This window comes from Natrix helvetica (genome assembly GCF_964273705.1).
Source record: "Natrix helvetica genome assembly, chromosome: 5".
NCBI lineage: Eukaryota > Metazoa > Chordata > Lepidosauria > Squamata > Natricidae > Natrix > Natrix helvetica.
The window spans coordinates 124,086,804-124,158,746 of record NC_138551.1 but is presented as its reverse complement, the minus strand read 5'-3'; the positions used below and the strand labels follow the sequence as shown (position 1 = coordinate 124,158,746).

General features: G+C 47.8%; 1 protein-coding gene across 1 annotated transcript; it reads left to right on the top strand.

Moving 5' to 3' along the window:
* Positions 1-24,438: 24,438 nt before the first annotated feature.
* On the top strand, positions 24,439-56,790 carry LOC309393749 (vomeronasal type-2 receptor 26-like; the record flags this gene model as incomplete). The annotated part of the gene is made up of 5 exons (XM_081956244.1): positions 24,439-24,568; positions 25,731-25,866; positions 26,138-26,201; positions 54,783-54,909; positions 55,880-56,790. 5 exons carry the CDS (start codon positions 24,439-24,441, stop codon positions 56,788-56,790), a joined length of 1,368 nt encoding a protein of 455 aa, XP_081812370.1.
* Between the last annotated feature and the right edge of the window lie 15,153 nt (positions 56,791-71,943).

Below are 71,943 nucleotides of genomic sequence, written 5' to 3'. Positions count from 1 at the left end.
CGGGGGAGGCTCTTTTCGCCCTCCCCAGGCTCCTATAAAGCCTCTGGAGCCTGGGGAAGGCGAAAAAATCATGCAAAGCCCCCTTCGCTTTCCCCGCCCCCCCCCTTTCGCCTTAATCCTTGCGATGGCGCGGCTAGAGGAGGAGGAGGAGGCGAGGGCGGCGCGGCCGAAGCCTGATGGACTTCACTTCGGCCGAGCCCGTCCTAGTGGCAGCGGCGGCGGCAGCGATGTGAAGGCCAGGTGCAAGGACGCCGAGCCTGAGGCGCCGCGCGGCGGAGGCTATCCGGGCCCGGGCGATGGAGACGCACGTCTCGTGCCTGTTCAGGGAACGTCCGGAGGCTTCACTGAAGCCTTCAGAGCGCTTAAAACGACCATCCGAGCAACCCGGAAGTCACTTCCGGGTTGCTCGGAGGGTGGTTTTAAGTGTTCCGAAGGCTTCAGTGAAGCCTCCGGACGTTCCCTGAAGCCTCCGGGGGGGGGCGGGGGAGGCTCTTTTCGCCCTCCCCAGGCTCCTATAAAGCCTCTGGAGCCTGGGGAAGGCGAAAAATAGCTTTTAAAAAGGTGAACTCAGTTGGCCAGCGCGCGCATGCGCGCGCTGGCCAGCTGACAGGGCAGCGCCTCGCGTGCCCTGACAAATGGCTCCACGTGCCACTTGTGGCACGCGTGCCTTAGGTTCGCCATCACGGCTCTAGCCCCACCTAGTGGCCGGGGACAGGTAAGCCTCACTATAAGGTCTGAAGCCAGACTCCATTTTCTGTCAGCCTTTGGAGAAGACGGAAGCAGACGTTGTGACCGAGACCCCTGGTCATCCAGAGACGGCCTCCGTCCCTCACACGGAGCATCGCTGGAGAGGTTCCAGCTGCTTCTTTCCTGGCTGTTAGTTAATGCTGCCTATCTCGTCTTTCTATTTGATTTCCACTCTTTGCCTCTCCTCAGTTTCACCTGTCCTCTTTTCCCAATAAAGCATCCAGATCCACGCCAGGCTCCCTTTCATTGGAGGAGAATAGGGGGGCTTAGCTGCCTGTCCAGCTGCACACAGACCCACCTGCAATGGGGACGGAAGGAAGGTGGAATTCCACCAGGCTTATCACAAACCCACAAATACAGGAATTTATTTTAAAAAGAATACAGCATTTTCCAATTATCAGTGTTTAATATAAAAATGCCATGGTATCTACTCTTTGGAACCATTAATTTCCTGAAAAATTAAATTGGCCAGATCTGTTGAGATGCTTCCCCTCCTTCTCCTCTGGATTCCTCCTCCAAAGGATCTAAGATTAATGGATCCATATCGGGACCCCCATACCTGCCATGGCTGTAGCCTTGGAGACCCCAAGATCTTTTCTCCCTCCTTCCTTCCCCTCCTCGATCTGGAGGAATAGGCAGCATTCATGGCCTGGGCCAGAGTCTTTATGAGACTGTAATATTGATAGTCACTTTGGGTGCTTTTTCTGTCCCTTTTCTCCTGGGTCTCCAGTGGGGCTTTCTGGGTGCATCTTCTGCGGCCTTTGACAGAAAAGACATTCTTTGAAAGAGAACAATGAAAATAAAGATCTTGAAACTTTTCTTCCACAAATAAAAAGGGTTTAAAGGCAGAATCCATTGGCCTTTCTTTTCCCAGATAACTAAAGTTCCAAATACTATGGATGTATTTGAGAAGTCTGCGCTTGTTTATTTCATACATGGAGAAATTTGTGAGGATCCAGACTTTCCCCTCAATGGGTCCTGGGAGACGCATAAGTGTTAAATGGAAAGGAAGAATTTTGTCCCAAATGGAATCAAATTCCATGAAGTGAACAAAGACGTTGACTTGTCTCCACTTAGAGAGGGAATCCCTGAGGTATGCAGTATATCCAGTTGGTGAGAACAGTTGTGATATAACCACACAAATTCCATTCCTGACAAGCACAGGAGTAAAAGTCCTCATGAAATTCCCTCCACTCTCTGTGTCTGAAGCAAAGAGGCCAATCAGGGTCCATCTGAAGTGGAGGAGCAGCGGGACAATTGCTGGGTACTGGATCCCTTCTTTGGGGAGCATCTGGTGGAAAAAGGGGATTCGACTTTTATCACTCAGAGCCTCTGAAGCTGTTCCATAATTGATCTGGAAAAGGAATTGAAAGGATTAGAGCCGTGATGGGGAACCTGTGGCATGCAGAGCATCCTCTCCCGGCACGCCAGCCAGCCCAGCCCAGCTCCACTAACATCCACATGCAGGCGCCCCTCCTGCCGACTAGCTGGTTTTCGGGCCTTTGTGGAGGAGGAGGTATGTGTTAGATATTAACATATATCGGGATAAGTCTTCCCTCAGGTCCGCTCCTACAGCGGGAAACAGGTATTCCTCTGATTGGTCAATGGGCGTGCCCCATCCCTATAAAAGGGGAACCCTCCGACCACAGAGCAAGCTGGATCACTACTACTACTAATAAAATGAGCTGTTGAGTTACTTCGTGTCCGCAGTCTGTCTCTCGTTGCCCAGATCTAACATTGGCGACGAAGGTGGGATTGAGAGACAGATAGGACGAAGAACGCTACTTCAAGAATCTCCGGATTTGATCCAGCCCAGGAATTCGGCAGAAATTCCGGCAGCCATCTCAGATCACCGCAGCGCGGCAAATTCAAACTGAGAAGATGGCGATGCATGCTCCCCCCGCTCCTTTCGACCCAGCAACCGACGAATGGGAAGCCTTCATGATCCGCTTCGAGTGTTTCCTCGAAGCAAATGAGTACACGGGGATCACCGATGCAAGAAAGAAAAATATCTTCCTCGGCTACTGCGGAAAGGAAGTCTTCAATACGGCCAGAGACCTCACCGCGCCTACTCCAATACAAGCAGTACCATGGGCGACGCTGAAACAAGCCTTGGAAACACATTACGCGCCAAAACCGTCCCGCCATGTCAGCCGCAAAGAATTCAACATGAGGACTCAAAAGGCGGGAGAATCCATTAACCAATTTGTTGCAGCTCTACGAAGAATAGCAGCCCACTGTGAATACAGGGATTTGGAAGAGCATATCTTAGAGCAATTCATCTGTGGGGTAAGAGACATTTCGTTGCAAAAGAAACTGTTAGCCAACCCGAATCTAACCCTACAGTCAGCATTGAACAAAGCAAGAGCGTCGGAATCAGCGGAGAAATCAGCGGTGACCATACAACGAAGGGTCAGCGAAACCCAGCCAGCACCGAGACAAACCAGAGTCCACTACGAAGACGCAAGCCCCGACTACGTGGATCCCGAGTTCGAGGACAGTCACCTGATGCAGAGCAGTCACTGGAGGCCTGGGGGAAAACCCGGATCCCGTTTGCCGCCCTGCGCAAGCTGCGGAGGGAATCACCCCAGGTCTACTTGCAGGTTCAGGAACGTTGTTTGTTCACAATGCAACAAACTTGGGCACATCGCACGAGTGTGCCGGAGCGGAGTCCCTGCCTCACGGCAGCCACCCATGTACCGCCAACAGAAGCCCAACCCAGGGGCTTGGCGAAATCAAAAAGGGCGCCCAGAGAGAAATCCACAAGTGTTTACCCAGAGAGAAACTTCCCAAAGAGCTGAACGAGCGTATTCCCAGAGAGATTACTCACAAGAAAGTGAGCGAGCGTATCCCCAGAGAGAATTCACACAGAGAGCTGAAAGAGCGTTCTACCAAGACGCTCAACGAGAGTATTCTCAGGATGTAGACGATGAGATAGAGTTGACCCAGAGAGAGGAGTTGCGAACGTATCTCACCACGATACATCAGGTCCGCCCTAAGCGGCCCAAAAGGCTGAAAGTCACAGTCCTCTTGGAGGGCTCACCCTGCGAGCTGGAAGTTGACACAGGATCAACCCTGACGATCATTTCATGGGCATCCATGAAACAGGCCATTCCCAGCCTCAGAAAGAGCCAACTGCGCGCTCCAGACGTCCTGCTACGAGACTACCAGGGGAACCAAGTCCCCATCGTGGGCCAAGGCACATTCCACATCCAGTTCAAGGACATCGAAGCCCAGCTGCCCGTGACCATCGCCAGCGCGCCATTGCAGAACCTCCTGGGGCTTGATTGGTTTGAAGCCCTGGGATTAGAAGTCACCGGAATCAACGCCGTGAGAAACAGCAGCGCTGAAAAGATCTTTAAGGAGTTCGAGGATGTGTTCAGCTCCGGTCTTGGTAAGTATGTGGGCAAACCAATATCGTTCAATTTAGACCCAAATGTGGCGCCAATCCGACTTAAACCGAGACGAGTGCCTTTTGCACTCCGCCCAAAAATAGATAAAGAGATAGATAAGTTAGTGGAACAAGGAATCCTTGAGCCGGTAGATCACGCGCGTTGGGAGACACCTATAGTGACCCCAGTTAAGCCAGACGGATCAGTCCGCATCTGCGCAGACTATAAATGCACAATTAATGTCGCGCTACAACAGAGCGCATATCCGGTGCCCGTAGTACAGCACCTATTGCACTCATTGGGGCCAGGAAAGGTTTTCGCTAAGTTAGATATGGCACAAGCTTACCAGCAACTGCCAGTAGATAGCGCCACAGCGGAGGCCCAGACTATAGTGACGCACAGAGGAGCGTTTAAATGCAACCGGCTACAATTCGGCGTAAGTATTGCTCCAGGATTGTTCCAGAGCGTCATGGAACGACTGTTGCAAGGGATACCGGGAGTCGTCCCATATTTTGACGATATCTTGGTGTCCGCTGCAAACGAGGAGCAACTAAACAAAAGAGTCAGATCTGTTTTGGCCAGAATCAGAGAGAAGGGCCTCCGCCTTAAAAAAGAAAAATGCCAAATTAACGTGCCTAGCGTAGAATTCCTGGGTTATAGAATTGATGGTCAGGGAATTCACCCCACTGAAAAGAAAATTAAGGCGATCCAGGACGCCCCCACACCACGAAATCAAACCGAGTTGCAAGCCTTCCTCGGACTACTTAATTTCTACAGCGTTTTTCTGAGACAGAAGGCGACCGTTGCTGAGCCACTACACCGTCTACTCCAGAGAAACGCACCATGGAGATGGGGACGAGCCGAAGCTGCAGCATTCGCCGGGGTAAAGCGCCTGCTCACCACTGACTCACTACTTGTGCAATACAGTCAGACCCTCCCGCTGGTATTGACCTGCGACGCATCGCCTTTCGGGGTTGGAGCAGTCCTCAGCCACAGGATGCCCGACGGAAAAGAAGCACCCATTGCTTTCTACTCCAGGACTCTTTCATCGGCCGAAAGGAACTACAGCCAAATGGACAGAGAAGCGTTGGCTGCCGTTGCAGGTGTGAAACGTTTCCATGAATACCTCTACGGCCGCGATTTTGAACTCATTACTGATCACAAACCGCTGTTAGGACTTTTGGCGGGAAATCGCCCCACTCCGGTCTCCCTGTCTCCACGCATGACCAGGTGGACTGTTTTCCTGGCTGCGTACTCTTACAAGTTAATTCATCGACCGGGCTCCACTCTAGGACACGCAGACGCGCTCAGCCGTTGCCCATTACCAGACATTTTGCCAGACCCCACTCCAGAAGTACCGGTATTGCTCATTGACTGTTTGGATTCGGGACCGGTTTCTTCCTACGATGTTGCAAGGTTCTCCTCGAAGGACAATTTAATAAAGCAAGTGCAAACTTGGGTATGGAGGGGGTGGCCAAAGGGAAATGTGGGCCCGGAATTCAAAATGTTTTGGTCTAAACGGGACGAACTCTCCGTGTTACAGGGATGTTTGTTGTGGGGGGATCGAGTTGTTATTCCTTTTGCTCTACGAAAAAATGTATTGAATGCTTTACATATGGGTCATCCGGGGATCGTGAGAATGAAAGCGTTAGCGAGAAGTTATGTGTGGTGGCCCAATATGGACAAAGAAATAGAGGAGTGGGTGGCCACTTGCGACCCATGCCAGGAGTCGAGACCAGCACCCCCGGAAGCGCCCGCCACAGAATGGGAGAAACCCAAGGCACCCTGGTCACGCATTCATATTGATTTTGCAGGGCCATTCCAGGGTCAAACCTTCCTCATAGTTGTAGATGCTTATTCTAAATGGTTAGATGTAGTCCTAATGACATCAACCACGGCAGAGGCAGTTATAAAGGTTCTTCGGCGGCTCTTCGCCACCCATGGTCTACCAGATCTGTTAGTATCGGACAACGGGCCCCAATTCACGGCCATGCAGTTTGAAACATTTTTAGCAGGGTTGGGAATCAGACACGCCCTCATCGCGCCATTCCATCCAGCGTCCAATGGTCAGGCAGAAAGAATGGTGCGGTTCGCGAAAGAGGCCCTCGCCAGGATGGGCCCGGGGGATTGGCAAACACGCATTGACCATTACCTCCTCATTCAACACATTACCCCGAGCGCAACGACGGGTAGGAGCCCCGCTGAACTACTAATGGATCGCCGCCTACGGTCTCACCTGGACAGGCTCCACCCGAATTACTCTACCTCGGCTCCCCCAGACTCTACAAGTAAGGTCAGGTCTTTTAAAGAAGGAGACACTGTTTATGCTCAAAATTACACAGGGGGGACATTGTGGATACCGGCAAGGGTCATTGGCATCATGGGCCCTCGATCGTATTTGTTAGAGCTAGAAGATGGGCGGAATTGGAGAAGGCACATCGATCAGCTTCGAGGTCGCCTAGCACACTCCAACTTAAGGGATGAGGGCGAAAGTTTCCTGTCCACAGAAAGACAACCGCAGGGAAACTTCATCCCAGGAAACGACGACACCGGCGAGCTAAGCGGGGGACAGGACATCACGCACGCAGCTGAGCAACCCCCCGTCGTCACAGCCGCTGAGCAAACCCCCGTCATCGCAGCCGAACAAGATACCAGGGAAAAGAGCATCGAAAACGCGAGACCTTCAGAAACAGAAAAAGCACCCGATCCTGCAACTACTTCAAACCAACAGGAAACCAGTCCTGCAAGCACTTCAACACAACCTGAACTCCGACGTTCCTCCCGAGCAAGACAAACACCCACCTACCTAAAGGACTATGTCACCTACCGCAACGTCCCATCTAGGAGGGGAGGGGTGTTAGATATTAACATATATCGGGATAAGTCTTCCCTCAGGTCCGCTCCTACAGCGGGAAACAGGTATTCCTCTGATTGGTCAATGGGCGTGCCCCATCCCTATAAAAGGGGAACCCTCCGACCACAGAGCAAGCTGGATCACTACTACTACTAATAAAATGAGCTGTTGAGTTACTTCGTGTCCGCAGTCTGTCTCTCGTTGCCCAGATCTAACAGTATGAGTATGCAGTGGGGGGGGGGGTGCTCACATTGCGCAGGAAACTCCGGTGGGCTGGAAGTGAGTGGTTCCTGGCTCAGTTGGAGGCTTCCTTCAGCCTTCAAACAGTTGCAGGGCTTGTTTGGGATTTTTTGCTTCCAGGTTGGTGCAGGAGGCTTTCCAGGGCCAAAATGGAAAAAAAAAAACCTGTGCTTTCTGCACCCCATTTTGGCCCTGGAAAGCCCGCGTGAGTATGTACTGGGGGGGGGTCGCTCACATTGCACAGGAAACTCCAGTGGGGTGGAAGTGAGTGTGAATGGCCTCCCCCCCCCCCCCCAGTGCTTCCTGGCTCAGTTGGAGGCTTCCTTCAGCCTTCAAACAGTTGCAGGGTTTGGGTTTTTTTTTTTTTGCTTCCAGGTTGGTGCAGGAGGCGTTCCAGGGCCAAAATGGGGCATGGAAAGCGCAGGGTTTTTCCCCCCCGTTATTCCCGAATTGTGAGCTCTTAGGAAAGTATCCCCTCCTTGTGGGTTGCCAAGGGCCAGGGCGAGGGATGCATGAGTATGCAGTGTGTGTGTGTGTGTGTGTGTGTGTGTGTGTGTGCTCACATTGTGCAGGAAACTCCGCTGGGCTGGAAGTGAATGGTCTGGGCCTCCAGTGCTTTCTCGCTCAGTTGGAGGCTTCCTTCAGCCTTCAAACAGTTGCAGGGGTTTTATTTTTTATTTTTTGCTTCCAGGTTGGTGCAGGAGGCTTTCCAGGGCCAAAATGGGGTGCAGAAAGCACAGGTGTTTTTTCCCCCCATGTTGGCCCTGGAAAGCCTCCTGCACCAACCTGGAAGCAAAAAACCCCAAACAAGCCCTGCAAATTTGTGAAGGCTGAAGGAAGCCTCCAACTGGCCCAGGAAGCACTGGAGAGCCAGGCCATTCACACTCAATTCCAGCCCACCAGAGTTTTCTGCCCCAGGGCAGAAATGAAAACCTTTCCTGTGGAGCCCACTGCCACTTGGGCGGAGGAGGATGACGACACGAAGAAGAAGAGAAGGAGGAGAATGGCGAGGCTTTGCAGGAGCTGGCAGGGAGCAGGTCAGGTGGGGCTGGCTGGCTGGCTGGGGAGGGGGCAATCATGGTGCTTAGGTGGCAGCAGCCTGCATGCCCCAACTGTGCTGGGGAGGAAATAAGAGGCGCTGCTTGAATGAGGATGAAAGTACACACACACACCCTGCCTCCCTGCTCAGGTGTCGGCCACCCCAGTTTGGGTGCCCTGGCTGAAGCACACTCTCTCTCTCTCTCTCTCTCTCTCTCTCTCTCTCTCTCTCTCTCTCTCTCTCTCTCTCTCTCTCTCTCTCTCTCTCTCTCTCTCTCTCTCTCTCACACACACACACACACACACACACACACACACACACACACTTAGATTACTCTCTTACCCTCCCTGTCTCTGTCTGGCCCCATTTGCATGCTCAGCTGTCGCCCACACCATTGGCAGCAGTTTGGGTGCCTTGGCTGAAGTATGCTTTCTCTGCCAAACACACTTTGATTGCCTGTCTCTGTCTGGCCCCATTTGCTGCTCCTTGAGACAAAGAAGCCTCATTAAGTAGCTAAGTGGAAAGTAGTTGGGGGGAGGGGAGGAGCAGGAGACCTGCAGGTAACCACTTTCCCCACCCACCCCCGAGAATGAAAGTTTCTGGATCCCTGACTCTGCAAAAGAAGATGGGTGCCTGAATCTGCACAATATTATAGCACCCAGGAGCCTCCATTCTCGGCACAAAAAGCATTTCCCAGCCAACTCTCCTCTCCCTTCTTCAAAGGCAAAGAAGCCGAGAAGCAAGAGAGGAGACAGAGGTTTGGAAAGTAAGCGAGTCCTTGTTGCAGGAAGAGAGGGAGAAGCAGGAGGTATCTTAGTGGGTTGGGGAGGCCTTGAGGGTCTCTTGTATCACTAGGACCCCCATGGCCTTCCCCACCCTGAGATACAGTACAATAGCAGAGTTGGAAGGAACCTTGGAAGTCTTCTACTCCAACCCCCTGCCCAGGCAGAAAACCCTATACCGTTTCAGACAAATGGCTATCCAACATCTTCTTAAAGACTTACAGTGTTGGGGCATTCACAACTTCTGGAGGCAAGCTGTTCCACTGATTAATTGTTCTAACTGTCAGGAAGTTTCTCCTCAGTTCTAAGTTGCTTCTCTCCTTGATTAGTTTCCACCTATTGCTTCTTGTTCTACCCTCAGGTGCCTTGGAGAATAGTTTGACTCCCTCTTCTTTGTGGCAACCCCTGAGATATTGGAACACTGCTATCATGTCTCCCCTAGTCCTTCTTTCTATTAAATTAGACATAACCCGTTCCTGCAACCGTTCTTCCTATGTTTTAGTCTCCAGTCCCCTAATCATCTTTGTTGCTCTTCTCTGCACTCTTTCTTCTCTTTCTAGAGTCTCCACATCTTTTCTACATCGTGGCTACCAAAACTGAATGCAGTATTCCAAGTGTGGCCTTACCAAGGCATTATAAAGTCTTGGTTCTATCCCTCTGTTGATGCAGCCTAGAACTGTGTTGGCTTTTTTGGCAGCTGCTGCACACTGCTGGCTCATATTTAAATGGTTGTCCACTAGGACTCCAAGATCCCTTTCACAGTTACTACTGTTGAGCAAGGTACCACCTATACTGTACCTGTGCATTTCATTTTTGTTGCCTAAATGTAGAACCTTACTCTTTTCACCATTGAATTTCATTTTATTAGTGCCCAATGTTCAAGTTTGTCAAGATCCTTCTGTGTCTTTATCTCCTGGAGTGTTGGCTATTCCTGCCAGCTTGGTGTCATCTGCAAATTTGATGAGTTCTCCATTTATTCTCTCATCCAAATCATTGATGAAGATGTTGAAGAGTTCTGGGCCCAAAACAGAGCCTTGAGGTACTCCACTGCATACCTCCCTCCATGTACATGCAGTTCCATTGAGGACTACACGTTGAGTACGGTTGGTCAGCCAGTTACGAATCCATCTGGTGGTGGTCATGGGCACATTGGTATCATTGAATTCTGAGCTCTCCTTGATCCTCTCCTTGTGGGTTGCAAACAGCTGTCTCCAGTGGGGAAAAAGGACAAAGCAATTGGGGAAATAGTTTCCTTTGCTATATTTCCAGTCTGAATTAGACCATGGCAGGGGCCCTACAGAAGAGATCTTTCAAGGATCATTATGTATTCATAGAAAAGCAACTAACTTTGCTCTGCTCTTAAATGCTAAAGCTGTTGTACATAAAAAACAGAGGAGCTCTGATCAACTACCAGAGCCATCATTTTGACAGTTTTGCTGTCCTGTAGTCTGTGCCCATGAAATGCAAGCATGGAATAAACTGAGCCTGGTTTGTTCTCAGTCTTTTCAGTGGCCACAAAGTACTAGCAAAAGTGGCATTTGATCACAAGGCAAGGAATGTTTCCCCTTTTGCATTGGAGCATCCAAGAAGGGACAGGAAAGACAAAGAAAAAGACAGAAATAGGAGAAGAGAGCAAGGAAGCAAAAAGAGGGGAAGAGGGGAAGAAAGAATGAAGAGGGAAGGAAAAAGAAGGGAAGGAAGGAGATTATAATGAGAGAGGGTGAGGATGTGAGGTAAATCCTGCCTTAGCGCTTGTTTACCAACAGCCCTGTTGCCTTTTACCATCTCCTTGTCCTCTCCTCCTGACCTCTCCTGGTGATCTCCCATCCTATCATTGAGGATGCTTTGGTTACAAAGCTAGGTCTCATAAGGAGAGGGAGTGGGCCTCCCTCTGACCCACATACTTTGACCTCCTGCACATACCATGGGCAACCAAGGAGAGTGAGCACAGCAGCAGTGGGAGCTGGCCGTGCCCACCATGGCCTCCGAAGTCAACCACAATGGGGCCCTCATTGAAATTGAGTTTGACACCCCTGGACTAACAGATGACCTGAGTGCTGCATGTGTTGCTCTCAAACTTACAACGTATGAGTCAAGGTTAGAAAAATTATCAGCTTGCATTCAACAGCAAAAGTCACATTAATCAAAAGCATGCCAAAGGCAACTGTTTACCCTTCAATAAAAAGGTGTTTGTACCATTGAAAGCGCTGTTATTGTAGGGTTTTTTTCAGAGAAAAGACGTTAATCATGTCAAATTATATCAAATTATGTTTCTATAGCAATGATGTTCTGTGCAAGCTATAAGATGTTTGGAAAAGTTTTTGGCACATGCCTGTTTTTCTCTCTCAGCCTGCTCTGTTAAGGTGGGAGACAAAAAGGTCATCCAGTCTTTTGCTTTCTGCAGAAATAAAAGCTGATAATCTATAGCTTCGTCTTCAGAGTTTCATTGGACTTATCAGATTCTGAGCTGCATTCAAAAACCTTCCACAATGAAGAATGCTGTGTTATATTTGGGGTCAAATTAAGTTCAAAATATTATATTTTAATAAATCCAATCTTCTTTTCATGAAGGCATTAGAATAATTTGTTAATTAGACATTGTTTAAAATATTAAAGACAGAATATTAGCAAGATTGTATTTTAAAAGTGGAAAATAATAAATAAATTAAAAATATATAAACAATGTAAGTCATGTTACGGTATCTCACCCCTACAATTTATTTCAATTAGATTAACATGTGCAAATGCCAACTGAAGTATTCTATTCCAATAAAGGGCCTACTATAATTTTTGAGGATTGCTGCATATTTTAATGCTTCTAAGGCCCAGATTCTTTATGGAGGAATCTTTTTAGCTTCTCCAGTTGTACAAGAAACAGGGAGACCTCAGTTCCTCATACAATTTGTCTGTAGTAGAATCCAAGATTGGTCTTTAATTGAAGTTTTGTCTGTTCTAACAGCCACAATTTTCAGAGTCTGTTAGTTTCCATAGATTAAATTTTATGCCAATACCCATATTTTCTGATTTTAGACAAAGTAGAAATTGTGTAAATTCCCAAATCAGCTCTGAGGGGCAGCAGCTGGAGTCCTTTTGTCCACCCCAAGATCCTCCTCGGAGGCTGTGATTGGGTTGGTTTTGCTGGTGGTTTCTCCTTGAAGCCCCAAACATCAGATTGATGTAAGAACATGGGGGAAACCTTGGCCTCAGATACTTCAATAATTGGGGCTGAGGAAGCTGGAGAGCTTTGTGGTTTTCATTTAAGCACCACTTTCACTCATGTCTTTGATCTAACTGAGTTCCTTTGATGATGAGGGAGCCAAGATTCAGTCTCAGAGAAAACAGCCCCAGGGAAGGAAAGGTCTTACTTGCTCTAGTCTATTGGCTGACCATCTATGGCTAGGATGTCATTTCCCAAAGACCATAACTTTTGAACTTGATTTACCGGTATTAATTATCAGATAATTATTATCAGAAAAAACCCAAGTCTTCCTCACAGAGTATATAATCCAATGTGTAAGTATAATAATATCACAGTGTAAATCAGCATGTTCCAATAGGTATTTAGCATACTAAACATATGTACCCATAACAGAACTTATAACAAAATAAAAGGGTTGGAAAGGATCTTTGAGGTCTTCTAGTCCAACCCCCTGCTCAAGAAGGAGACCCTATACCAGGGGTCCTCAAACTACGTCCCACGGGCCAGATACAGGCCACTGAAGCCATTAATCCAGCCCACGTGGGACCATGAGGCTGCCCCGCCCAAATCACCCCGCCCACTTGCCAGTCCCCACCCACCGGCTGAGTGCAGGCCTTACCTTCTCAAGCCCCATGGACTGAAGCTGCAAAGTAAGACCAAAGCTTTTGGCCGGCAGAGTGCTTCTGGGGGCTGGGGAGGCCAAAAATGGGATGCACGGAGACCCCAGGGGGGGAAATGGCGCCCTCTGCCTCAGCTTCTTAGCTTGGGCTAAGTGGAACGCAAAGCCATGTTGACTGGCACGCGTGGCCTTGCCCGTTGGTCTTCCGGGTTTCTTGTATGCATGTGAGCACGACGATCAGCTGGACTTTACATGCGCGGCAGTGCCAGGAACTGGAAGAGGAGCTGCCTGGTGCACATGTATGGACCAACATGCACACTGTACAACTCCTCTTCCAGATTGTATCCCTGACAAGAGCACTTGGTGCCAAAAGGGTTCGCCATCAATGCCCTGTTCCAAGGGTGATTTTACAAAGGAATTATAAAGCGGTACCAATACTTCTCGTGATTTGGATTCTCTCCTTCTGTTGATGCAGCCTAGGATTGCAGTGGCTTTTTTGGCTGCTGCCACACATTGTTGGCTCACATTTGAGAGATTGTCTACTAAGATTCCAAGATCCCTCTCACAGTTCCTGCTATTGAACCAGGTTTCACCTAATCTGTACCTGTACATTTGGTTTTTCTAGCCTCAGTGTAAGACTCAGGGGTTGCCACAAAGAAGAGGGAGTCAAACTATTTTCCAAGGCACCTGAGAGTAGAACAAGAAGCAATGGGTGGAAACTAATCAAGGAAAGAAGCAACTTAGAACTGAGGAGAAACTTCCTGATAGTTAGAACAATTGATCAGTGGAACAGCTTGCCTCCAGAAGTTGTGGAAATCTTTAAGAAGATGTTGGATAGCCATTTGTCTGAAACGGTATAGGGTTTCCTGCCTACGCAGGGGGTTGGACTAGAAGACCTCCAAGGTGCCTTCCAACTCTGCTATTGTATTACTTTACTTTTCACTATATTGAATTTCCTTTTGTTAGATAGGCCCAGGGTTCAAGTCCATCTAGAATCATCTGGATCTTGAGCCTATCTTCTGGGCTATTGGCTATTCCGGTCAGTTTAGTGTCATCTGTAAATTTGATGAGTTCCCCATCTATCCCTCATCCAAACCATTGATGAAGATGTTGAAGAGGACTGGGCCTAAAATGGAACCTTGGGGTCTCCCACTGCTTGTTTCCCTCATGTAGATGTAGTTCCACTGAGGACCACAGGCTGAGTCCATCTGGGGGTGATGCTGTCTATCCCATATATTTTTAGCTTACCAAGAAGTAGATGGTGGTTTACTTTGTCAAAGCCTTTCTAAAATCCAAGTACTGGAAACTATGTGCACTGCATTTCACTGGTCCACTAATTTAGTAATTTTTGGCAAATAAAGAAATAACATTTATTTATGATGTGTTTTTGGATCCTTCATTAGTTGAAGTAAATTGTCAATATGAAGAGAGAATAACAAGGGTTCAAATATGCATCCTTCCCTTCCTCCTTTGTAAGTATCAATCCTTCTTCTCATTGCTCCATTGAGCCCCAACCTCCCTCTCAAACAAGGACCTGGAGAAATAGCCTGGATCAGGGCCAACAGGCTGAGCTCCATTTTGAGAACAATCAATTTCCTATATAATATTTCTCTGTTAATTATGACAAATGCACTAACATCTAGAAAGCCAGCAAAACCGTGTTTACTTCGCTGATATAGATTAGATATTTCAAGACAAATTTGTTAGCAATATTAGATTATTGACATGCAATATTTCTTATAAAATCTATATAGCTATTCACTACCTAAAACCTTCTGTTTCTTCTGCAAGGAATGCATTTTTCTCAAGTTTAACTAAGAGGATCCAGGCATACATTTCAGCCACAAGATCTGCTAGTCTATTTGGCCTATAATTACTAGAGTCCTTTTTATTCCACTTTTAGGATAGATAAAGGCTACTATTGTCAACTTCAATCCGACTGGATATTATTTATATGTGGAAATGAAGATGCCAGTAGAGGCCCCAACAACCAGGTATATTTTGTGATCAGTAAAATAGTTGGTAGAATGTCTTCTCCAGGGAATGTATTGCTAGCATTTCAGGTCTTTTATGATTAATCTCAACATTTATTATTATTTATTATTTATTACTTGAACTTATTAGTCGCCCCCTCTGCCCACAGGGACTCGGGGCGACGTACAAAAGTATTATATAGCGTACAGAGGAGGTAAGAATAAATAAATAAGTTACAATACCTAAAAAAGTTAAAACCCCAGTGAAATTAACCCTTAAAAACTAAAATTACCAATTGAAAATGCCCTGGGCTGGAGAGGTTGTAGTATTATGCCAGGTCAGCTAGTCGAAACAGGTAGGTTTTCAGCTTCATACGGAAGGAGCGAAGGTCGGTTGTTGTCCTGATGTCTGGGGGGAGGTCATTCCAAAGGGTGGGGCCCACTACAGAGAAGGCCCTACTCCTGGGCGTCGCCCTCTGGCACTCTCTGGAGGACGGCACCCGGAGTAGTCCCTCTCTGTGTGAGCGGACGGGTCGCAGGGATGTATGGGGCAGGACGCGATCCCGCAGGTAACTAGGCCCTGTGCCATGGAGCACTTTGAAGGTGGTAACCAGCACCTTGAAGCGCACCCGGTAGGCCACAGGAAGCCAGTGCAGCTCGCGCAGGATGGGTGTTATATGGGAGAACCTCGATCTCCCCATAATTACCCGCGCGGCTGCATTCTGGACCAACTGCAGTCTCCGGGTGCACCTCAAGGGGAGCCCCATGTAGAGAGCGTTACAGTAGTCCAGGCGAGAGGTCACCAGTGCGTGAGTGACTGTGCGCAAGGCCTCCCGGTCCAAAAGGGGCCGCAATTGGCGCACCAGGCGAACCTGGTGGAACGCCCCCCTCGCCACGGCTGCCATGTGATCTTCCATAGACAACCGGGCATCAAGGAGGACGCCCAAATTGCGCGCCCCTTCCACCGGGGCTAATTGATCGTCCCCGATGGCCAGCGATGGCATATGCTGGTTGAACCGGGAAGCCGGAAGCCACAGCCACTCTGTCTTGGAGGGGTTAAGCCTGAGCCTGTTGTCATCCATCCAGACCCGTACGGCTTCCAGACACCGGGACATCACTTCAACAGCCTCGTTGGCGTGGTTTGGGGTGGAAATGTACAGCTGAGTGTCATCAGCGTACAGATGGTATCCCACCCCAAAACCACGGATGATCTCGCCCAGCGGCTTCATATATATGTTGAACAGGAGAGGCGAGAGGATCGACCCCTGTGGGACCCCACAGATAAGGGGCCTCGCGGTCGACCTCTCCTCTCCTGCCAACACACATTGCGTCCGGCCAGAGAGGTAGGAGCGGAACCATCGTAATACGGTGCCCCCGACCCCCAACCCCTCCAGACGGCGCAATAGGATACCATGGTCGATGGTATTGAAGGCCGCCGAGAGGTCTAATAGGACAAGGATGGAGGAACAACCCCCATCCTTTGCTCTCCAGAGATCATCCACCAACGCGACCAAGGCTGTCTCCGTGCTGTGACCGGGTCGGAAGCCGGACTGGCGCGGGTCTAGATAATCAGCTTCCTCCAGGTGGCGCGGAAACTGCTGAGCCACCACACTCTCAACAACCTTCGCTAAGAAAGGAAGGTTGGAGACAGGACGGTAATTTGCTAGCTCCGTTGGGTCCAGCGAAGGCTTCTTGAGCAGGGGCCTCACCACCGCCTCTTTCAAGGCGGTTGGTAAAAGGCCCTCACCCAGCGAAGCGTTCACCAGCCCCAGTAGCCAGCCTCGTGAGCCCTCCCAGGAGGCCAGTACCAACCAGGAGGGACACGGGTCCAATAAACATGTGGTGGCTCGCAGTCGCCTGCGCAACCTGTCCAAATCTTCGGTGACAACAGGGTCAAACTCCTCCCAGCATGGTCTCTCAAGACTAGCCTCAGACGTCCCCACTGGAGCACTGAGGTGGGTCCATCCCCTTCGGATCCGATCGATTTTATCCTGCAGGAACTCTCCAAATTCCTCTGCCCGGCCCAGCAATGGGGGGTCCCGCTGCCCCTGTGACAAAAGGGAGCGGGTCACCCGAAACAGGGCGGCAGGGCGGTTCTCTGCGGACGCTATAAGGGTGGCACAATACTGACATTTGGCCACTCTTATTGCCACAAGGTAAGTCCTTACATAGGCTCTTACCTGTGCTCGGTCGGATTCGGAGCGGGAGGACCTCCACTTGCTCTCTAGGCGTCTCCTAAGGCGTTTCATCGCCCTTAGCTCCCCGTTAAACCAGGGGGCCCGGGTCGATCGTGGCCGTCGGAGAGGCCGCAAAGGCGCCACCCGGTCCAAGGCACCGGCGGCCGCATTATTCCACGTGGCTACCAGGTCCTCTGCCCGGGGGCGGGACAGGTCTGCAGGAGGTGGCCCAAGCTCCACCTGGAACCTATCTGGTTCCATCAGACGCCTGGGGCGGAACCATCTGGGATAGTCTGGTTCCGCCTCCCCGCGGTGGGGAGCAGCGCCAGGGAAGTCCAGCTGGAGAAGTGAGTGATCTGACCATGACAGGGGCGTGATGACTAAATTCCCTCTTCCCAGATCACTCGTCCACTGGTCGGAGACAAACACAAGATCCAGTATGTGGCCTCCCTCGTGCGTGGGGTCCTGAACTACTTGAGTCAGATCCATGGCTGTCATGGAAGCCATGAATTCCAGGGCTGCCCCGGATGCCTGTCCCGTCGATGGCAGGTTGAAATCCCCCATCACTAATAGATTGGGGGTTTCAACCGCCATCTCCGCGATCCGCTCGAGGAGCCCGGGCAGGGCCGTTGATGTATGGCGGGGAGCCAGGTATACTATCAACAGGCCCAGCTGACTCCCTGGGCCCCATTTCACGCCCAGAGACTCACAACCAGATATCTGCGACACAGTGAATTCTCTCGGTGCCAAATCTTCCCGGATGATTATCGCTACCCCACCACCCCTACCTTGGGCCCGTGGCTGGTGGAATACACGGTAACCTGGAGGGCACATTTCCCTGAGGGGCAACCCCCCCTCCGGGCCCAGACAGGTTTCCGTTATTCCTGCGAGGTCCGGCTCCCCCTCTGTGATCAAGTCACTGATGAGGAGGGCCTTATTAATCACGGACCTCGCATTACATAACATCAGCCTAAGGCCCAGGCTCTGCCGATCCTGTCCAACTAGACTGCGGGGGTTGGTACAAGCGACCGGGCGTATCCAGCGGCCCCGGTCTCCCAACCGACTGTATGTTCTTCTAGTGTCCTCGCGCCCGCCCCTCCCTACGACCGTCGCAATTGGAATTCCCCTTGTAGGAATGGTGTTTCCTCCCACCCCCACCACTCCGCTCCCCTCCGTCCTGATCCCACCTGTTGACCTGGCTATGTCCATACCCCAAGGCCAAGTAACCCTCCCCCCCTCCCTGGAACCCCTTAAAACCTTTAAAAAACATTTTACTAAAAAACCCCTAATCCCCCGCTTCCTCCACCTCTCTGGGTTAATAAACCCCTCATCGAGGTGGGCCCTCATCAGGGCAAGGGGGCATGCCTGCGAGAGGGGGGACCCTCGCAGTCGAAGAATGTCAGACCTTGAATAGATAAAAATGTTAATCAATCCATGACTATGAACGTAATGGGGTAAAATATTGTCATTTTTGCTAATATGGAGAAAAGCAGCTCTTGAATTCCATGGAAAAGACATGATTGCATCTATTGCTCACCCACCACCACCCACCCCTCACTTTACCAGATGGAGAAAAACACACACAAACCTGTGGGACTTTGTAGGTGCCTCCTAATGTTGATATCTGGATGGAGATCTCCCTGATAGCTCCATCAAAAAGAGCCAGAAGGTTCTCCTTCCTCCCACAGCCGTAGTTGGGGACATTGGCTTCTCCAGTGGAGAGAATGTCCAGCAAGGCATCAGAAGTGCGTAAAGTGCTCAAATAGTTGTCATGGAGGTTGTAGCCCAGTGTGAGATTGTGCAGGAGCTGGGAATTCTTGTTAGCCATTTGAATGGCGAAAATAAATACTAAGGCATCTAGAAAACCATAATCATCCCTATTGTAAAAAAAAATATGTTATTATAATGGACAGCAACAAATACTTTTTAATATATATATATAAGCCTCCAAAAGCCTACTGATCCTTAAGCCAACGTTGATCCAAAAGCAATGATCATTTATACAAATATGGGAACTGGCTGAGGTATGGCAACTACAACTGATTCCATCCGTACTTTAAATAAAATTCATTATTCAAGTGATAAATTAAGGATTGAACTGAGAGAGGAAAATAATCTGCAGCACTTTCAGCTTTTTTTTCCAGGCCTATTTTTCGATTTGAGTTTCTTTCACAAAATCAGACAAAAGAGAGAAGCCATGGAAATCAAAATCATTCAGGAAATTAGACATAATCTCCAATATAGGAATAAATGAAAAATAAAAACAGAAAAGAAGGAGAGTGTTAGAATGGAGGGAGTGCAACTCTCTCACCCTGAATGACTTACGGATCACGAAAAACAAACTGAAGAGAAGGAGCCACGTTGAAAAGCAAGTTTGTATGCAGTGTTTCCTCTCCAGTGCTGACTAGACCGATGAGATGGTCTCCTGGGCTGTAAAAGCTCTGTGGTCGTTTTCCATCCTGGTGCTCCAAACTCTGCGGGCATTTCATTCTCAGCTTCCCAGAGACTGGATGGGACACCAGCAGCATCAGAAGCAGAAGCAGGAGGTCCATCATTCATGGGGTGAATCAATGAATCCCTTTTCTGTTTCTAAAGAAGAATTAGAAGAATTCAAAGGACTCTTACAAGATGGAATATGATCCAGTGTCTTTCCTGATTGAAACACAGAGAAACACTCAGCTTCATCTGGAAAGGACAGAGACAGACATTCAAGAGCACAGACCCTGCCTGCCCCAAAACTCCATATTTCTCTGCCCAAAGTCTCCCCTGGAGGATTCGGCCAAAGAGCAGAGCTGAAACTTTTATCATAATTCTCCCTCTCAGGAGGGATCCCTGGACAATTCAAAAAGTTCTTGGACTCAAAAATTGTTGGGAAATTCTGTAGAGGGAAATGAAAGGGAAATAATCCCCATGTGATTCATAATAACAGGGGCAGATATCGAATTAAAGCCATCATCTAGAATTGAGAGTTTTGGGGTCTCCATGCTTGAAACTGAGCCCAGAGGGAATATACAGCACCTGTGGCTGAAGAAACAAATAAATCTAAGATTTGTTGGCATAGTGATAAAAGACAAAACTCCAGGGACCAGTTAATGGCAGAGCATATCACAGAACTGAAATAGTTGGCAGCTGAGTTGGAACCAAAATGTACTTTATTTTGAAAGCTAATGCTCAAGGGCACCACACAAAAGGGCTGATGCTACAGTATGGCCTGTCTCCAAGAACAAAATCAACTTTATTGAAAAACTAGTTACCAGAATTTTGCAGTTAAAAAAAATGAGAGGGAGGGGGGCGGGGAGAGAGAGAGGTTAGAAAAAACGAAATCAGGGCTGCCTCTAACACCATGGAATGAACACAGGAAGGAAGGAAGGAGAGGAGGAGACTGGGGGGGGGGGGGAGAAAAGTTTAAAGAAATGAGTAAAAAGATGTCAAAATCAAGGCATGAAGTAAGCATGCCTTAGGAGATAAATTCCCCTTTTCTGATGTTATGATATTACTTTTTATAGTTTCAACTTGGGTTGTTGAGAAGAGTTGGTTCCTACTGTGCTAATAATTGTTTTAAAATTAATAAATGAAAGTCAACAGTTAGGGTGTTTGGAAAATAACATCAAAGCCATAGAAGGCTATTTGATGGTGAGTCAATAGAGTGAATCAACATCTTTCCTTATTTAGGGTACTTTTCTCCAGAACTGAAAGTTCACTCACTCTTGTTCAATGAAGCGGCTTTAGAGCAGGGGACTCAGTGAATTTGCTGCTTAAATTTTAAAAACCATCCAGCTTCCTTAGCCCAATATATTAAAGTCTGTATTTCCAAGCCCCTATATCAAACTATAGTTAAAATAGTTCATGCTTAGTACAATTCCAGTCCCAGAATCTGAAGAGTATCTTAGAGATGGATAAAAGAACTTTAGCTTCTGCCCTCAGAACTAATTTAGGAAGTTGTTCATTTTTCTCTCTCACTAAAATTAGGGAATATTATTATTGATCTAAAATGAAATTAGTGGAAAATGAGAGAACCCCAAAATCTGGTCTGTCAGAAGCAACAAAATTTCAATTACAGCCCACTTTCCTTGAACATCTGACAAATCCTATTAGGAGCTGTGGTTTCCCTGTCTCTTGTGTCCTTGGAGAACAAGTTCAAGAGAAGGCTGCACAAAGAATCTGGGATATCTGAGCAGAGAAAGATACACCCAACCTCAGTAAGGTTGGCACATTGAAGTGGATGAGCTGCTACAAACAGACCTCCCAAATTTCCAAGTATTGAGACACAGAAATGCCTTAATATTGCAGGGTCGTATTTATTTGAGCAACATTTGAAAAGCTAGTCATAATGGTTAATTAAAGAAATATAATCAACTGCTTATAATGAAAAGGATTTTATTTGTGGAGCCCCAGTTAAGAAGATGTCATGCATCTTAATACATCTGTTAATGGAATGTCTACTATCTAAGAAAGAGAAAGATCTTGGACTGCATTGTTAGACAAATGACCCATTGTTTAAATCAAAACAATTGATTTCCTTGGTGGTCAAAATTCCAAAATTACATAAAATGCAGCCCCTTATTGGAGCAAAACTCTTCCATTGAGAACTGGATATGTGGATATGACTGTGGCAAATTTTAAGGGTAATGCATAAATATGTTTTCCAGTGTTTATTCATATTCTTTCTAACTTATTTTTTTATTACTTTCCATTTTTATATATGAACTTATTATGCTCCGTGTTCTACATTATTCATCTTGACATGGCTTAATGGCTAATTGACAATAAATTCTTCTAATAGGTTCCTGAGAACCAGGTTGGATTTATTAAAATCTAACGTTTTGGATTTGATCTAACCCCCAATATAACACGGCATTCTTCATTGCTTTTTTAGATCAGTGATAGAATTGGTTCAGAGACCCTGAGAGATAAAAATCAGTTCCCCTTTTTCCACCAGATCTCCCCCAAAGTAGGATTCCAGTACCCAGCCATTGTCCAGCTGCTCCTCCATTTAGATGGACCCTGATTGGCCTCTTTGCTTCAGACACCGAGAAGGGAGAGAATTTCATGAGGACTTTAATTCCAATGCTTGTCAGGAGTGGAATTTGTGTTGTTGTATCACAACGATTCCCCACAGATGGAAATACAGTTCCCCTCTCTAAGTGGAGACAAGTCAATGTCTTTGTTCACTCCCTGGAATATGTTCCTCTTTCAAACAGAGTTCTTCCTTTCCATTCAGCACTTGCACACTTGCCAGGACCCACTGAAGGGAAAGTTTGGATCTTGTCAATCTTGGGTGAAGCGACAATGAGAAGGCACAGGCTTTTCAAATATGTCCACAGTATTTGGAACTTTGCTTTTCAGGAAAAAAGTCCTAAGGATGATCCCTTTGAACACAGTTTCTTTGCGGGACCTCAATATCAAGATGAGTATTTTCACTGTTCTGTTTGAAAGTCCTTCTTCTCAGTCAAAGACAGGGGAAGATGCCCCCAGAAAGCCCCACTGGAGACCCAGTGGAAATGGAACAGGATCCAGGTCCTAAATAACCCCAATGTGTACAGTATCACCAAGACTCTGGCCCAGGCCTTGAATGCTGCCTATTCCTCCATTCTGAGGAGGAGAAACAAAGGGGTTGAAGAGAGTTTGGGGCCTCCAAGGATGCAGCCATGGCAGGTAAGGGGTCCCGACAAGGATCTATCAGATTTCCTTACTTTTTAGGAAGCATCCAAAGCAGTGACGTGCTGTGAGGTTTATGGCTGGTGAGGCACTGATGTCATCACAATCAGATTTACAAACATTAAAATCCTACAAATTATCTTATCCAATATTTGATTGGCAGCACTTAAAGGGTTATGTTTAAGGTCTCATATCAGCATTCTTTACACATATTGTAGCACACAAAAAAGCACATTTGCCATCAGAGCAAATGTTGGGGAGGGGGACAAGGAGGAAAAGGGTCCACTCCTTCTCCCTCAGACCCCCAGGAAGGAAAGAAGGGAAGGAATGGGGAGGGAAAGGAAAGGAAATGGGAAAGAAGAAAAAGGAAGGGAAAGGAAAAAAGAAAGAAAAGGAAATAGAAAAGAAGGAAAGGAGAAAGGAAAGGAAATGGCAAAGAAGAAAGGAAAGGATGAAGGGAGGGAAAGGGAAGGGAAGGGAAAAGAAAAAAGGGAAAGGAAATAAGGAAAGGGAAGGAAAAGAAAAAGGAGAAAGGAAAGGAAAAGAGAAAGGAAAGGAGAAAGGAAAAGAAAAGGGAAAGAAAAAGAGAAAGGAAAGGAAATAGAAAAGAAGGAAAGGAAAAAGGGAAGGAAATGGCAAAGAAGAAAGGAAAGGATGAAAAAAGGAGGGGAAGGGAAGGGAAGGGAAAAGAAAAAAGAAGGGAAAGGAAATAAGGAAAGGAAAGGAAAAGAAAGGAAAGGAGAAAGGAAAAGAGAAAGGAAAAGAGAAAGGAAAAGAGAAAGGAAAAGAGAAAGGAAAGGAAGATAGAAGGACAGAAAGGGAAAGGAAAGAGTGGAATGGATTGGTACTGCTCAAAAATCAAGTCTCAAGATCCCATCGACCACTTTGGCTCAGGCAGTCCAATTCCACGCTGCTTCCCTCTCTCCACAAAGCGAAGGGAGAAGTCAAAGCAATGCCTGAGAAACGCCGGATGTGCGGAGAAATGCAGGCTACAATCAGTGAATCGCATTTTCCCAGGAACCAATGAAGCCCCAGAGGACCAATGGGAATTCTCCCTTCTGCAGCGTCATCAGTCTCCGGGCAGTCTTCCTTGACGTCAGGAGAAAGTTGGAGGCGGAAGAATTGTGTGTCTCTCCAACTTCAGGATTTTTTAGGCTTCTAACCCTCGCTTAACTCTGCTCGAGCGATCATAAAACGCCTTAGAAGTCAGACTAGACTAGATGAGGTACACAGTTGTTCTGCCTCATAGTAGAGGGTGCTTTTTTAGAGGCTTTTTTAAACAGTTAGGCAGTCATTCACGGTGAGGCAGCAACTAGCTCAGCCTGACCTCAACTCTCGCCTTTTTCCTTTTACATTTTTTTTTCCTTTTCATGATGGCAGTGGTGAGGCTGTGCCTCCCCTGCCTCCCCTGATTGCATGTCACTGGATCTGGGATCTTTTAGGGGGGAAACAGGAGAATTTTAAAAAAAGTAGAACAATGCGGCTGCAGAAGCATTCAGGCACAGCTGAAGCCCCTGAAAATCTACTGATTTCTCATATACCCCAATAAATGGCTGAAGCTTTCTTTCCTGTAAGGAGAAACTGCTGGTTGTTATAGCAGAAAGAGAAAAACTGAATTTTATATATATACACACAGACACACAAAACACACCAAGTTATGTTTAATATTTTTTTAATTTACAAAACAATGTCATGTTTCAAGTGAAAAAAAGTAAGGAGGCCAATTTCTCTCTGTTCTTTATAATTTACAGGAAGACCATGAAAATTTCAAGGCTGTTGTCAGAAAAAGAAGAGCTCCAGTTGAAGAACAAGGAGCTTTCGGTGAAAAGTATCCAACAAATTTCAGAAAAGAAGGAGCTTTCCAAAGATTTTGAAGAGAAACTGAGCAGTGAGCAATGTTTAGCTAGCAGCCCTGACTTTTCTTCCAGAATTTTATCTTAAATACTCCTTAGCTCTCTCTCTCTCTCTCCCCTGTTACCCATAGTTCTAGGTTGAATTACATTGCCTGGAATAAGGTTGGGAAAAATAAGACCTGACTCTTTTCAACTTGTTCAAAACACAGGAAATTATACATAGACATACAACCATTCACCAAGGCTGCATTACTATTACTATGAGTTTTCTCATCGTTCCTATCACCCATCTCCTCCCACTTACGACTGCAGGACTGTAGCTTTGTGGCTTACATCCTTACGATTTATATTGATATTGATTGTTTCCTGATTGCTTATTTGTATCCTATGACTATCATTAAGTGTTGTAGCTTATGATTCTTGACGAATGTATCTTGTCTTTTTATGTACATTGAGAGCACATGCACCAGAGACAAATTCCTTGTGTGTCTAATCACACTTGGCCAATAAAGAATTCAATTCTATTCTATTGAATTGTAAGCCAATAAACAAAATACCAGGTATTTTAATTAGTTTTAATTTTAAACAAGTCTGATGACTCAAGTAACAAACCCAAGGAAGCTAATTTTACTCTGGTTTAGATCTTTTACAGAAGAAATATTTCAGGTAAGACCAGCTCAGAAAAGAGAATCGAGATCTGAGTTGCAGGGTTCAAAAACAAACTGGGGAGAAGGCGGAAGTCCTCAGAGAAAACAACCAACACAGAATCAATAGTTTGGGGAAAGAACTCAATGACGTAAACAAGGAAAGCCATCATCTCCACTGCAGAGTTCGGGAACAAGCTGGGGAGGACCAGGAGATCCTCAGGGAGAACCGAGCATTGAGGGAACAACGGGACAGGTCAGAAATACCGTCTTTCCCTGAAAATAAGCCCTAGCCTGAGTTTTTTTGGGTGGGACAGTATAAGTGAAGGGGTGGGCATGGCCAGCACAGGAGGCAGCTTTTCCCTTCCCCGGTCACCTCATGGAGGCTCCGCCCCTTAATTATGGCTCGCGGATAAGCTGAGCGAGTGAGGGCCAGGCAACTCGGCCCAGATCTCTGGAGCCCTTTCCCAGCTGCCAGTCTGCCAGGGCTCCCTTCACCAACCATTAAAACCAGAGAATTGACTCTTCTTCCTCCATCCCTTCTCTCTTTCAGAAATGGACCCAAATGAGCTGTTGCAGCCATCCAGGGAAAGACCCCAGACCATCTTTGGAGACCCTTGGAAAGTCACATTGTTCATAGTTGGGGTCTATTTATTCGTTGGCCTCTGCATTTTTTACCACCAATGCAAGTAAGTTGCTCCTGTTAAAGGAAGTATCATCACCACAACCTGGGGAGTCCTGGGGCACTGAAAGCCCCCCCCCCCCAATGTTGGTGGAACTAATAGGAGAAAGGATAGAATCCCTCATGGCTGGAAGGGATCTTGAAGGTCTTCTAGTCCAACCCCCAATTTTTTCTTGAAAATCTGGAGCTGACATTAAGAATTATCTTCATTATCATTGTTAAGAAAACAATGTACTAGGCAGTTATATTTGATTCTTTTCTTCTTCTTCAATCCCCAGAAAAAAGTGTATGCAAGTGTCGCCAGAACAACGAAATGAAGATGTGGAGGCCGCCATAATCACGGTAGAACCATACATACCGGAACCCATCTACCCCAACATCCCCATCATTGATGAGCGAAGGATGTCAGACGTTCTGCCTTGCACGACAATGTGATGGTTGGTAAGTGACCTAATGTGGTTGTCAGGTTTTCTTTATTTTTCTATTTTAAAGGTATTCTGTTGTTATTATTATTGTTGTTATTGTTATTTAATATCTTAATACCTTTTGTTGTTTTGCATTTCTTGCTTTTGTGGTTTTGTGTGGAGGTGGTTGGACTATGGCAGTGCTTCTCAATTATTTTCTGTCATGCCCCCCCTAGGAAGAAGAAAACATTTCGCGCCCCCCCGCCCCCCCGCGCGACTGTAAATAGTATAATTTGTCTATAAAATTGTTATAAGTAGACCTCTGCATAACATAGCACACCGGTCTTTCCTTGTCTCCCACCGTAGTCACATGCTTTCTTTCCTCTTTCCCTCTTTCTTGTCTATCCTTCCTTCCACCCTCCCTTCCTCCTTCCCTTCCTTCCTGCCTCCCTTCCAGTTCCCTCCTTCCTCTTTCCCCCTGCCTGCCTGCCTTCTTTCCCTCCTGCTTATCTATGCTTCCTTCCTTCCTTGCACCTCCCTCCCTTCTGCCTGCCTGCCTTCTTTCCTCTTTCCCTATCCTCCTATCCTTCCTTTCTCCCTCCCTCCTTCCAGTTCCATTCTTCCCTCCTTCCTTCTGCCTCCTTCCTGCCTGCTTGCCTTCTTTCCTCTTTCCCTCTTACTTGTCTATCCTTCCTTCCACCCTCCCTTCCTCCTTCCCTTCCTTCCTGCCTCCCTTCCAGTTCCCTCCTTCCTCTTTCCCCCTGCCTGCCTGCCTTCTTTCCTCTTTTCCTATCCTCCTATCCTTCCTTTCTCCCTCCCTCCTTCCCTGCCTCCCTTCCAGTTCCATTCTTCCCTCCTTCCTTCTGCCTCCTTCCTGCCTGCTTGCCTTCTTTCCTCTTTCCCTCTTGCTTGTCTATCCTTACTCCCTCCTCCCCTTCTTCCCTCCCTCCCTGCCAGCAGCTCCTCCAGCATCCCATTTCTGCATCATTCTACAATTTATTGCAATCAGACCCACCTATGCAGATGTCAAATCAATGTTTGGTTCCAATAAATGTTTAATTCTGAATGCACAGAAAATGCTTTAACCCAAGTATCCCAGTAGGCTATTTGTCTAATGTGCAGTCCAAGACTCTGATCTCTCTCTTTCTTATGCACTTGACATTCAATATTCCAGATTGTTGGTGAAGCAATCTTTTTTTTTTAATTTATTTATTTCTGTCTCACCTAGTTACATGAGAGATAAGGAGACCACAGCTCCTAATAGAATTTGTCAGCTGCATAATCCTAGAGAGCTTTATTTGAAATTCTGCATCTTCTAACACAGAGAACTCGGAGACTCTATCAGGTTCATCCAGAACTTCATGGGGGAGGAAACGGCTGCTCTGGCGTGCATCCCTGCGACTTGGCTGGGACCGGAGGGGGCGATTCTGCTCACAGAGATGCTTTCTGGGTTTGGCACCAGCTGAGACTCCAGGGGAGGGGAGAGGAGAGGAGACAACTGGCATGTACTTATGATGGTTGCAGGTTGGGAGGCATGCAGGGCCCTTGTCCCACAGATAGCCGGAGGAGAGAGGCTGTTTCTTCAGTTGGGCACCAGGAGGGGTCAGTGGGGGCTGCTGTTCTTGCACCAGACTCCCTGCCTGACCTCCGGGGCTCTGGGGCTGGGCAGGCGGTGGAGTCCCCTGGGCTTATGGTGCTGGGGGGCTCCAGACAGCCATCCCTAGGTGTGAGCTCAGGAGTTTATGGCCCCAAAGCAGCCCTGGGCCCAAATCATCCAGGACCAACTCCTAGCAATGGTAAAAGGAGTCTTTAACTTGCAACCATTTTTCTATTGACCACTGGAAGTTATAATGGGACTGAAAAAAGTGATTTATGACTATTTTTTTCCTCTTATGATTGCGGCATCCCCATGGTCACATGATCCAAAGTCAGATGCTTAGCAACTGGCATGTACCTACGTATGATGGTTGCAGAGTCCCTGGGTCATGTGATCACCATTTCTGACCTTCTGACAAGCGAAGTCAGTGGGGAAGGAAGATGCCTCTGAATGACTTTCAACATTTATTGAGCTGAAAGGGAAGGGAGTTACAAGAATTACACTCATTCAACCATTTCCCATTTCCAAACATGTTGATATGATTTTCTTTGACTCCTGAGCCGTCCTCAGCCACCGCATGCCCAACGGAACCGAGGCTCCCGTAGCCTTTTACTCTAGGACCTTGTCCGTTGCAGAGCGGAAGTACAGCCAGCTGGACCGTGAGGCTTTTGGCTGCAGTGGCCGGAGTAAAGAGGTTCCATGAGTACCTATTCGGCTGTAATTTCAAACTAATTACGGACCATAAACCGCTGCTGGGCTTGCTGGCTGGGGACCGACCTACTCCTGTGTCATTATCACTGCGGATGACCAGATGGACCATTTTCTTAGCCGCCTACTCCTACCACCTCGTCCACCAACCAGGTGCCACTTTGGGGCACGCCGACGCCTTGAACCGCTGCCCGCTACCAGAACTTCTTGCTGACTCTACCCCCGAGATGCCAGTTCTGCTCATTGACTGCTTAGAGACTGGTCCTGTCTCATCTAGTGACTTTGCCGGCCACTCTGCAAAAGACTCCACCATCAAACAAATTTTGAACTGGATGTGGAAGGAGTGGCCCAAGGGGCCTGTTGGGTCTGAATTCAAAATGTACCATTGTAAGTGTGACAAACTGTCTGTTGTTAATGGCTGTTTGCTGTGGGGGGACCAGGTCCTTGTTCCACCCAAACTGCTCATTGCAGTATTAGAGGCTTTAGATGTAGGGCATCCTGGAATTGTCAGGATGAAGTCTTTGGCCAGGAGTTACGTTTGGTGGCCTAACATGGACAGGGAGATTGAAGAATGGGTGGCTACCTGCACACCGTGCCAGGAGTTCAGACCAGCTCCCCCAGAGGCGCCCGCTAAGGAGTGTGAGCGACCTCAAGCACCATGGTCTAGGGTGCACATTGATTTTGCTGGCCCAGTTCATGGCCAGACATTCCTTATAGTTGTGGACGCCTACTCAAAATGGCTAGAGGTAGTCCTGATGACCTCCACTACGGCAGAAGCGGTCATCAAGGTACTACAGAGACTTTTCTCCACACACGGCCTGCCCGACATCTTGGTCTCTGAACAGGGGCCCCAATTCACGGCCATGCAATTCAAGACCTTCTTAGCAGCACAGGGAATCAGACATGCCCTGGTCGCGCCATTCCATCTGGCCTCCAATGGTCAGGCGGAGAGAATGGTGAGATTTGCAAAAGAGGCCCTCTCTAGGATGGGCCCAGGAGATTGTCAAACACGGGTTGATCACTATTTGCTAATTCAGCACATCACACCCAGTGCCACTACAGGGAGAAGCCCCTCCCAGCTTCTCATGGATTGCTGGCTAAGGTCCCACTTAGACCACCTACACCCAAACTATTCTGCAAATCATCCCCTGACTCCACAAGCAAAATTTGGAACTTTAGCGTAGGGGATTCAGTTTACGCCCACAACTACGCCGGGGGAACTCTGTGGATTCCTGCCACAGTGATAGACATCACCGGGCCTCGCTCTTATCTTGTAGAACTCGAGGATAGTCGGAATTGGAGAAGGCACGTTGCCCAACTCCGTGACCGCCTCTCCAACTCCACTTTTAGCTCCTGCACAAGTTAGCCAAAGCCCTACCCAAAAGGAGCAAGAACTCACTCCATCCAGAGGTAGCTCAAGCCCGAGGGTACCGAGGAACTTATCTGGTTGTTTGCAGGCCTGCAGCGAGCTCCGAGCGAACCGGCTCTAGAAGCTCCAGACATAGCCTGTGAAAGGTTCCAGGAGCTTCCACCAAGCGGAGTTGTGGAGCAAACAGGTCTGTCTGACCTGTCCGAAGAACACCCTCCGACTGAACTGCACAGGTCAGGCAGAGCTACCAAAATGCCCGCCTAGCTGCGTGACTGCGTAACCATCGGATTACACCATCTAAGAGGGGAGGGGTGTTAGATACTAGCATCAGCTATCATGGTTTCCACCAACGTCCTCTGTTCCGGCGGGAAAAGAGGTTTAATCTCATTGGTCGAAGGGTATGATAGCTCCCTATAAAAGGGCTGCTGTCAGACTCAACCTTCGCTGGATTGTATATAGTTGCTACTGAGTTAATAAAGAGCTGTTGTTACCACTATCCTGTGTGTGCCTTTCCATTACCCGATCTAACATGAACCCTCCGTGCATCCCGTATTTGCCCTCCTCAGCCCCCAGAAGCAGGCCAAAACCAGGCATGTTTTTTGGTGAAAACAGGACACACGGAGGGTTCAGGAGGCCAAAGACAGGCCTCTTTTGCCTGCACAGTGCTTCTGGAGGCCGGGGAGGGCAAAAATGGGACGAGTGGAGCCAAAACCTTTTCCCCCCTTGTTTTCCTCCTCTAAATCTAGGTGTGTCTTATAGTCTGAAATATACGGTACACACTTTCAGCCATTGTCAGTAAGAATAATTGCTCAATTTTTTCATACGGTGTCTGGTTCATTGATAGCTGCCGAATATTAAATTCCTCTGCATGATTTTCAACGAGTTCTTCTCTTTAGCTAAATTTATTGTGATGAATAGGAAGACACAAGAATTTCAATCATTCAAACATTTTCCATTTAGAGACAGACATATATTATTGTCTTTGATTCTTGCATACTAAGTGGAAATAATTTAGGTATTCTTTCAAATAAAAGGACATTTTACCATTCTTATAATATCATGGTATTATATCTCATGTTTTTACATTTGTTCTGGCTGTGAGATGCTCCTTTGTGTTCAGGTCTGGCCTCAGAAGGATAATGTAGCACTTGGAGATGAAGATGCAGACCAGCAGACCAGCACTGGAGGCCAGGATGGAGAAGACCTGAACAGCCACCATGTATCAGTAAGGCATTTGATAAGGTAGACCATAACCTACTACTAGATAAAGTAGAAGAATGTGGGTTGAACAGCATCACCACCAGATGGATTCGTAACTGCTGACCAACCGCACTCAACGTGTAGTCCTCAATGGAACTGCATCTACATGGAGGGAAGTATGCAGTGGAGTACCCCAAGGCTCTGTTTTGGGCCCAGTACTCTTCAACACCTTATCAATGATTTAGATGAGGGAATAAATGGGGAACTCATCAAATTTGCAAATGACACCAAGCTGGCAGGAACAGCCAACACTCCAGAAGATAGGCTAAAGATACAGAAGGATCTTGACAAACTTGAACATTGGGCACTATCTAACAAAATGAAATTCAATGGTGAAAAGAGTAAGGTTCTACATTTAGGCAACAAAAACGAAATGCACAGGTACAGTATAGGTGGTACCTTGCTCAACAGTAGTAATTGTGAAAGGGATCTTGGAGTCCTAGTGGACAACCATTTAAATATGAGCCAGCAGTGTGCAGCAGCTGCCAAAAAGGCCAACACAGTCTAGGCTGCATCAACAGAGGGATAGAATCAAGATCACGTGAAGTGTTAATACCACTTTATAATGCCTTCGTAAGGCCACACTTGGAATACTGCATTCAGTTTTGGTCACCATGATGTAGAAAAGATGTAGAGACTCTAGAAAGAGTGCAGAGAAAAGCAACAAAGATGATTAGGGGACTGGAGACTAAAACATATGAAGAACGGTTGCAGGAACTGGGTATGTCTAGTTTAATAGAAAGAAGGACTAGGGGAGACATGATAGCAGTGTTCCAATATCTCAGGGGTTGCCACAAAGAAGAGGGAGTCAAACTATTTTCCAAGGCACCTGAGGGTAGAACAAGAAGCAATGGGTGGAAACTAATCAAGGAGAGAAGCAACTTAGAACTGAGGAGAAATTTCCTGACAGTTAGAACAATTAATCAGTGTAAGAGCTTGCCTCCAGAAGTTGTGAATGCCCCAACACTGGAAGTCTTTAAGAAGATGTTGGATAGCCATTTGTCTGAAACGGTATAGGGTTTCCTGCCCAGGCAGGGGGTTGCACTAGAAGACCTCCAAGGTCCCTTCCAACTCTGCTATTGTATTATTGTATTGCCCTTTGGTGCTCAGGTAGGTGGGCACAAAAGTCACCCAGACACTGCAGAAGACCAGCATGCTGAAGGTGATCAGCTTGGCTTTGTTGAAAGCCCCAGGCAGATTCCTGGCCAGGAAAGCCACTGTGAAGCAGATGGTAGCCAGGAAGCCCATGTAGCTGAAGGTGAGGTAGAACATGATAACAGTTTTTGGACCTTTGCTTTTCTGTCAAAAGAAAGGCCAAAAGATTCTACCTTTGAACCCCATTTCTTTGTGGAAGATCCATTTCAAGATCATTATTTTCATTGTTCTCTTTCAAAGAATGTCTTTTCTGTCAAAGGCCGCAGAAGATGCACCTAGAAAGCCCCACTGGAGACCCAGGAGAAAAGGAACTGTGTCCAATTCAGAAATCACTCCCATTTGTACAGCTTTATTCAGACTCTGGCCCAGGCCATGAACGCTGCCTATTCCTCCAGATCGAGGAGGAGGGGAAGGAAGGAGGGCGAAAAGATCTTGGGTGCTCCAAGGCTGCAGCTGTGGCAGGTATGGGGCTCCTGATATTGTGGAATATGAAGTATTGCTTCTAAAATTAAGTTTCATTGTAGCTTCTGCATAATAAATAGAGAAAATAAGGAACTGGAAAGTTTTTGAAAAGCTCGTGAAAACAGTTCTTGTTCTTACAGTGAACAAAGTGATTCAGAAAAGTTTAGAAAGAAAAGGGGGCGGTGCTTTCTGAGCAATAGCTTAACTGGCACATTTCAAAATATAACCGATTTATGCAAAAGAGCAACGGAAAGTTGGTGATACATAACCACATCAGGCCATGGAGTTATAAGGAATCACAAATATGAGTGTGAAAAATGTAATGTAGTTGTGGATGACCCTTTGCATGAGTTGTATTGGGAAAAATAAATGAAATAATAATAATAATAATAATAATAATAATAATAATAATAATAATAATAATAATAATAATAATAATAATAATAATAATAATAATATGCCAAATCCGGCGAAACAACTGGCCGCTGTGATACAATTCTGTTGATGCAATAATAATAATAATAATAATAATAATAATAATAATAATAATAATAATAATCCCTGTCTTCAAAACTGACAAAAATTCAGCAAAATTTGTCAATCATATATTGAAAAACTACATTTGTGTTGATGAAATATCATTGACCAGATTTCTCTAGGAAAGAGAATATTTTAGAACAGACTACAAATAAATTGAACAAAGAAACAAACAAAGAGATTATTTGTAAACTCCTTGGGAAAAACAGGGGGATTACCAGAAAACGTGGATTTGTCAAGAAGAAAGTTGCCAGGCTAATCTTCTCCCAGGTACACCAGGTAGGAAATACAACCACATGAGGTGACCCGACTTTATTGGAAGGCCACATCAAGACAATCTCGCAAGTCTGAAAGTTTAAATCTCCCACCAACCCTTTTTCAAGCCTGGAGAATTACACAAGATGTAAAAAAACTTTTACGACAGAGAATGAGGTGGCTGGACGGAGTCTCCAAAGCAATAACTCAAGTCAGCAAACATATCAAACACACCCTCCTCTTCTTATTTTTCACACAACAACATTGTGAGGAGGGTTGTGGCTGAGACACTGTGACTAGTCGAAAGTCACCCAGCTGGCTTTCACGGCTAAGGCAGGACTTGAACTCAGGATCTCCAACTTTCTAGCCTGGTGAAGATGTTGGTATTATATTATATTTGCACATGTCATTACACTTCCTTAATAGATTGTGGAAATGCTGGTGATGTAAAGATTTCAGCTACTTGCTGATAACTAATTAATTGAGATAATTAATTTCAATGTCCCTCATAAAACTGGGAATTTATGAATAACAATTAGTCCTTGATCATCTATTTTTCTATATTGTCATTAATGCAGGCGGGTAGTTGATAAAATATGATTTTCTGATGCAACATTTATATCAACTTTTAAATATATTTTGATGTCATATCAAAAATATGTAAATTTTAGCAATTAGGACTTAACAAATTATGCTATTTTGTATAAGAACATTTTTATTAATATTTCATTTGCACATTTTCTTAAATCATTTCTTTATTTATAACTTAGACCCAGGCATAAAATTCAAAAAAACCATCTTGATGGTTCACCAAAATTGTCTGAAAACCCCCCAAAAGGAATTTAAGAGAGAGAGAAGTGAAAAGATCTTCACTTAGAAGTAAAATGTGATGCAAGAGAAAAGGGATGATGGATACCAAACTGGATAGGAACATTTGGTGAAATGATCTCAACATAGTCATTGAGTGGAAGCCACAGCAGAGCAAATATTCTTGTCTGGGGAAACCCCAACTTAAGGTCCCCTTGTAGGCACCACTCTTGGGGAAGACGTGGCAGAATATCTGGCTCAGGAAGGGCAAGGAAGGGGAAAGGAAGCTGCTGCCATCTTGGCTGCCAAAGGGCCCTATTGAAATAAGGCAGCTGAAAATCAGAGGGAGCCTGGGACCATCCTTCCATGCATTCATAGAGTCAGAGGGCTGGAAGGGATCTTGGTCTTCTAGGCCAACCCCTTACTCAATACCATCCCACTCAAATGGTTACGCAGCCTATTTTTGAAAGCTGCCAGTGATGGAAAATCCACAAGCCCAAGAGGCAAACTGTTCCACCCATTAAATAGTTCTCACTGTCAGGAGATTTCTCCTTCCTTCTCGGTTGGATCTCTCTTTAACAGGCTCCACACCCATTGCTTCTTGCCCTGCCCTCAGGGGCCTTATAGAATAAATGAAACCCCTCTTCTTTAGGGCAGCCTCTCAGGTACATCTGTTATGTCCCTCCTAATCCTTCTCTTCATTTAACTAGATATTCTAGGACAGTGGTCGGCAAGACACGGCTCGCGAGCCACACGCGGCTCTTTACACATTTTAATGCGGCTCTTCTGTGTGCCGGGCGCCCGCTCCCTTCCCTCCTCTCGGGCACTTCAAAACAAGCGCCCCTTTCCCTTTTTTCTTTTCGACCCACAATGATTAGGGAGGATCCTGAAGTCGGGCGGGGACGAGAAGTGAGGAGGCAGAAAAAGAAACGGAGGCTAAGGAGCTTCCTCCCCACCCCCTCCCAGCAAAAATCTAACCGGGGAGCCGGGTGGGCAGTAGCAAATTAGCCGATCACGCCGCGTGATCGGTTAATTTGCTACTGCCCACACGGCGTGATCGGCTAATTTTCTACTGCCCGCCCGGCTCCCCGGTTAGATTTTTGCTGGGAGGGGCCGGGGAGGAAGCTCCTTGGCCTCTGTCTCTTTTTCTCCCTCCTCGCTTCTTGGGGCTCCACCAATGGGGGAGCAAGGCCCGCCCAGCACCAGGCTTTGGGCTAACACAGAGGTCTGCAAAGTTGGCTGTTTTAAGACTGGTGGACTTCAATTCTCAGAATTCTGGGAGTTGAAGTCCACAAGTCTTCAAGCTGTCAGGTTTGAACACCCCTGGGGGTTTTTTTCCTAAAGGGTTAGGGATGCAAGGATCTTGTAACTTGACAGCTTTAAGACTTGCGTGCTTCAAATGCCAGAGTTTATTGAAACTAAAAACAGTGTACCATCCTATGTATTTTCGGTTTTAAAAATGTGGCTCTCAAAATAAATTTCAATCGTGGTTTTGGCGAGATTTGGCTCAGTTGAAAAAAAAGTTGCCCACCACTGTTTTAGGGCAATCTCTCACTTGGCGAATGGAGGATGCAGCCCTCTTCCAATGATGGAAAGATGTCACACAGAACCTTAAGATCTGTTTACTGTTATCCTAGAGTGTCAGGCATGGAAAAATGAACTCAGTTACAAGAGAGGAAACTCAGTGAAGCAGAGGAGTTCAGTCTCCCCTTCGCTGTTTGTCTTTCTCAGGCGCAAGTAGCCAAGAACAGCAGTTGATCTCAAAGTCAACAAAATCCATGGGGGGAGGGGGGAATGGAGTTGTTGGAATATAATGTTTCTAACAAGATGATGCATTGAACCCCCACCTGCTCAGCTCCTACAATCTTCATGCACAGACCAAGCAGTCATCAGACAGAAAAGCTTTGATTCCTGCAGAGAGGAGGGGTTGAGCTAGATGGTCTCAGAGTTTCCTTCAAAGGTATAAATATAAAATTCTATGGTGCTAATTTCAAACCCCTGCCTACAGTATTTTATTGAAAAATGTATGCATGGTTTTAAAATTAGCAGTGTTTAACACCCCTTTCCATGAATAATTACATTGCCCCAAACTCTTGGCCTTTTTACCCCAAAGAGCTCTGATGGTTCCCCCCCCCCCCCCCCGTCTCCTTTGGATGCTTCCTAAAAAGTAAGGAAATCTGATGGATCCTTGTCGGGACCCCTTACCTGCCATGGCTGCAGCCTTGGAGGCCCCAAACTCTCTTCGACCCCTTTGTTTCTCCTCCTCAGAATGGAGGAATAGGCAGCATTCAAGGCCTGGGCCAGAGTCTTGGTGATACTGTACAGATTGGGGTTATTTAGGACCTGGATCCTGTTCCATTTCCACTGGGTCTCCAGTGGGGCTTTCTGGGGGCATTTTCCCCTGTCTTTGACCGAGAAAATGGACTTTGAAACAGAACAGTGAAAATGCTCATCTTGATATTGAGGTCCTGCAAAGAAACTGTATTCAAAGGGATCATCCTTAGGACTTTTTTCCTGAAAAGCAAAGTTCCAAATACTGTGGACATATTTGAAAAGCCTGTGCCTTCTCATTGTCGCTTCACCCAAGATTGACAAGATCCAAACTTTCCCTTCAGTGGGTCCTGGCAAGTGTGCAAGTGCTGAATGGAAAGGAAGAACTCTGTTTGCAAGAGGAACATGTTCCAGGAAGTGAACAAAGACATTGACTTGTCTCCATTTAGAGAGGGGAGCTGTATTTCCATCTGTGGAGAATCGTTGTGATACAACAACAAATTACATTGCTGACCAGCATAGGGGTGAAAATCCTCATGAAATTCTCTCCCTTCTTGGTGTCTGAAGCAAAGAGGCCAATCAGGGTCCATCTGAAATGGAGGAGCAGCTGGACAATTACTGGGTACTGGAATCCTTCTTTGGGGAACATCTGGTGGAAAAAGGGGAACTGATTTTTATCTCTCAGGGTCTCTGAAGCAATTCTATCACTGATCTAAAAAAGCAATGAAGAATGCCGTGTTATATTGGGGGTTAGATCAAATCCAAAATGTTAGATTTTAATAAATCCAACCTGGTTCTCAGGAACCTATTAGAAGAATTTATTGTCAATTAGCCATTAAGCCATGTCAATATGAATAATGTAGAACACGGAGCATAATAAGTCCATATATAAAAATGGAAAGAAATAAAAAAAAATAAGTGAGAAAGAATATGAATAAAGACTGGAAAACATATTTATGCATTACCCTTAAAATTTGCCACAGTCATACCCACATATCCAGTTCTCAATGGAAGAGTTTTGCTCCAATAAGGGGCTGCATTATATGTAATTTTGGAATTCTGACCACCCAGGAAATCAATTGTTTTGGTTTAAGCAATGGGTCATTTGTCTAACAATGCAGTCCAAGATCTTTCTCTTTCTTAGACAGTAGATATTCCAATAACAGATGTATTAAGATGCATGACATCTTCTTAACTGGGGCTCCACAAATAAAATCCTTTTCATTATAAGCAGTTGATTATATTTCTTTAATTAACCATTATGACTAGCTTTTCAAATCTTGCTCAAATAAATACGACCCTGAGATATTAAGGCATTTCTGTGTCTCAATACTTGGAAATTTGGGAGGTCTGTTTGTAGCAGCTCATCCACTTCAATGTGCCAACCTTACTGAGGTTGGGTGTATCTTTCTCTGCTCGGATATCCCAGATTCTTTGTGCAGCCTTCTCTTGAACTTGTTCTCCGAGGATGCAAGAGACAGGGAAACCACAGCTCCTAATAGGATTTGTCAGATGTTCAAGGAAATTGGGCTGTAATTGAAATTCAATAATAGTTCAATAATAATATTCCATAATTTTAGTGAGAGAGAAAAATGAACAACTTCCTAAAGTAGTTCTGAGGGCAGTAGCTAAAGTTCTTTTATCCATCTCTAAGATACTCTTCAGATTCTGGGACTGGAATCTATAGTTTGATATAGGAGCTTGGAAATACAGACTTTAATATATTGGGCTAAGGAAGCTGGATGGTTTTTAAAATTTAAGCAGCAAATTCACTGAGTCCCCTGCTCTAAAGTTCCTTCATAGAACAAGAGTGAGTGACCTTTCAGTTCTGGAGAAAAGTACCCTAAATAAGGAAAGTTGTTAATTCACTCTATTGACTCACCATCGAATAGCCATCTATGGCTATGATGTTATTTTCCAAAACATCCTAATTGTTGACTTTCATTTATTAATTTTAAAACAATTATTAGCACAATAGGAACCAACTCTTCTCAACAACCCAAGTTGAAACTATAAAAGTAATATCATAACATCAGAAAAGAGGCATTTATCTCCTAAGGCATGCTTACTTCATGCCTTGATTTTGACCTCTTTTCACTCATTTCTTTTAACTTTTCTCCCCCTCTCCTTCCTTCCTGTGTTCATTCCATGGGGTGAGCTCTGATTTTGTTTTTTCTAACCTCTCTCCCTCCCTCCCTCCCTCCCTCCCTCCCCCTCTCTCATTTTTTTTAACTCTGCAAAATTCTGGTAACTAGTTTTTCAATAAAGTTGATTTTGTTCTTGGAGACAGGCCATACTACAGCATCAGCCCTTTTGTGTGGTGCCCTTGAGCATTAGCTTTCAAAATAAAGTACATTTTGGTTCCAACTCAACTGCCAACTATTTCAGTTCTGTGATATGCTCTGCCATTAACTGGTCCCTGGAGTTTTGTCTTTTATCACTATGCCAACAAATCTCAGATTTATTTGTTTCTTCAGCCACAGATGCTGTGTGTTCCCTCTGGGCTCAGTTTCAAGCATGGAGACCCCAAATCTCTCAATTCTAGATGATGGCTTTAATTCAATATATGCCCCTGTTATTACGAATCACATGGGGATTATTTCCCTTTCATTTCCCTCCAGAGAATTTCCCAACAACCTTTGAGTCCAAGAACTAGTTGAATTATCCAGGGATCCCTCCTGAGGGGGAGAATTATGATAAAAGTTTCAGCTCTGCTCTTTGGCCAAATCCTCCAGGGGAGACTTTGGGCAGAGAAATATGGAGTTTGGGGACAGGCAGGGTCTGTGCTCTTGAATGTATGTCTCTCTCCTTTCCAGATGAAGCTGAGTGTTTCTCTGTGTTTCAATCAGGAAAGACACTGGATCATATTCCACCTTGTGAGAGTTCTTTGATTTCTTCTAATTCTTCTTTAGAAACAGAAAAGGGATTCATTGATTCACACCATGAATGATGGACCTCCTGCTTCTGCTTCTGATGCTGCTTTTGTCCCATCCAGTCTCTGGGAAGCTGAGAATGAAATGCCCGCAGAGTTTGGAGCACCAGGATGGAAAAGGACCACAGAGCTTTTTCAGCCTAGGAGACCATCTCATCAGTATGGTCACCACTGGGAAGGAAATATTGCATACAAACTTGCTTTTCAACGTGGCTCCTTCTCTTCAGTTTGTTTTTCGTGATCGGTAAGTCATTCAGGGTGATAGAGTTGCACTCCCTCCATTCTAACACTCTCCTTCTTTTCTGTTTTTTATTTTTCATTTATTCCTATATTGGAGATTATGTCTAATTTCCTGAATGATTTTGATTTCCATGGCTTCTCTCTTTTGTCGGATTTTGTGAAAGAAACAAATCGAAAAATAGGCCTGAAAAAAAAGCTGAAAGGGCTGAAGATTATTTTCCTCTCTCAGTTCAATCCTTAATTTATCACTTGGATAATGAATTTTATTTAAAGTAGTGGTGGAACCAGTTGTAGTTGCTGTACCTCAGCCCATTTCCATATTTGTATAACTAATCATTGCTTTTGGATCAATGTTGGCTTAAGGCTCAGTAGGCTTTTGGAGGCTTATATATATTTAAAAGTATTTGTTGCTGCCCATTATAATAACATTTTTTTTACAATAGGGATGTTTATGGTTTTGTAGATGCCTTAATGTTCATTTTCAACATTCAAATGGTCAACAAGAATTCCCAGCTCCTGCACAATCTCACCCTTGGCTACAACATCCATGACAACGATATGAGCACTTTACGTACTTCAGATGCCTTGCTGGACATTCTCTCCACTGGAGAAGCCAATGTCCCCAACTACGGCTGTGGATGGAAGGAGAACCTTCTGGCTCTTCTTGATAAAGCTAACAGGGAGATCTCCATCCAGATATCAACATTAGGAGGCATCTACAAAGTCCCACAGGTTTGTGTATGTTTTTCTCCATCTGGAAAAGTGAGTGGTGAGGGGTGGTGGGTGAGCAATAGATGCAATCATGTCTTCTCCATGGAATTCAAGAGCTGCTTTTCATATTAGCAAAAATGTCAATATTTTACTCCATTATGTTCATGTTGAGATTAATCATAAAAGGCCTGAAATGCAAGCAATACATTCCCTGGAGAAGACATTCTACCAACTATTTAACTGATCAAAGAATATCACTGGTTGTTGGGGCCTCTATTGGCATCTTCATTTCCACATATAAATAATATCCAGTCGGATTGAAGCTGGCAATAGTAGCATTTTATCTATCTAAAAAGTGGAATAAAAAGGACTCTAGCAATTATAGGCGAAATAGAATAGCAGATATTGTGGCTTAGTTAAACTTGAGAAAAATGCATTCCTTGCAGAAGAAACAGAAGGTTTTAGGTAGTGAATAGCTTTATAGATTTTATAAGAAATATTGCATGTCAATAATTTAATATTGGTAACAAATTTGTCTTGAAATATCTAATCTTTATCAGCAAAGTAAAACAGGGTTTTGTTTGCTTTCTAGATGTTAGTGCATTTGTCATAATTAACAGAGAAATATTATATAGGAAATTGATTGTCCTCAAAATGGAGCTCCTCCTGTTAGTCCTGATCCAGGCTCTTTCTCCAGGTCCTTGTTTGAGAGGGAGGTTGGGGCTCAATAGAGCAATGAGAAGAAGGATTGATACTTACCAAGGAGGAAGGGAAGGATGCATATTTGAACCCTTGTTATTCTCTCTTCATATTGACAATTTACTTCAACTAATGAAGGATCCAAAAACACATCATAAATAAATGTCATTTCTTTCTTTGCCAAAAATTACTAAATTAGTGGACCAGTGAAATGCAGTGCACATGGTTTCCAGTACTTGGATTTTAGAAAGGCTTTGACAAAGTAAACCACCATCTACTTCTTGGTAAGCTAAAAATATGTGGGATAGATAGCATCACCCCCAGATGGACTCAGCCTGTGGTCCTCAATGGAACTACATCTACATGAGGGAAACAAGCAGTGGGGGACCCCAAGGTTCCATTTTAGGCCCACTACTCTTCATCATCTTCATCAAGGGTTTGGATGAGGGATAGATGGGGAACTCATCAAATTTACAGATGACACTAAACTGACTGGAATAGCCAACAGCCCAGAAGATAGGCTCAAGATCCAGATGGATTTAGATGGACTTGAACCCTGGGCCTACCTAACAAAAGGAAATTCAGTATAGAGAAAAGTAAAGTAATACAATACTTTATTGGAAGGGACCTTGGAGGTCTTCTAGTCCAACCCCCTGCCTAGGCAGGAAACCCTATACCCGTGATGGCGAACCTATGGCACGCGTGCCACAAGTGGCACGCGGAGCCATTTGTCAGGGCACGTGAGGCGCTGCCCTGTCAGCTGGACAGCACTCATGCGCGCGCTGGCCAGCTGAGTTCGCCTTTTTAAAAGCTATATTTTGCCTTCCCCAGGCTCCAGAGGCTTTATAGGAGCCTGGGGAGGGCGAAAAGAGCCTCCCCCGCCCTCCGCGGAGGCTTCAGGGACCATCTGGAGTCTTCCCTGACGCCTTCGGAGCACTTAAAACGACCCTCCAAGCAAACCTCCGGGTTGCTGAGAAGGTCGTTTTAAGCGTTCCGAAGGCTTCAGGGATCGTTCGGACAGGAATCCGTCCCCTCGGGGCTTTGCGTGGGTGTCGCAAGGGTTAAGCCGAAAGGGAGGGGAAAGGGGAGGGGAAAAGCGAAGGGGGCTCTGTTGTCAAGGCGATGGCTCGGAGTGTTCCGGATCGTATCATTCTGCAGGCAGCGCGGGGGGTGGGTGGCGCAGACCAACCAAGCCCAGCTCAGCCTCCTGAGTCGGGTCCTGTGAACGATGGCGGCGGCAGTGGCGGTGGCGGTGGCAATAGTCGCAACTCGGCAGCAGGCCACCCTGGCTGGGAGACAAAGGAGGGGAAAGGCGGCAGGCAGCCGAGCTCCGAGGATGGAGCCGCCCGCAGGGCTGAGCACGATGCGTCGCGGGGCCGCCCGAGGATGGGATCGAGGTGGCTGCGCGGCCTGCCTGGCGTGGCACAGCTAGAGGAGGAGGAGGAGGCAACGAGGGCGGCGCGGCCGAGGCCCGACGGACTTCCCTTCGGCCAAGCCCGTCCTGGCGGCGGTGATGTGAAGGCCGGGCCCTGGCGAGCACACCGAGGCTGGGCGGAGCGGCGCAAGGATGCCGGGCCCGAGGCGCCGCGCAGTGGAGGCGATCCGGGCCCGGGCGATGGAGACACACGTCTCGTGCCTGTTCAGGGACCGTCTGGTCCCTGAAGCCTCCGGAGGGCCTCCTGGGGGAGGCTCTTTTCGCCCTCCCCAGGCTCCTATAAAGCCTCTGGAGCCTGGGGAGGGCGAAAAAAGCATGTAAAAATGGGGGGCGCATTGTGCACGCATGCGCACTGGGGGCGCGTGTTGCATTATGGGTGTGGCACGCCCGCACACGACCCCCCCGCGCTCCCCCCATTTGTGGCACGCAAGACAAAAAAGGTTCGCCATCGCTGCTCTATACCGTTTCAAACAAATGGCTATCCAACATCTTCTTAAAGGTTTCCACAACTTCTGGAGGCAAGCTGTTCCACTGATTAATTGTTCTAACTCTCAGGAAATTTCTCCTTTGTTCTAAGTTGCTTCTTTCCTTGATTAATTTCCACCCATTGCTTCTTTTTCTACCCTCAGGTGCCTTGGAAAATAGTTTGACTCTCTCTTCTTTGTGGCAACCCCTGAGTCTTACACCGAGGCTAGAAAAACCAAATGTACAGGTACAGATTAGGTGAAACCTGGCTCAATAGCAGTAACTGTGAGAGGGATCTTGGAATCTTAGTGGACAATCTCTCAAATGTGAGCCATCAATGTGTGGCAGCAGCCAAAAAAAAGCCACTGCAATCCTAGGCTGCATCAACAGAAGGATAGAATCCAAATCACGAGAAGTATTGGTACCATTTTATAATGCCTTGATAAAACCACCCTTGGAATAGGGCAGGGATGGCGAACCCTTTTGGCACCAAGTACTCTTGTCAGGGATCTGGAAGAGGAGTTGACAAGTGTGCATGTTGGTCCCTACATGTGCACCAGGCAGCTCCTCTTCCAGTTCCTGGCACTGCCGCGCATGTAAAGGCCAGCTGATTGTTGTGCTCACATGCACACAAGAAACCCGGAAGAGCAACGGGCAAGGCCACGCGTGCCAGTCGACATGGCTTTGCATTTCACTTAGCCCAAGCTAAGAATCTGAAGCAGAGGGCACCATTTCCCCTCCTGGGGCCTCCATGCATTAGATTTTGGGGCCTCCCCAGCCCCCAGAAGTACTGTGCCGGCTAAAAGCTTTGGTCTTACTTTGTAGTTTCAGTTTGTGGGGCTTGCGAAGGTAAGGCGTGCACTCAGCCGGTGGGTGGGGACTGGCAAGTGGGTGGGGTGATTTGGGCAGGGCAGCCTCATGGTCCCACGTCGGCTGGATTAATGGCTTCAGTGGCCTGTATCCGGCCCGTGGGACATAGTTTGAGGACCCCTGGTATAGGGTCTCCTTCTTGAGCAGAGGGTTGGACTAGAAGACCTGATCATTATGAATACATAATGATCCTTGAAAGAGCTCTTCCGTAGGGACTCTGCCATGGGTCCACCACCAGATGGATTCGTAACTGGTTGACCAACCGCACTCAACGTGTAGTCCTCAATGGAACTGCATCTTCATGGAGGGAAATATGCAGTGGAGTACCCCAAGGCTCTGTTTTGGGCCCAATACTCTTCAACCTCTTCATCAATGATTTGGATGAGGGAATAAATGGGGAACTCATCAAATTTGCAGATGACACCAAGCTGGCAGGAATAGCCAACACTCCAGAAGATAGGCTAAAGATACAGAAGGACCTTGACAAACTTGAACATTGGGCACTATCTAATAAAATGAAATTCAATGGTGAAAAGAGTAAGGTTCTACATTTAGGCAACAAAAACGAAATGCACAGGTACAGTATAGGTGGTACCTGGCTCAATAGTAGTAACTGTGAAAGGGATCTTGGAGTCTAGTGGAGAACCATTTAAATATGAGCCAGTTGTGTGCAGCAGCTGCCAAAAAAGCCAACACAGTTCTAGGCTGCATCAACAGAGGGATAGAATCAAGATCACATGAAGTGTTAATACCACTTTATAATCCCTTGGTAAGGCCACACTTGGAATACTGCATTCAGTTCTGGTCGCCATGATGTCGAAAAGATGTGGAGACTCTAGAAAGAGTGCAGAGAAGAGCAACAAAGATGATTAGGGGACTGGAGACTAAAACATATGAAGAATGGTTGCAGGAACAGGGTATGTCTAGTTTAAGAGAAAGAAGGACTAGGGGAGACATGATAGCAGTGTTCCAATATCTCAGGGGTTTCCACAAAGAAGAGGGAGTCAAACTATTCTCCAAGGCACCTGAGGGTAGAACAAGAAGCAATGGGTGGAAACTAATCAAGGAGAGAAGCAACTTAGAACTGAGAAGCAACTTCCTGACAGAACAATTAATCAGTGGAACAGCTTGCCTCCAGAAGTTGTGAATGCCCCAACACTAGAAGTCTTTAAGAAGATGTTGGATAGCCATTTGTCTGAAACGGTATAGGGTTTCCTGCCTGGGCAGCGGATTGGAAGAGAAGACCTCCAAGGTCCCTTCCAACTCTGCTACTGTATTGTATCTAAGGATGGGGAAAGCCATGGGGGTCCTAGTGATAGATGAGACCCTCAAGGCCTCCCCAACCCACTAAGATACCTCCTGCTTCTCCCTCCCTTCCTGCAACAAGGACTCACTTACTTTCCAAACCTCTGTCTCCTCTCTTGTTTCTCGACTTCTTTGCCTTTGAAGAAGGGACAGGAGAGTTGGCTGGGAAATGCTTTTTCTGCCGAGAATGGATGCTCCTGTGTGCTATAATATTGTGCAGAACCTTTGCCTGGCTTCCTGCCTCCTCCTGTGGTCTCCTCAGTGCTCGCTTGTGCTCTCCCTCCCCAAGTGTAGTTTGATTGCAGGTGGAGCCATGTTGCCTTTTCAAACTTGTAATCAGTGAAGCTGGGTTAGATTTTTATATAGTTTTATCCAGCTGTGTGTGTGAGAGAGAGAAATGAATGGGGGCCTGGGGACGAAGTCACTATCTGTGCTTTCTGCACCCCATTTTGGCCCTGGAAAGCCTCCTGCACCAACATGGAAGCAAAAAGTAAAAAATAAAACCCCTGCAACTGTTTGAAGGCTGAAGGAAGCCTCCAACTGAGCCAGGAAGCACTGGAGGCCCAGACCATTCACTTCCAGCCCAGCGGAGTTTCCTGCACAATGTGAGCACGCGCGCACACACACACACACACACACACACACACACACACACTGCATACTCATGCATCCCTCGCCCTGGCCCTTGGCAATTTAAAAACCCACCACTGTTAGCAACACACAAGGAGGGGATTCTTTCCTAAGAGCTCACAATTTGGGAATAACAGGGGGGAAAACCCTGCGCTTTCCATGCTCCATTTTGGCCCTGGAAAGCCTCCTACACCAACCTGGAAGCAAAAAACCCCAAACAAGCCCTGCAACTGTTTGAAGGCTGAAGGAAGCCTCCAACTGAGCCAGGAAGCACTGGAGAGCCAGGCCATTCACACTCACTTCCAGCCCACCAGAGTTTCCTGCACAATGTGAGCGCCCCCACCCACCCACTGCATTCTCATGCGTGTCCCCCGCCCTGGCCCCCCACAAAGGTCCGAAAATCAGCTGGCTGGCAGGAGGAGCGCCTGCATGTGGATCCTAGTGGAGCTGGGCTGGGGTGGCTGGAGTGCCAGAGAGGATACTCTGCATGCCACAGTTTCCCCATCACGTCTCTAATCCTTTCAATTCCTTTTCCAGATCAATTATTTTACAGCTTCAGAGGCTCTGAGTGATAAAAGTCGATTCCCCTTTTTCCACAACATGTACCCCAAAGAAGGAATCCAGTACCCAGCAATTGTCCAGCTGCTCCTCCACTTCAGATGGACCCTGATTGGCCTCTTTGCTTCAGACACAGAAAAGGGAGAGAATTTCATAAGGACTTTTACTCCTGTGCTTGTCAGGAATGGAATTTGTGTGGTTATATCACAACTGTTCTCAAAGACTGGACATACAGCATATCTCAGGGATTCCCTCTCTAAGTGGAGACAAGTCAACGTCTTTGTTCACTTCATAGAATTTGATTCCCTTTGGGACAGAATTCTTCCTTTCCATTTAACACTTATGCGTCTCCCAGGACCCATTGAGGGGAAAGTCTGGATCCTCACAAATTTTGCAGCATTTCAAATAAACAATCGCAGACTTCTCAAATACATCCATAGTATTTGGAGCTTTGGTTATCGGGGAAAAGAAAGGCCATGGGATTCTGCCTTTAAACCCTATTTCTTTGTGGAAGAAAAGTTTCAAGATCATTATTTTCATTGTTCTCTTTCAAAGAATATCTTTTCTGTCAAAGGCCGCAGAAGATGCACCCAGAAAGCCCCACTGGAGACCCAAAGGAAAAGGGACAGATTAAGGACCCCAAATTACTACCAACCATACAGTTTCATGAAGACTCTGGCCCAGGCCATGAATGCTGCATATTCCTCCAGACCGAGGAGGGGAAGGAAGGAGGGAGAAAAGATCTTGGGGTCTCCAAGGCTGCAGCCATGGCAGGTATGGGGGTCCCGATATGGATCCATTAATCTTAGATCCTTTGGAGGAGGAATCCAGAGGAGAAGGAGGGGAAGCATCTCAACAGATCTGGCCAATTTAATTACTCAGGGAATTAATGCTTCCAAAGAGTAGATACCATGGCATTTTGATATTTAGCACTGCTAATTGGAAAATGCTGTATTCTTTTTAAAATGAATTCCTGTATTTGTGGTTTTGTGATTAGCCTGGTGGAATTCCACCTTCCTTCCATCCCCATTGCAGGTGGGTCTGTGTGCAGCTGGACAGGCAGCTAAGCCCCCCTGTTCTCCTCCAATGAAAGGGAGCCTGGCGTGGATCTGGATGCTTTATTGGGAGAAGAGGGCAGGTGAAACTGAGGAGATGCAAAGAGTGGAAATCAAATAGAAAGACGAGATAGGCAGCATTAACTGACAGCCAGCAAAGAAGCAGCTGGAACCTCTCCAGCGATGCTCCGTGTGAGGGATGGAGGCGTCTCCGGATGACCAGGGGTCTCGGTCACAACGGCTGCTTCCGTCTTCTCCAAAGGCTGACAGAAAATAGAGTCTGGCTTCAGACCTTATAGTGAGGCTTATCTGCCCCCAGCCACTAGGTGGGGCTAGAGCAACAACAGCACAACAGTTACCGTATTTTTCAGAATATAAGACACCCCTTTTTCCCTCAAAAAAGAGGCTGAAAATATGTGTGCGTCTTATACATCGAATACAGCATTTTTTGCCTCACGAAGCCCGCCCCTTCACCAAAATGGCCGTGCATACCTTTATGGAGGCTTTCAGAGAGTTCCTGGGGGCTGGGGGGGTAGTAAGGAGCAAGAAATGGACCATTTTTGCCCCCCCAACCCCCAGCAGCACTCTATAAGCCTCCATAAGGCTATGCATGCAATTTGTTTTGACAAAAAAGGCTTGTTTTTGAGAAAAACCAGCCATTTTTTGATCATTTTTGCCCCCCCGCCCCAGGAGCATTCTGCAAGCCCCCCCCCCCAAGGCTATTCATGACTTTTTTTTAAAGGGGGGTGCGTTTTCACAAAAATAGGCTGTTTTGGGAGCTTTGCAGTGTGTAAAAACTTTTTTTTCCCTCTTGGAAAGTTCTTTAACTGGTTGATGAGAATTACATTGATCAAGTGCTTTGCCAGCAGAAACAAAGTCTTAGGTGCTGCAGATTGTCAGCGATTTCCTTCTCCAGCACATGGATAAATACACCTGAAAACATCTACCTACCTACCTATTCTCTCTTTCTCCCTCTCTCCCTACTGTATTTCTCTCTATATCTCTTTTTATTTCCCTTTCTCTATCCCTCTACCTACCTACTATATTTATCTCTATCTCTCTCTCTATTTCTCTCTATATATATATCCCTTTATCTACCTCCCTACCTAACTACTCTCTATCTCTCCCTCCCTCTCTACTGTATTTCTCTCTCTATCTCTTTTTATTTCTCTCTCTCTATCCCTCTATCTACCTACCCTCTCTCTCTCTATCCCTACCTACCTACTGTATTTCTCTATCTCTATATCTCTCTGTCTTTCTCTCTCTTTCTCTCCCTCTATCTACCTACCTACTTTTTTAAAAAAATTACCTCTTCAAATCCGTGGTGCGTCTTATACTCCGGTGCATCATATACTCCGAAAAATACGGTACATGTTGTGGTATGACAACCTTTATAAATTAGGAGGAGACCCTGAGACCATCTAGCCCAACCCTCTCCTCTCTGCAGGAATCCCAGTTCAAGCTTCTCTGACTGATGGCTGCTCAGTCTTTGCTCTCAGACGATCCATGAAGAGGAGACTGAACGTCTCTGCTTTACTGGCTCAGCTCTAAAACAGCTCATCCTTTTATCATATTTTTTCCTCTCATTCATTTAAAATCTCCTCTCTTGTAACTGAATTCACTTTTTCCATGTCTGACACTCTGGAATAAGAGTGAGCGGATCTTACACTCGTGTATAACAGGAGTCAGTTATTGGAAGAGGGTTGTATCCAGTGGTGGGATTCAAATCTTTTTACTACTGGTTCTGTGGGAGTGGCTTGGTGGTCTTGTGACTGGGTGGGTGTGGCTTGGTGGTCTTGTGACTGGGTGGGTGTGGCTTGGTGGTCATGTGACTGGGTGGGCATGGCTTGGTGGTCTTGTGTTTGGGTGTGTGTAGCCAACTTGACATCATTCATGTCAAGAGGTACCTTGCCTGGCCTCTCCTTGCGTCAACAAGATACAATTTCCCTGTCTATTTATTTACTACTAATGAACATCCAAAATACACAATTTAATCCTATGTATATATGCCATTTGTGTACATACATATTACAAGGTATAGTCTGTGTATATGCACACAAAAAGATACATTATCTACTTTATACACTGTATGTATATGTACACACACACACACACACCTCTTCTAAAACTATACACATTCAACCTCACTTATTGCGTTTGAAAAAAACACACCCAGAGTCCACTTTCAGTGTCCACTTTCACATTTAACTTTCACTTCTGCACATTAGAACATTACACAGGCCTTCAGATATTCTTCCCTAGCCTGCACATGACTGTTAGAGCCAGGAGATGTCATGGATTGAGTAAAATGTGGCAAAGCTCACTTAACAACGCTCTTGCTTAGCAACCAAAATATTGGGCTCAATTGTCATAAGTCAAGACTGTGTTTGCCTTCCTCTGCATGGCAGCCTTGTCCAAGTAAACTCCTTCCCTTTTCTGGCAATTTTCCTCTCTGTTAGAGGCACCAAAATAATCCAGAGGATATAAGGTCTCCAGCTGGAGCAGGGGGTTGGACTAGATGGCTTCCAAGGTTCCTTCTGACCCTACTAGAGCAGGGATTGGACTAGAAAATGACCTCCAAGATCCCTTCCAGCCCTTTCAAAGCTTGTTGTGCTGTTTGAAAGAGTCTTCTGAAGCCATGGTTTCTCTCCTTCCTTCCTCTCATTTTCTCTCTTTCCCTCCCTCCCTCCCTCCATTTATCTATTGACCCATCCATCCAACTATATCTCATTCACTTCCTCCTTCCTCCCTCTTTCTTTTGCTTCCTTCCATAACTCTTTCTTTCTTTCTTTCTTTCTTTCTTTCTTTCTTTCTTTCTTTCTTTCTTTCTTTCTCTCTCTCTCCTTTCCTTTCTTTTCCTTTCCTTTCTTTTTCTGTTTCTTTCATCTCTCTCTCTCTCTTTCTACCCCTTCCTTTCCTCCTTCCAAAGCTAGGAGATCCACCTGAAACAAAAATTCCTTTGGATGAAACCACCCATTTTACACAAACACAAAAACGCACAAACTCTTCCAACCAGCTCTGCGCCTCGCCTCATAGTTTGATTTTAGTGGTGGGCCGGTGACCGAAGTCCTTTCCAAGCGCCCGGCAGCATCGCTCGCATCCCAGGAAAGCCCGGCTGATTAACTTACTGGGACACGTGCCTCTTCTGCGCAGGCAAGCTTCTCTCTCTGGAGAAGGTAGAGAAGGGATAAGATTATGAGTTTGTGTGTGTGCGTGTGCGTGTGCGTGTGCGTGTGTGTGTGTGAGAGAGAGTGAGAGAGAGAGAGAGAGAGTAAGAGCAAGAGAGAGGGGGAAAGAAAAAAGAAAAAGAGAGTGAGAGTGAGGAATCAGAAGCTTTTCAACCTTGTGGGCCGCCTGGGAGGAGGTGGAAACTGGACGAGGGCCTCTCCCCGTTTCCTCTGGATCTCCCTCCCTCTTCCCCAACTTTTTCTTTCCTCCCATCCATTCTCTCCCCACACTCCTGAGAGCAAGGCAGCGCTGCTTTGCCTGGGAGTTTTCTGGGCTCTGGAAGGGGCAGCAGGGGGGGGGGGTTGGGTTCCCCAGAACTTTTTGGGGAGAAGCGTCATTCTGAACTCCGTGTTGAGGGGCGTGTGCGTGGGGTGTCCACTGAGGGGATTTTAGCTGGAGGTGCCTCTGGCCAGGGGGGGAATTGGAGTGGCTCGGGTGAGCCAGGAGGGATGATTAAAATCTGTTGGCTGAGCTGGTCAATTTCCCGCCCCCCCCGGCTGAACTTTCCTCCCTCCCTCCGGTCACCGCGGAGCTGCTGCAGCCTCTCCCCCAACACGCTGCCCAGTTATGGGCCCAGCCTAATCTTCCTTGCAGTATTCAGGGGGGGGGGGTGTTCCTCTGTTTGGGGGTAGAATTTGGCTGCAGAAAGGCAAAGGGGTGGGCAGCCTTGGAGGGCCTGTTCACCCTTCCCCTTTTCCTCTCAGCCCTGCAAAACCAGAAATCTCCCCCCCTCCAAGCAACAACTGAGACTGTGCAGGGGACGAAGAGGGGGGGGCAGGAGAAGAAGATATGAAAGATCCAATTCTGCAGCAAGAGGAGTTTCTGCAATGGGGAGGGGGAGGGGGTAGCCTCAGCTTCCAAAGGCCTTTTAGCCATAATTGCCATCAGAGCAGATGTTGGGGAGGGGGTCAAGGAGGAAAGGGGTCCCCTGACTCTCTCTCAGACCCCAAGGAAGGAAGGAGGGAGGGAGGGAGGTGAGGAAGGAAGGAAGGAAGGAAGGAAGGAAGGAAGGAAGGAAGGAAGGAAGGGAAAGGGGAAGGGGAAGGGAGGGAAGGGAAAGGAAATGGAAAAGAAGGAAAGGATGAAAAACGGAGGGAATGGGAAGGGAAGGAAAAAAGAAAAGAGAAAGGAAAGGGTTAGGGTTAGGGTGGACCACTGCTGGAGTGGTCGGGAGCAGACTGAGGTGGGCATTCGGGAGCAGACCAAGACGAACAGGAGGCCACGGCAAAGACAGGCAAACAGGCTGGGCTGCGTGGCCATGTGGTCAAGGCAAGGGAGCCAAACAGCGGCTGCAGCAATGACTCTAAGGCCCCAGCCAAGGCGTGCGAGGCAAGTATTGGTGGGGAGAGATGTGGCCAGCGAGAAATTTTACTATCCGTTCACTCGAACCGGGCCAGACCGTCTGAATCCCACCACTGGCTGTATCCTCCCTTCTCCAACGGAGAGATTGTTTCAATTGGAAAGGGGTCTCCCAGACTCCTCTTGATCTTCAGCTCTTCTCCTTGTTGTCTTTCCTCAAGGCTAAGAGCAGCTCCTTTCAACTCTTCCTTGGCTTCCTTGTCCTTCCCTGAAGTTCACGTAGATTGTGTGCAAATTCTCCTCCACGTGTGATGCCTGCAAGGGAACCTGGTCCTTGAGTTGGGGTCTCCCCAAACCAGAAAATTCACTTCCTCAGATTCTTATGGCTGCATTTGCCTTCTTTCCATGGACATCACCCTGCTGACTCAGATTCTGTTTCCAGTTAACTACGATTTTGAGATCATTTTCACAAACATACATATCAAATTTGGTATCCTTCATGTTTCTTCCAGTCAATCATTCATGTTCTTATATGAGGCTCTATTGTTAGTCAAGTCCTAGTAGATAAAAATCAGATACTTTTCTACTGCTTTTTACTTATGAACCCTTCTTTATGTGCTAATCATAAATATTGTTTCTGGAAACTTGATTTTCCTCTTATAAAATTTTATTTTATTCAAAAAGGTAAAATACAAGTTTTGGAAAATAAAACTATTTCAAAAACAAAACAAAACTAGATAAAACATTAAAAACAGACATAGACATGCATATTGTCTCCCCAATTGAATACAATGCAGCAATAATAGTTTCTCCCAGTTGCAAAATAGGCCCACAATTATAAACTATATATCTACTGGACTTGTCATCTATCTGCTGTATATAAAAAACATAATTAACAGGCAATCCAACAATAAAGTTAAATTTCAAAACTTCAAAATTGTCTGTTATCTGCTATTGTATTTAACTCACAGAAAATTTCTACCACAGACCAACACAATCATTACCTCTGATCCATCCATAATCTGTCCAGGTTTAAACATCTTTGTTTGGTTCTTATAATAAAAATACATTTCCTTAAAATTTTAATTAGGATCTTTCCCAACAACTGCTTTCCCTTCCCCAAAGTCATATGACCTCCTGTAAATGGAAAAGCAACGGCTCTTAAGACTTGTTTTCCAGTTAAATATGACAAGTTCATTCCTCAATCTTCTTGAAAGAATCCATTTCATCAGTCCTCCGTTCTGTCCACTTTGAGTCTTCAGGGTCCATGGCCTCTCCAGCCATCTCCAAGCAGCCTCCCTTCAAACCAGACTCCTCCTTCAGGGATTCCAGCAGCAAGTTAAGTTCCAGTCCATCCATCCAATCCATCCGATTCAACAATTGTTGCTTGCTTCTGATTATCTCCTTTAAGTTGATTTAAAACCATTGTTACTTTATCAAACTTTTAATATGAAGTTTCAAATAAGGCTTCTAAGTTGAAAGACTTTATATTCTTTAAATCACATCAAATTAGCTTACTCTAAGATCATATTAATTACCATATTAATGACAACATAGAATAATTGATGACCAAAGGCAAATTTGTATTCATCACCTTTAAGTTTCATAAGAAAGATTAAAAAGGGTTAAAATTATTTGGGTATCATTTTGAAGACAGTTTTTATCCACTTAGTTATCATACCATCCACCCCTCAGGTTTCTAATTCTATCGCAAAATTATTTCTCAGTCCTTTACTGAAATCCAGTTCTATCACCAGAGTTCCCATAATCTATTTAGGAAGTGTAATGATGTGTGAGAATGATTTTTGGGATGAGGGGAAGAGAGGCTGCCTAGGGAAGGATTTCAAATTCCTGGATGTTCCCATTCTAGTTTCATCCCTTTCTGGAGAAGAATGAATTTTGGAATATTTCCCATTATAAACTATACTTGGACCAAAATGGAGAGATAAAAGCAGATCTGTACATTTCGGGCTACTTGGTTCTCCCCAAGAAGGATGTTGTGGAAAAGACTCTGGCGTATTTTCAAAAAGAGAGATTTTCTATCAAACAAGATGCTCTTTCAGGGCTACAGTTGCTCAATAAGGTGAGATAAATTTTGGTATTTTTTCTCTGTTTCCCAAAGCCTGAGGTCCCATTTCAAGTGGGTAAAGCCTAGAGTATCCAGGGTGGTTGGCCTTCCATGCCAGTTGGTGTCATCTAATGGAAGTTCTTCAACAGGGACCTAAGTGAAGGGGCTTTGCCATGTTTTATGGAAATCTTTCAAGATCTTACTGGTCAGAGGTTTCTTTCTTCATCACAGTTTTATTCTTTATTGAAAAATCTAATGGAATAGAAATTTCCTAAATCTTTTACAATGAATTTTATTCTCAGTTTTAATATGAATATATCATCATATGTAAATCTTTTTTTCAATTCCATCTCTGCTGACTTTATTAAGTAGAAAAGTACTTTATTGTAATGTTAAATGCCAAAAGCAAAAGGGAGGAACTTGCATGAAGAATCTGCCAGTATTTAGTTATACCTCCTGCATCTTCTTAGTAGTAGTCAGGTATTTCATATTTACTTACATGAAGACCAGAGGCTATTTGGCTAATGTCAGTGTCTATCTCTATTTTCCATGAATGTTGACTACTAACACATTTTCTTTGGCATTCTTCATTTTTCTGCTCAGTCCCTGCCTCAGTCCAAATGTGTGGAAAGTTGTCATCCTGGATTTGTCAAGAGGGCTCAAGAAGGAGAGCCAGTTTGCTGCTATGACTGCGTTCCTTGTCCGGAGGGGACTTTCTCCACTCAGGAAGGTGAGTCACACTGAGGAAAATGGGAGGCTTTGTGGAACTGGATCCATCCAGAACATTTTCATGAAAGTACAAGTTAGAAGATCATCTGGTTTTTTAATTTTTACCCTACACAAATTCTTATCTAAAAGGAAGTAAATCAAAAGAACTTTGAAGGAGGGGCTGGGAAGAGATGGGAGGAGGGGGTGGCAGATTGGGCAAGCTTTACTAACATTAGAGGAAATATCTCTCCTTTTTTTAGTTTTCCTATGTGCTGCTAAGTTCACCTTTCTAGGAACACTTGAGTTCTTTGAAACTTGATGAATTGTTTTAGGTCCAACTTCTGAAAGACCTTGCAATTCACTGTATATTGAATCCTCCCCTTGAAGATCACTGAGAAGGTGTCACTGGTCCATAATGTGGTGCTGTGGATAGTTATGGGGGGAACTCATTAAACAAATAGTGTGCCGGTCATGTAGATCAATCAATCAATCAATCAATCAATCAATCAGTAGAGAGCTGGAAGGGACTTTGGGGGTCTTCTAATCCTACCCCCTGCTCAAGCAGGGGACCCGATACCATTTCAGTCTGTCCAGTCTCTTCTTAAAAACCTCCAATGTTGAAGAACCCACAACTTCTGAAGGCCCGATGTTCCACTTGTTAATTGTTCTCACTATTAGGAATTTTCTCCTGAATTCCATGTTACTTCCAGATGTTACAAGATACTGTAGGTATCCTCCAAGTCCAGTATATTAACTGCCATGTGGCAGGACTCAAAATGCTTGATTATATGATTCATTAATAACCTCTAATAATGTAACTTCCTATGAATTACATTACACCAGAAATAATTAGCACCCTAGGACTTTTCTCAATTTCATATACCTTATATACTTAAAAAAAATTACTACTTAAAAAAATTACATTCTTCTTATGCTATTTTTAATGAAAAATAGGAGAGAATATTAAAGAAAATTGATTTTTGGTTTCTCAGATGCAGAAAAATGCACCAAGTGTCCGGATGACAAATATCCAAATGAGGACAGAGTCCAATGTGTCCCCAAAGTTATAGCCTTCCTGTCTTATGAAGAACATCTGGGCATCATCCTGGTCTCTTTTGCCCTATTCTTGTTCTTAATCACAGACCTTGTTTTAATCATCTTCATAAAATACCGAGAAACTCCCATTGTCAAAGCCAACAACCGGGACCTCTCCTATATCCTCCTGGTCTCCCTCCTGCTTTGCTTCTTGTCTCCTCTTCTCTTCATTGGTCAACCAAGGAAAGCCACCTGCCTTCTCCGACAAACAGTTTTCAGCATCATCTTCTCAGTTGCCATTTCTTCTCTCTTGGCCAAAACCATCACGGTGGTGCTGGCTTTCTTGGCCACAAAACCAGGAAACCGAGTGAAGAGATGGTTGGGGAAGAGCTTGGCCAACTCCATCATCCTTTCGTCTTCTGCTGTCCAAGTGATCATCTGCTCCATCTGGCTGGGAGTTTCTCCCCCCTTCCCTGACCCTGACCTCCACTCCCAGCCTGGAGAGATCATCCTGCAATGCAACGAAGGGGCCGTTGTCATGTTCTACGTCACCCTCAGCTACATGGGCTTCCTGGCTGCCATCTGCTTCACGGTGGCTTTCCTGGCCAGGAATCTGCCTGGGGCCTTCAACGAAGCCAAGCTGATCACCTTCAGCATGCTGGTCTTCTGCAGTGTCTGGGTGACTTTTGTGCCCACCTACCTGAGCACCAAAGGGAAATACATGGTGGCTGTTCAGGTCTTCTCCATCCTGGCCTCCAGTGCTGGTCTGCTGGGCTGCATCTTCATCCCCAAGTGCTACATTATCCTTCTGAGGCCAGAGCTGAACACAAAGGAGCAGCTTACAGCCAGGATAAATGTAAAAACATGAGACATAACCCATTAGCATATTTAAAGAATTGTAAATGTTCTTTTTATATGAAAGAAGGCAGTAGTTGTTCCCACTTAAATAGTATGTGTCAGAGTTTGTTGCAGCAATCAAAACCAGAAAGCACACACAGGTAACTGATTCAGCAGGATTCATTAACTTCTCTTTACATATAAGAATATATACAATACCGTTCAGCATACAATATGAGGAACACAGAAGCAATATTCATAGAAGGAAGTCATTGCAGCAGAGACAGATAGAGAGGCTAATATATTGTACAGAGGCTCTCATTAGAGGCCAAACCAACTCTTATATATAGTTCAGCAAGTCTCAGCCACGACCAGACTCCAAGCTGCCTCTTATGACCCCACACAAACAAATGCTATGTTTCAGGTATCCAAAGAGTCCCCATTGGCTGATCTATTCCAGTCTATGAATATTTATACTCTGAGAGTATGCAGGAGTCAAAAAGAATAATATTTGTATTTGTTTTCAAATGGGAAATGGTTGAAGGACTGGACTTATTGCATCTCCCTATTCATCCCAATAAATCCAGCTAAAGAGAACTCTGTGAAAGTTATTCAGGCATTTAATATTCAGCAACTCCCAAGAACCAGGAAGTTTATGGAAAATAATCTGAGCAATTTTATTCCTTCTGACAGTGGCTGAAAGTTTAGATGTTTGTGTGTGTGTGTAGTGTTTGTGTGTGTGAGAGAGGGGGGGGATGTAAAATGGAAGCGGCAGGATCCATGCTCCAAGAGTTGTAGGATAATCTTCATCAGAACCCTCCACACCAGGGGGGGGGGGCGTCCCTGAAGGCTCCCTCGCTTAAAGACCCCATCAGCATCCTTTCCCCCCCCCCGCAGCTGCCCTTCCTTGGGAAAGAGGCTTTTCTACCAGATCCTTCATCCCCCCTCCGTCCCATTCTTGGGTGTTAAGGACCCCTCAGACAGCTGATTCTTCCTCCTGATACAATTCTCCCCAGGCCATGGGGCTGCAACCTCGGGGAAGGGAACTGCAAAGCAAAATCCCCGAGGTTTCCCGGAGCCCGGCGCTGGTGGATCCGCCGCCCTGGAGAACCCTTTCTCCGCCGCCCTCCTCCTCGGCTCCAGCCCCCCGGAGACCTCCAGCACTCCCGGGGTGGTTCTCCCGCTCTCGGATCCGGGCTGCTCCACTCCCTGCCCTGGTCCCCCGTGCAGCCTCTTCGGAAGGGCTCCCGCAGCCTCTGAGCTCCGACAGGGCCGGGAGGGAAGAAGCGCAGAGTCGCCCGCTTACCCCTCCGGCCCCGCAGCCGGGCTGGGAGGAAGGCGACGGTGGCGCCCGCTGCTGCTTCCTCCCCCGCTGCATTCCCCCCTCCTGGCTTCCCAGAGAGGCTCTCAGCCGGGGGGGCTTCTGGAGGGCCAAGGCAGTGGGAGGGGGCGGGGAGGGGGGCTCAGGCCGAGAGCACGAGGGCCCAGAAAGTGAAAGCAATAAAGGAAAGGAAGGAGAGAAAGGAGAGAGAAAAGAGGAGGGGCTTCCAAAGGTCCACTGAGCAAGGCAGGGGGGAGAACTGGGGCTTTTGCCAAGTATGGGGTTCCTTCTTGAGCGCAACACAAGCCAAAATGGGCCAGAAAAGCGGTGACGTCACCTGTCAACCTGCCTGTCAGCCGAGCAGCTGCGCCTGGTCTCTCCCCCCCAGGGGATCGGGCCCTTCTTGCGAGGGCTGCGGAAAGGCCCCTCCCTGGGCTGAGCTGCCTTGCCCGGCCTGCCTCTTCGGGGCTCCCTCCGGACGGAGATTCGGTCTCTTCCTTTCACTTTGGGTCTTCGGGGCTCCCATTTCCACACGCGGGGAATCAGGATCGTCTCTGCCGGGGATTCCCCAGAGTAACTGAGGCACAGAATCCATTTCACTCCGATGCTTCTGCGCTGGGTGTGAAGACCGCTCAGGTCACAATCAGAGGGGACTCCGGGGGGGGGGGTCCTAACCGGGCAGAGCCAGACCTTCCGGGAAGCCTCGGCGCCCTGCCTGGAGCTTCTGGGGGGAGGGGCTGCTCTCTCTCCCTGGGCTGAGTCTGCCTGAAGCGGCCTAGAGGTCAAAGAAGCAGCCAAGAAACGGAGAGATTCCGGGTTCGAATCCCACCCTTGGCGTGGAAGTCAGCTGGGGGCCTCTGAGCTAATCGCTGGTCCCAGAAGTTAACTGTCAGCCTTTGTACAGCTGCGATGAAGACACAACCCCCCACACTGAGATGGATTAAGAAGAGCAATGAGTGGATCCCGCTGTCTTTGCTTCTCTGGATCTGGATCTCCCCAAACTCAGACTGAAGGTTTCCCTCTGGGAGAGGAAGGACGAGGACGGAAGGCACCACCCAGGCGGGGCTTCCTTTGCCAAAATGCAGGTGATGAGCCACACCAGACACTGACCAGCAAAACACAAACACACACACACACACACACACACACACACACACACACACCACCGACCTTCTCGTCCTTGTCCCGCACTGCCCAACCCCTCTGCTCTTGGGAGAGGAGCCGCAGCCCCCAATTCCATTGTCCCTTTGACCTCCCACCCGCGGAGGACCTGCTACGCTCTGCCACCAATCAACTGCCCCCCCCTTCTCAACCTCAATATTTGGCATCTAGGAAAACGTGCAAGGGGGCTCCCTCCGGGGCTTACATGGTGCCTGGAGGCTGCAAAGATCTGGATGGACAGGAACCAACCCAATCCCAATGAAAGACGCGTGTCGGCCCACCTGGGTCTGGAGAGGCGTCGTCTTCTTCCTCTTTCCCCGAGGGAGACGAAAACTCACCTTTCCCAGAGATCGCTGTCCAAAGTCGGTCTGAAGCCTCGGCGACTCTGTCGGCCACTTCCATCTTGGCAAAGGGCAGCCCTGCCTCGGTGGCCCCTTCCTCGCTCTCTGCAAAAGGGGACCTGCAGACAAGGAGGGAGGGGGAAGGGCAGCTCAAAGGCCCCAGAAGGAAACCTCCAAGCAGAGTTTGAGAAGATGAATAATAACAGGGTTCGAAGGGACCTTGGAAGTCATCTAGTGCAACCCCCCCAAGCAAGAGACCCTACACTTTTCTGACAAATGGCAGTCCAGTCCCTTTTTGAAAGCCTCCAGTGATGAAGCTCCCACAACTTCTGTTCCCTTGGTTGATTGCTCTTCCTTTCAGAAAATTTCTCCTTATTTCCAGGTTGAATCTCTCCTCCTTCAGTTTCCATCCATTATTCCTTGTGTGCAATATGAGGAGGATCTAGAGGAGTAAAAAAAGGTGACTATGAATACTTCTCTTACTCATCCTCTCGCCCCTTATTTGTACACTGCTGTTTAATCACATAGCTTTTTTTTTTAAAAAAAGTGGGAATTGTTGGAAGATGAGAAAATGCAGGGGAGGGGGGGCAACTGATTGGCGGAGGGCGGCGTGTCCTCCGCAGGTGAGAGGTTGAAGTGGCAACCGCAGGGGAAGGCTGCGTGCTTCCTCTCCTCTCCAAAGAGGGGCAAGGGGTTTGGGGCAGTGTGGGACAATGGCTTCAAGGTCCGTGTTTGTGTGGCTGGTGTGTGGCTGGTGTGCCTTGTTCCGACACCCACCCCACCGCGCAAGGGAGCGGGACAGGCAATGAAAGACGGCTGTTTGCCTCCATCTGCTATTCTAGCCCCATCGCTGCCTGGCCCTTCCCAGAGGGGGCGCTCTTCCTCCCCATTGGCTCAAGGGTTCAGCCCCACCAAGCCTCCCTCTGCCCATCCCCGCAGCCTCTGCCTCTGCTGCCCCCGCCGAAGGACTCCGCAGCCGCGGAGAAGCTCCAGCTCCAGGCCGTTTGCTCTCAGAACCGGGAAGAGCTCCATTCCGCTCTGGGAATTGGCCACTCAAAGAGCTCCGTCCTCACAGGAGCCTCTTCCTCCCTCCTGCCAAACTTCTCCAACTGGCCGTCCCGCTGGTCCCGTTCCCTCCAACTGTGGCTGGGATCTCCACCGACGCTCCTCGGGATTTGGGGTTGGCGGTTGAGGTAGCCCGGCTGGCTGGGTTTTGCTCTGCTGTGTAAGGGCTGTGCAATAGGAGGACGTCCCAAAGGGGCTCCAGGCACTTGGGGGCAGCTGATGAGGAGGAAAACATGTAAGGGAAAGATGGGGGGGGGGGAGAGAAGTCAATATGTGCCCAGAAGCTTCTCAATGATTTGAGCTCTGAAGTTTTGAGTCGGTCAGGCAGAGGCTTCTCCAGTTAAGCCGCTTAAACCCAGCCAGGTAATCCAACTCAACAACCAAGGCAAAATCCCCGGAAGCTTCCATCCTCTCCGGCCAGATCCATCATCCCTGGCCAGATGGAGCTCCGCGACAGAGTGGAAGAGAGGGGGATCCCGAGGGAGAGCCAGGTTGAGAAGAGGGGCGGGAGGAAGGAAGAGCCTCCTGTGACTGGGGAGCTGAAAGGCCACCACCAAGGGCAGCTCTGCGCCTTCCCAGCTTCCTTCTCGCCCTTCAGCTCCTCTGGCTGAGTCCGCAAACGGCGGGGTTTGAGTCTAAAGAGCGAGGGGGGAACCGGAGCCTCTCTGGGGCTGCGGAGTCCTTCGGCTGCGGGGGCGGCAGAGGGAGCCCCAGTGGGAACAATGGGAAGGAAGAGCGCCCCCTGTGGGAAGGGCGAGGCAGCGAGGTTAGACTAGCAGGAGGTGGAGGAGCTCTCCTAATAGGGGGGAGTTTGGGAACTGCGGGGCAGAGCGAAGGGAAAGGAGGAGCCGGGATTTTGAGTCGGGTTGGTGGGGAAGCGAAGGAGAGGCTTTTTTGGGGGGAAACAGGCTTCCCTGCCGGCTGGCTTTTCCGCAGCGCTCGCCCTGGTCGCCCATCCAGAGGAGACCCTCCGCATCCTTGCTTAGCCCCTGAGACGCTCCAGGCAGCTGCGCCTCCCTGCTCCCCTCCCTCCTTGCCCAAACATTCAGCTCTCACTCCAGCCCCTCGCCTGCCTGGCTCCTTTGCACCCGAAGGTAGCCGGAACCAGCCACGACCACCAACACGCGACCCCCCGCCGGCCTTGCAATCATGGCCCCCGCACTGCCAAAACCTCTCGCCCCTCTTTGTAGAGGAGCCATTGGACGCCACCTTCACCTGCAGGCGCCCCTTCAACCTCTCACCCAAGGAGGACACGCCATGCTCCACCCCCCCAATCAACTGCCGCCTCCCCCCCCCTACATTTTCTCCATTTTCCCCAATTCGCGAGTAGGAAAACATTCATTCTTTTTGTTAGATATTAACATATATCGCGATAAGTCTTCCCTCTGGTCCGCTCCTACAGCGGGAAACAGGTATCCCTCTGATTGGTCGAGGGGCGTGCCCAATCCCTATAAAAGGGGAACCCTCCGACTACAGAGCAAGCTGGATCACTACTACTACTAATAAATGAGCTGATAAGTTACTTCGTGTCCGCAGTCTGTCTCTCGTTGCCCAGATCTAACATTGGCGACGAGGGTGGGATCGAGAGACAGATAGGACGAAGAACGCTACCTCCAGAATCTCCGGATTTGATCCAGCCCAGGAATTCGGCAGTAATTCCGGCAGCCATCTCAGATCACCGCAGCGCGGCAAATTCAAACTGAGAAGATGGCGATGCATGCTCCCCCCGCTCCTTTCGACCCAGCAAACGACGAATGGGAAGCTTTCATGATTCGTTTCGAGTGTTTCCTCGAAGCGAACGAGTACACGGGGATCACCGATGCAAGGAAGAAAAACATCTTCCTCGGCTACTGCGGAAAGGAAGTCTTCAATACGGCCAGAGACCTCACCGCGCCTACTCCAATACAAGCAGTATCGTGGGCGACGTTGCAACAGACTCTGCAAACTCATTACGCGCCAAAACCTTCCCGCCATGTCTGCCGCAAGGAATTCAACATGAGGACTCAGAAGGCGGGAGAATCCATTAATCAATATGTTGCAGCCCTATGAAAAGCAGCAGCCCACTGCGAATACAGGGATCTGGAAGAGCACATCTTAGAGCAACTCATCTGTGGGATAAGAGACATTTCTTTGCAAAAGAAGCTGTTGGCAAACCCTAATTTAACCCTACAATCAGCGTTAAACGAAGCAAGAGCGTCAGAATCAGCGGAAAAATCATTGGTGACCATACAACGAGGGGCCAGCGTAACCCAGCCAGCACCGAGACAAACCAGAGTTCACTACGAGGACACAAGCCCCGACTACGAGAATCCCGAGTTCGAGGACAGTCACCTGATGCAGAGCAGTCACTTGAGGCCTGGGGGGAGACCCGGATCCCGTTTGCCGCCCTGCGCAAGCTGCGGAGGGAATCACCCCAGGTCTACTTGCAGGTTCAGGAACGTTGTTTGTTCGCACTGCAACAAACTTGGGCACATCGCACGAGTGTGCCGGAGCGGAGTCCCTGCCTCACGGCAGCCACCCATGTACCGCCAACAGAAGCCCAACCCAGGGGCTTGGCGAAATCAAAAAGGGCGCCCAGAGAGAAATCCACAAGTGTTTACCCAGAGAGAAAGTTTCCAAAGAGCTGAACGAGCGTATCCCCAGAGAGATTACTCACAAGGAAGTGAGCGAGCGTATCCCCAGAGAGATTACACACAGAGAGCTGAAAGAGCGTTCTATCAAGACGCTCAACAAGAGTATTTTCAGGATGTTGACGATGAGATAGAGCTGACCCAGAGAGATGAGTTGCGAATGTATCTCACCACGATACATCAGGTCCGCCCTAAGCGGCCCAAAAGGCTGAAAGTCACAGTCCTCTTGGAGGGCTCACCCTGCGAGCTAGAGGTTGACACAGGATCAACCCTGACGATCATTTCATGGGCATCCATGAAACAGGCTATCCCTAGCCTCAGAAAGAGCCAACTGCGCGCTCCAGACGTCCTGCTACGAGACTACCAGGGGAACCAAGTCCCCATCGTGGGCCAAGGCACATTCCACATCCGTTTCAAGGACATCGAAGCCCAGCTGCCCGTGACCATCGCCAGCGCGCCATTGCAGAACCTCCTGGGGCTTGATTGGTTTGAAGCCCTGGGATTAGAAGTCACCGGAATCAACGCCGTGAGAAACAGCAGCGCTGAACAGATTTTTAAGGAGTTCGAGGATGTGTTCAGCCCCGGTCTGGGTAAGTATGTGGGTAAACCAATATCGTTCAATTTAGACCCAAATGTGGCGCCAATCCGACTTAAACCGAGACGAGTGCCCTTTGCACTCCGCCCAAAAATAGATAAGGAGATAGATAAGTTAGTGGAACAAGGGATCCTTGAGCCGGTAGATCACGCGCGCTGGGAGACACCTATCGTGACCCCAGTCAAACCAGACGGATCAGTCCGCATCTGCGCGGACTATAAATGCACAATTAATGTCGCGCTACAACAGAGCGCATATCCTGTGCCCGTAGTACAGCACTTATTGCACTCGTTGGGGCCGGGAAAGGTTTTTGCTAAGTTAGACATGGCACAAGCTTACCAGCAGCTGCCAGTTGATAGCGCCACAGCGGAGGCCCAGACTATAGTGACGCATAGAGGAGCTTTCAAATGTAACCGGCTACAATTCGGTGTGAGTATTGCCCCAGGATTGTTCCAGAGCGTCATGGAACGACTGTTGCAAGGGATACCGGGAGTCGTCCCATATTTTGACGACATCTTGGTGTCCACTGCAAACGAGGAGCAACTAAATAAAAGAGTCAGATCTGTTTTGGCCAGAATCAGAGAAAAGGGTCTCCGCCTTAAAAAGGAAAAATGCCAAATTAACGTGCCTAGCGTAGAATTCCTGGGTTATAGAATCGATGGTCAGGGAATACACCCCACTTCAAAGAAAATTAAGGCGATCCAGGACGCCCCCACACCACAAAATCAGACCGAGTTGCAGGCCTTCCTCGGATTACTTAACTTCTACAGCGTTTTTCTGAGGCAGAAGGCGACCGTTGCTGAGCCACTACACCGTCTACTCCAGAGGAACGCACCATGGAAATGGGGACGATCCGAAGCTGCAGCTTTCGCCGGGGTAAAGCGCCTGCTCACCACTGACTCACTGCTTGTTCAATACAGTCAGACCCTACCGCTGGTATTGACCTGCGACGCATCACCTTTCGGAGTTGGAGCAGTCCTCAGCCACAGGATGCCCGACGGAAAAGAAGCACCCATCGCCTTCTACTCCAGAACTCTTTCATCGGCCGAAAGGAACTACAGCCAAATGGACAGGGAAGCGTTGGCTGCCGTAGCTGGTGTAAAACGTTTCCATGAATACCTCTACGGCCGCGATTTTGAACTGATCACAGATCACAAACCGCTGTTGGGACTTTTGGCGGGAAACCGCCCCACTCCGGTCTCCCTTTCTCCACGCATGACCAGGTGGACTGTTTTCCTGGCTGCGTACTCCTACAAGTTAATTCATCGACCGGGCTCCACTTTAGGACACGCAGACGCACTCAGCCGTTGCCCATTACCCGACATTCTGCCAGACCCCACTCCAGAAGTACCGGTATTGCTCATTGACTGTTTGGATTCGGGACCGGTCTCTTCCTACGATGTTGCAAGGTTCTCCTCTAAAGACAATTTAATAAAGCAAGTGCAAACTTGGGTTTGGAGGGGGTGGCCGAAGGGAAATGTGGGCCCGGAATTCAAAATGTTTTGGTCAAAACGGGACGAACTCTCAGTGTTACAGGGATGTTTGTTGTGGGGGGATCGAGTTGTTATTCCTTATGCTCTACGAAAAAATGTATTAGATACCTTACATATGGGTCATCCGGGGATTGTGAGAATGAAGGCGTTAGCAAGAAGTTACGTGTGGTGGCCAAACATGGACAAAGAAATAGAGGAGTGGGTGGCCAGTTGCGACCCATGCCAGGAGTCGAGACCAGCACCCCCGGAAGCGCCCGCCACAGAATGGGAGAAACCCAAGGCACCCTGGTCGCGAATACACATCGATTTCGCAGGGCCATTCCAGGGTCAGACCTTCCTTATAGTTGTAGATGCTTATTCTAAATGGCTAGATGTAGTCCTAATGACTTCAACCACGGCAGAGGCAGTCATAAAGGTTCTTCGGCGACTCTTCGCCACTCATGGCCTACCAGATCTCCTAGTATCCGATAACGGGCCCCAATTCACGGCCATGCAGTTTGAAACATTTTTAGCGGGGTTGGGAATCCGGCATGCCCTCGTCGCGCCATTCCATCCAGCATCCAACGGTCAGGCGGAGAGAATGGTGCGATTCGCAAAAGAGGCCCTCGCTAGGATGGGTCCAGGTGATTGGCAAACACGCATTGACCATTACCTCCTCATTCAACACATTACCCCAAGCGCAACGACGGGTAGGAGCCCCGCTGAACTACTCATGGGTCGCCGCCTACGGTCTCACCTGGACCGGCTCCACCCGAATTACTCTGCCACGGCTCCCCCAGACTCTACAAGTAAGATCCGGTCTTTCAGAGTAGGGGATTCAGTATACGCTCACAACTACACAGGGGGGACATTGTGGATGCCGGTAAAGGTCATTGGCATCACGGGTCCACGATCGTATTTGCTGGAACTAGAAGATGGGCGGAATTGGAAAAGGCACATCGACCAACTTCGGGGTCGCCTAGCACACGCCAACCTTCGAAATGAAAACGAGAGTTTCCTGTCTACAGGAAGTCAGCCACAAGAAAACCCCATCATAGGAAACAACGACGCCGGCGAGCCAAGCGTGGAACAAGACAACACGCACATAGCAGAGCAACCCCCAGGCAACACAGCCGAACAAACTCCTGAACGCCCGAGCAACGAAGGCACCGGACCGCCAGAAAGGGAAATAGAAAAAACACCCGATCCTGCAACTACTTTGAACCGACCCGCACCCAGTCCTGCAACCACTTCAAACCAACCCGAACTACGACGTTCCTCCCGAGCAAGACAAACACCCACATACCTAAAAGACTATGTTACCTACCGCAACGTTCCATCTAGGAGGGGAGGGGTGTTAGATATTAACATATATCGCGATAAGTCTTCCCTCTGGTCCGCTCCTACAGCGGGAAACAGGTATCCCTCTGATTGGTCGAGGGGCGTGCCCAATCCCTATAAAAGGGGAACCCTCCGACTACAGAGCAAGCTGGATCACTACTACTACTAATAAATGAGCTGATAAGTTACTTCGTGTCCGCAGTCTGTCTCTCGTTGCCCAGATCTAACACTTTTAATGAAGGCAAAGGGCCTGAAGAAAGATCTTTAAATAATGGAGGGAGAGGCGGGAGTGCTGTGGGGGAGGGGGGAGGGCAGCTTGGTCTCCCCGTATGACAATTTTGGAAGGAGAAGACCAGGAGGCTTCCATCCTCTCTTCCTTGGGGAGGCGGCCAGGGACCCTCATAGAGAGGGGAGTCCCACCAGTCTCCTGGCCTCGTCTTATTCCTGGTCTTCCAAGCGATGGGGAGGCTGCTTCCTCTCCCTCCGGACCCTCACAGCCTCTGGGCGGGGTGGGGGTCGCCTGAATGGCCTTGCCTGACCCACCAGACGTGGGGATGGAGGGCTGTGTGTGTGTGTGTGTGTGTGTGTGTGTGTGTGTTGAATGAGGGATTGGGGTCTTCCTGCTCCTTTTTGAGACCCCCCCCTAGTACCATAAAACCAAGGCCACGTGATCCCGTGCTGCAGCCTCTTCTCCTAAATTCACTCACCTGACGGTTCCATCCTCTGCTGGTTCTGAGGAGGAGCAGCAAGGGTCCCTGGTCAGCCAGGCGATGCTTTCCTGAGCCCCCAAAGGGACTGGGTGCGGGAAATGTCTGGAAGGGGAGGAATCAGGTCTACCTGAACCTGGAGAAAAGGAAGATTTCGGCCCACATGGGTCTGGAGAGGGCTCGTCTTTTAAACCGACTCCAAGGCAGATGGAACCCCCCCTTCCCCAGAGATTGCTGCCTCTCGTTGGGGGGTGAGAGAAGGGCCGAGCCTCCTCTTACAGCTCCTCCCTACACCTTCCACATAAGCAGAAGATTGGGCTGGAGGGGGGGGGGGTCCGGAAGTCCCTGGGCATCAGCCCAACAAACAATTGGCAAAGTGGCCGAAGCGGATCGGGGCCCTTTGGCTGCCCTCCCACTGAGCTCTCAGCGGGCAGCTGCCAAGCAGAAGGACCGCCGCCCTCGGAGTGCCCAGTCGGAGAAAGATGCGGGGAGCGACTTATGGGGGGGGGGGGAGGGAAGCCGGGCGTCCTCTGAGATCGTGGGGAGGGGAAGGGGGGAAGAGTTCAAATCTGCAACTGTGTTAAAAGCACCGCGGAGGCAGGCAAAAAGGGGGGGATTTGACACCCCACAGAGAAGATTGACTCGCCCTCCCTCCCTCCTTCCGAGAGGTGCAACCTGGCGCAGCCGCAGCTCCTCCCCTCCCCAAAGCGCCGGCAGCCAAGCGCTCAGCCGGCGCTGTTTCTCCCCACCCCGACGGAACCTGGAAGGGAGAGAAGCGCGGGTGGCTCCACGGAGTCCCCAGCTGGAGCCCTGCGAGGTCGATCCGCTCCCCGCAAGAAGGGCTTCCCCGACGCCGCCCACTCCGCCCTGCCTGTCTGCGTCCGGCGAGGTGGTGCTGAGCTTGAGCCCCGGGACAGCTCGCCTCTCCACCAAGGCTCTTCTCCCGCGCAGATCCCGGGACAACCAGCTCTCCTGCCCGCCTCCCGGGCTCCCCTGCGGCTCTCCTCGGCGGGGGCGTCCGCAGTCTTTGGGAGACGGAGCCCCGGCTCGGCTCAGGAGGGAAGCGGTGCAGCGCCGGCCGTGGCCTCGATCCCCGCAGCCCGGCTGACAGGAAGCCCCTCCAGGCGCTCTGGCTCCTCTCTTGCCCGCTGCGCTCCCACCAGCCCCAGGAGGGCATCCGCAAGCGAAGGCGGCGGGAGGGCAGGGGGCTCAGGCAGACCGCCTGCCGGGGTGGCCTTGCCCGACCTGGGCGCCAGGGAGCAGGGCGGGGGGGGGGGGGCAAGGAGTGCCTGGGGAGGGTGCGGGGATCAAAGCCAGCTGCCCAAATGCAGGCAGCTGCTTCAGCAGACCATCGAAGGAAATGCCCAGTATCGCTGCCTGATACCTCTGACGGAACTTTGGAGTAGTTCCCAGCATTTCTGGAACAATGCCATGTCTTGTTTGAGGTGGGTTGATTTCCAGACAGACTGTGAAAAGGAGGGATTCATCATCCGTCTTTTCATTGGCCCAGCAACTCATTGGGCGACTCCACCGCTCATGCAGGCCATCCCACCCCTGGATGGTTAGCTTCTGCACCCAGGTGCAGGCGATGTTTGGAGACCCAGTGAAAGTCCAAATGGATTTTGGGTTCAATAATTGCTGTTGTGGATGCCAATGGGGGGAAATAAGAATGGGGGAAGCAGGAATCACTGGCTGAGATGCATGAAGAGAGCAAAGAAAGCGGAGGGTCCCATCTAGGGCTGTCTGAAACCCCCTTGAGCTGTAGCCCCCCCCCAATACCAAACGGATCCCCCTTCCCAATTTCTCCCCTTCTCTCTCTGCCAGGAATCCTCCTCCTTCAGGTGAAGCCACAAAGGACTCTTCCCGGAGACCGATGACGCTCAAGCAGGGAGAATTCCCATTGGTGCTGCTGCTGGTTCTGGCCCCTCCCACCTCCAAAGTCTGAGATCAAATCTTCCTTCCCCCAATTCAGAACCGCTGATTCACACGTTTCAGTTCAGAGATGAAGGTTTCTGTCATAGGAAGAGGCGCTGTGCTGGATGAGAAGAGGGGAGACGGACCCCATAGCCAGAAACCCCCCAATCCAAAAGCAAGCTACGGAAATCCCTCAGGTAAACCAGGAAGAGGCAGAGAGGATCCTCAGGGATCTAATCCTGCTGGATCCTCTCCCCAGCTTCCACCAACCCACCCCTTCCTGGGGGAATCCTCCGCTGGGCTCTCTCGGGAAAGGCGCCGCTTCGCTTCACGGAAGAAAAGCGCGATTTTCTTCCTTCAAACACACGTCTTTCCTGCTCAGAACATCTGGATGAAGCAGCCCCATCTAATTTCCCCCCCTCAACCCCAATTGTGCCCGGAGACTGATGATGGTACAGAAGGGAGAATTCGTATTGGTCAGCTGGGGCTTCACCAGATCCTGGGAAAATGCGATTCGCTGGTTGTAGCCTGCATTTCTCTGCACATTCCGCATTTCTCAGGCATTGTGTCGTCTGAAGGCCCATTCTGGGCTCGGCAGCACGTGCGTGTATCTCCCCAGCCTGATGGTTCCAGCCCCAGAGGAGGAATCTGGAAGGAGCGTGGAGCGTTTGTCTCGGATTTCGGAGGTGAGAGGGCCGGGCCAGAACTAGAGGCAGCACCAATGAGAATTCTCTCTTCTTGAGCGTCATCGGTCTCTGGGCAGAGTCCTTTGGGGCTTCAGCTGAAGGAGGAGAGCAAATTCTGCTGAGAGAGAGACTCGGAGAAAGTGGGAGGGGGGATCTTGGCCTGAAGAACCTACTGGAGCTTCTTCTCTGCTTGGAATGCTCTCCTGCACTGGGTGAAGTCAAGGGAGACTGCCTGGAGACCGATGACACTGCAGAAGGGAGAATTCCCATTGGTCCTCCTCCTTTCTGGACCCCCCCAATCCCGAAATTTGAGGAAGCCCCATTGTGGGGTCTGAAGACTTTCTGCGATTCCTTCACTTAGCGCAGTGCGAAAACCAGCAGGGAATTCCACTGCCTGAGCCAAAGTGATCCACGGGATCTTGAGACCGATTGTTTTCTTGGGGGAGGGGACACACCCTCAGGAGGGGGTTGGGGGGCAGGCCGAGACAATTCAGCCGGTTGGCTGAACAGCTCATACAATTAACAGCCCATTTTAGGGAACCCGTGGGAATTGTCTGAATTCCACCCCACCTGGTTCCATGTTGGGCCAAGTGATACGTCCCTCCCCCCTGCTTGTGGGCAGACCAAAGGCATCTGGGGGGTCAGCGTGGAGTTTAGATTGACCTTGGTCTGATCCATCAAACCTTTTCTACCTGCTTAAAATGGAATTTGCAAAGTGACCTGAGTGGCAATCAGAAGCCATTCTGAAACCTCAGACTGACTCCTGATCCACCCACAATCTCTGTGGTTGGAAAGCAGACGACTTTCCATGGGTGCCTCTTGCTAGAAACCTGGATGTGCCCCCCCCATCCCCATTACTCCCCCTCCCCTTCTTGACCTGGATGAATAGGCGGCATTGAACGCAGGGAAAGGCTTTATGGACAAATTATAGAGTGGGAAATTAAAAGGCCGGAATAGTGTTAGTTGTTGCTATTTTCATTCTCTGGATGAGGAAGGAAAAAATAGAGTGGGGATTTCTCAAAAGTAGATACTTAATAACAAACCCCAAGTGAAACCTTAGACAGCTGTTCCGGTCGATGCTTTCTGTGAAAGGGATTTTATCAGGAAATCAAGAAAGAAGGACATAATAGTGATGGAGAGCAAGTCAATCCCTGCATTCCAGGTCATTCTGCCAAGGCTCCTCATGGAGATGATCTAACAACACAGTTAGAGCAGGGCTCCTACAGCTCTCATCTGACCACTTAGGATCTTACTCTCTCTCTCACATACACAAACTTTTAGTTTCTGTCAGTAGGAAAAAGTGCCTCAATTCTTTTTCATAAGGTGTCTGGTTCATTGGTAGTTGCTGAATATTACATTCCTTTGAATGACTTTCACAGAGTTCTCTTTAGCAAGATTTATTGGGTTGAATAGGGAGATACAAGAAGTACAGCCATTCAATCATTTCCCATTCTGAAACAAGTAGATTTGATTTTCTTTGGCTCCTGCCTACTATCTAAGTGGAAAGAATATTTCCTTTCAAATAAAAGAAACATTAACAATTCTTCCAATATCATAATGGTGTTATATCTCATGGTTTTACATTTATTTACCTTCAAATAAAAGCCAAAGGGGCGACTTGGAGCCAATCACCAAGGGACTCGAGTTCTAATCCTCCCTTAGGCATGAAAACTTCCTGGGGGACTTTGGGCCAATCACCAGGAGACTCCTGAGTTCCAGTCCCACCTTAGTTCTTATTGAATGGGGCTGTAAAGGTTGGAAATATTTTCTCAGATTAATTTGGGATACCAGAATTGGGGATTCCTAGAGTGTGAGATGTCCGAGTGTCCAATATTGTGGTGTGTGATGGAAGAAAGTGAAATTGTGCAAAAATGTCTGTTCCATGTTGAGCAAAGCAGTGGTGGGTTTCTGCCGGATCACACCGGATTGCGCGATCCGGTTGGAGAATGAA